Consider the following 70,422-nt stretch of genomic DNA (forward strand, 5'->3'; position numbering starts at 1 on the left):
CATTTGCAAGCTCCCAGAAAACAAGTTCCTGATCCCCACCCCCACCCCAGGCAGTAAGGGCCACCCTACCACTATGCAGAAGTGAACAGACACAAGCTTCTACTTCCCTGCCCCTACTCTTTCTCTGGTTTTTAAATTTTTCTTATTAATTTATGTGTATGGGTGGGTGTTTGCCTGCATGTATTGATATACCACATACCAAATGTATGGCTCCCAAGGAGCCCAGAAGATGGTGTCAGACCCCCTGGAATTGAAGTTACAGAAGGTTGTGAGACACCATATGTACTGGGAACCAAACCCAGTGGTCCCCTGGAAGAGCAGCTAATGTTCTGAACCACTGAGCCATCTTTCCAGCCCCCTTCCATCTCTAAATCATGTCAGTCTGCTGGAAAGCAGACCTGGGGTCACTGGACCCCTTTATCTGTATTTCCCATGTGCCTACACCATCAAATCTTTCTCTTTTCTTCATGGCTGCTTTCTTCATCTGGCTGGTTGGGTGGCTCAGCTTGGTGCCTTTGGATTCTTGGACCCAGGGTTTTTGCCCTAAGACCTCCAGTAACAACCCCACTGTATAGGTTGCTTTTGTGTGTCAACTTGACACAAGTTAGAGTCAGTAGAGAGGAAGGGGCCTCAGCTGAGGAAATGAGACCCAGCTGTAAGGCATTTTCTCAATTAGTAATCAATGGGGGAGGGCCCAGCCTATGGTGGGTGGGGCCATCCCTGGGCAGGAGGTCCTAGATTCTCTAAGAAAGCAGGTTGAGCAAGCCATGGGGAACAATCCAGTAAGCATGACTTTCCATGGCCTCTCTTCAGCTCCTGTCTCCACATCCCTGCCCCGACTTCCTTCAATGATGAACAGCAACTTGGAAGTGTAAGACAAACACTTTCCTCCCCAGCTTGCTTCTTGGCCATGAACTTTTGGTTGCAGAAATAGAAACCCTAAGACATCTTCTAACATAGCATGATGAAAGTCCAGCCAACAGACACCCCGTGGGGGGCAGGTAGGGTCGCCAGCACTCCCGGGGGACTGTGCAGTGAGCTGTGCACTCATGCACATAGGCAAGTGCAGGGCTCCAGCAACACCTGGAGCAGGACAAGAGATGGATCAGCAAACTGGTCCTGGTACAGCAACCTACTTTTATTATTAGCTACAGGAAATAAGAAGCAGCCAGGAGCCCCCAAACTGTCATGTGAAATATAACATGGTACCATTTGCGTTATGGCTGCAGAGAGAAAATGACAAGACAAAGGCAGCCAGATGACCTTGAACGTCTGTGCATCTGCCCCCGGGGTGTGCGATTCATTCACTAGGAGCCTGGGAGGGAAAGCAAAGGGCAGTGGCTCAGTGGCTCAGCATGCCCACTTCACATTGTAGAGAGCAGCAGACCAGGGCTCTGCAGGGAGCCCTTGTGGGGTTCAGGGACAGCCGGGCTGCTGGGCTGGCCTCTTCTAAAATGGGTTTGTGAAAGGAAGAGAGGAAAACAAAACTATCGGATGACACCAGACACCAGGTTGGAGAAGCTGAGTGATTATGTAAAGCTTTCCTTGGGGATTTAAAGAAAGATGACTCCATTTTAACAACTGCTATTCAGCAGTTGGGCAGGCTCTGGGGGCAGCAGACATTCAGTTTTTATAAAGACCCCAAATCTGTGGCAGGCCAGGAAGAAGCAACTCATCAACAAAGCCTTGGGATACAAACAAGTGCCATCACAGACACCAGTCTCTGATCCAAGCCAGTCTCATGCTCTGCCAGCTCTCTCGGTGACAGGCTCGCTGTGGAGGACCTCCCATGCTCGTGTGCTCCTACACATCAGTTCCGGGACCAGTTTCATTTATTTATCATTTCTTAAGACAGGCCCTGACAGGCCTGGTTTTATTTGATTGTGCACGTGCAGGCCCACACGTGTTAGGGGGCATGTGGAGGTCAGAGGGCAGCTCTCCAGAACTGGTTCTATCCTGCCACCTTGTGGGGCCTGGGAATGGAACTCAGAGCATCCGATTTGGAACAAGCACCATCACCAAGACTTACATAACAGCTTCACTTGGCCAGGCCTACACTCAAATTTTCAAGATACCTACTCATTCGTCATCAAATTGAATTTAAGCCACTTATCTTGGCACATAGGGCCATTTGCCAACAGATTCTTCAACACTTTTTCAAGCTTTGTGGGTGCAGGGGTTGGGAGGACCAATACCCGAACCCAAATCCAATTGCTATCTTTTACTGGCATTTTATTTATTTTCAAGATAGGGTTTCTCTGTGTAGTGCTGGCTGTCCTGGAACTTGCTCTGTAGACCAGACTGGCCTCGAACTCACAGAGATCCTTCTGCCTCTGCCTCCCAAGTGCTGGGATTAAAGTGATGCACCACCAATGCCCTGCCATTTTTTTCTTCTTAAATATGCTTTTTTCATTAAAATATAGCAATTGTGAATATATGTATACATATATATGTATATATATATATATATATATATATATATAATGACATTCAACACATGGGTATAATGTTATTTAAAAATATTCTATGTACATCAGTGTTTTATCTGTATCATGCACCATGTGTTCCTGGTCCCTATGGAGGTCAGAAGAAGGCACTGGATTCCCTGAACAGACGGTTGTGAGCCTCCACATGGGTACTGGGAAACAAACCCAGGTCCTCTGCAAGAACGACAAATGCTCTTAACCACTGAGCCATCTCTCCAGTCCCAGTGACAGACTCTCCAAAACAGTTTTCGTGCTGTAGCCCATCAGCCTGTGTGGTTTAAGTGGAAATGTCAGATAAAGCAAATTACTAACAAACTGGGAGATGCCAGGCTTTGGGAATTAATCCACATGTGGGAGGCAGAGGCAAGAGGCTCTCTGTGAATTGGAGGCTAGCCTGGTCTGCAGAGTGAGTTTCAAGACAGCCAGGGCTATCTAGGAAGGCCCCCGTATCAAATAAATAAATAAATAAATTGGTAAACTGTCAGTCCACATTTTTTTCTGTGCTGCCTTTATCTTCTTTTCATACTCTGGGAAAAATTAAAATATTCTAGACTCCTGGGAAAAAAATCTAAAAAGAAACTTTTGACGAATGTTCAAACACAGATGACAAGTGTTCGGGAAAAGATAAAAGTTCGTTTTTTATTTTTACTGTTCCTTTAACAGTAAAAACTGGGCCCAATCCTTAACCTTGTGGAGGAGAATGCAGACAACCTTGAAAATGTGAGGAAAAAAAATGCAGATCTTCCCTTTAAATAGCAACAACCAAGGTTGGAGAGATGGCTCGGTAAGAGCACTGTTTTTCCGGGGGACCCAGGCTTAGTTCCCAGCTCCCGTATGGCAGTTCACATCCACTTGTAACTCCAGTCCCAGGGGCTCCGTTGGCCTCTATGGAGCTGTGTGCACATGCACACCAAATACATGCATGCAAAATATCCACACACAAAAATTATTAAAAAAATATTCCTGCAGGGCAGAGATACTGCTTCATGGCACCGTGCTTGTCTGGTGTGTGAGAAACCTGAATTTGATACTCGGTGCCTCAAGGAAAAAAAAAAATGTTTCTACAATAAACACACTATTTCAGGAGGAAAACACAGCCAAGCATTTGTGTAAGCATGGTGTCATCATCTACCAATGCCACATGCAAAACATTAAACTCAGAAGTTCCCTTTCCTAAGGCTTCTTTGTCTTTTGTCTTTCCCACTGAGCCTGTTCTCAACTTAGAAATGTGTCTCCACCACCCACCAGAGTGTCTCAGGAAAGAACCTACACTAGCTCCTCTCTCCCCAGGGGCAGCAGCCTATGAGCCCACTCACTGTACCTCTCATTGCCCTGCCTTCCTGGCCTGTTATCTTCACATCTGCCGATTCCAACCAGACCTTTCTGTACCCCACCCAGTCTGCTCCTCTCGAGGATTTTATCTGGTTGGCTTTTGTCATTGCCACTGGAGCTGAAAACGGTAATTTCATTTTAGAACTCCCCTCATCGCTTTCCTTCCTTCAGGGTCCCTCCTTGCTTTATCTGTACAGCTTGACCCTTCCCACCGAGCCTCCACTACACCGTCTGAAATCTCTCTGTGGAGATTCATGGCTTTCAGATTAGAGCTCAAAATCCTTTATTTGAAATGCAAAGCTTTTCTGAATGGTGGTGGTGCGCAACTTTAATTCCAGCACTTGGGAGGCAGAGGCGATGGTGGATCTCCAAGTTCAAGGATACCCTGAGGTCCAGGATAGCCAGGGCTACACAGAAAAACCCTGTCTTGAAAGTCAGGCAGTGGTGTTGCACACCTTTGATCACCACACTAGGGAGCAGAGGCAGGAAGATCTGTGAGTTCAAGGCCAGCCTGGTCTACAGAGTGAGTGCCAGGACAGCCAGGGCTACACAGGGAAACCCTGTCTTGAAAAACCGAATAAATAAAAACAAAGCTTGGGCCCATGAGAGGGCTTGCTGCCAAGCCTGATAACCTCTTTAACCTCTGGAACCCATACAGTAGGACAAAACCTGTTCCCACAAGTTTGCCTCTGACCTACACACGTGTGTGTAATGGACCAGAGAGATGGCTGGTTGTTTAGAGCTCTTGTTGCTCTTGCAGAGGACCAATGGTTCAATTCTAGCACCCACATAGAAGTTCCCAACCATCAGTAACTCCAGTTCCAGGAGATCCGAGGTCCTCTTTTGACCTCAACTGCTGCACAGGCATATGTATATGTAAAACTCTCCCTCTCCCTCTCACACACACACAAATACACACACACAATAAGGCAACTAATTAAAAACTAAATGAAATACAAAGCTAGGGATGGAGCTCAGCGGTAGAACACTTGTCTAGAATGCTCAAGGCCGTGAGGTGGGTTGACGGTTTCACACATGGGCAGGTAAAGGGACACGTCTCAATGGTAGGACACACACTTAGTGGGGACAAGGCCCTGGATTCTATGCTCAGCCCCAAATGAAAACATTTGATAATAAAATGCTAGGCTCTTACAATGTGGCCCTGTTGGGGCACAGCTCTGTCCTCTACCGCCCTTTCCATGCCTTCTGCTCTCCTCCTGGTCCCACATGTGTGTCTTCTGTGCTGTTTGCCCTGTGCCTTCCTACAGGATCTATGTCCGTCCGTCCCCCGTCCCCCCGTCCCCCCCCCCTCCGGGGGTGCCACGCCCTCTCCTCATCCACTACACTAACACAAGACACATCCCCTCTTGTGGCCTAAGGATAAGGTTGTTTCTTATCTGGTCTGCAAGCTAGTCCAGAGCCTGGCTCCTTTAATAGGCTTGTCTCCCTCTCTCCAGGGATCCCTTCTGTCCTGACACCTCCACCCACCCCTTCCTTCCCATAAAAGCAAAGGAACCTGCCCAACCTTCACTTTTACTTCTCCCTCCAAACCCTTTCCTCTGCTTACTACCACATCTGGGCTGCTACTGGTTTTTGCTTTGTTGTGTGTGTGAGTGTGAGGGGTTTTGTGTAGAAGAGAATGTGGGTGTGTGACAGTGTCAGAGTGTGTGTGTGTGTGTGTGTGTGTGTGTGTGTGTGTGTGTGTGTGAGACAGTGAGTGTCAGAGTGTGTGTGAGTGTGTGTTATTAGGGACTAAATTGAGCATTGTCAGCTCTGAAGTGTGAGGTCTCAGCCTAATGAGAAAACAACAGGGAAACTTTGCTCAAATCCTACAAAATAAGTAGGCTGGGGACGATTTGGAGGAACAGTGTTTGCCTTGCATGCCCTAGGCCGTGGGTTTAATTCCTAGTACCTTAAAGGGAAAAGCCTACATTGGTAACATCAGGGTCATGAAAGTCAGAATCAATTAAAGCAGTCTTTCAGATCAAGAGGACTGAAACCACGAGACAATCAATATGGAATCCTGATTGGATCCTAGATAAAACAAAACCCCACACATATTTGAAAAGTAATTTTTGGAGGGCTGGCACAGCCAGTAAAGGGCTTGCTGCGAAGCTTAGTGGTCTGAGTTCGATTTCTGGTTTCCACCTGTAAACGTGTCCACCTGTAAATGTGGACCACATGTAAACGGGTCCACCTGTAAACGTGGACCTGATTCCCACAGGTTGTCTTTAGACCTCTATAGATGTGCTCCTTGCCCCCTGAAGTATAAATAAATGCAATAAAAAAGTGTAAACTTTTATTTTGTTTTGTTAGACACAGGACAGATGACACTTGAATTTCTTCTATTGCATTAACAGTTATGCAAGAGAATGCCCCAAATGCACCCGAAAAACATAGCGAGGACAATCAGTCTGCAACTTACCAGAGGGGAGAAAGAGAAAGCAAGGGGATGCATCCCAGGGTTCTAGCCAAAAGGTGTAAGGAAAAAAACCAAAAATCATGAACTCTACCTGGTCGAAGCCTTCATGCTGAGATGGGTGGAGCTGGAGCTGGAGGGGGGTGCCATCAAGATGGGGAGATTTCTGAAGACTCAAGAGTGTCACACACACAACAGAAGCCAGCACAGGCTTCTCATGACCTAGGGTGCAAGTCACCCTCTGACCAGCTCTCAGTGCCTTCTCCACTGCTGACTTGCCTTTGATTGATCAGAAGGCAGGGATGCGTGGTCCTTTTTAAGGGATGTCCCTGGACTTGAGTATCTGTATAGGCTGCAGGTGTGAAGTCTCCCACAGGTGCCTCTGAAACAAAGGGGCTCCTGGAACCCTTAGAAGTCAGGATAATTGGCCTTCGTCCTCATCTGCTGTCTATTGGTTATTGGAAGACATTTTTTGCTGTGTGTCATTCATGTTTCTGGTAGCTGCTTTTTGATTTTGTACTTTGCATTGAGCCTCATGTATGTGAGGTAAGCACTCCAATACTGAGCTACAAGCCCCAGCTGTCCCGTGTTATTTCTTATTATTTCTTCTTATTTACTTGTATCCTTCCATGCAGCCCAGAGTCAGGATTGTGCCGGATTCCTAAAATGAGTTGGATCTTGGCCTTGAATGGCATTTCCCGAATAGCACCCCTGGACGTTCCCTCTCTTCGGTCCTGGGCAGGGTATCTAAGAGTCACAGAGGACTCAGGAGACCCCTGAAGAGTAAGAGTTTCTTCTAGCCAGGTGTGGTGGTGCATAACTTTAATCCTAATACTCGGGAGGCAGAGGCAGGCAAATCTCGGAGTACGTGGCCAGCCTGATCTATATTGTGAGCTCCAGGAAAGCCATGGCTATAGCTTGAGACCCTGTCTCGAAAAAGCAAATGAGACATAGAATCTTCCAAAGCCTGACGTTCCTGGCATGGTGCTACTGCTGCTGCTGCCGGGTCTTCAGCAGGCGGCTGGGAGACCTCAGCCAATGCCAGTTGGCCACTCCCCCAGGGTTGTCTCTCAGCTTTCATATGATCACCAATTAGCTGGAAATCACAGGGGTCTGTGGCAGCCTTGTACCTGTGCTGCTCAAGCCCAGCAGGAGACAGTCAGCAAGTGGTGGGATTGTGTTCCAGCACGTGCAAGGTATGGTGCCTCTTACTGGGTTTGATTTTCTGTTGAAATCTCATCCATAAAATGGAGTTCCTGTGTTTGAGTACCGTACACTATATATGGTTTCACATGGACAGGTGGGCTGCACAGACACCAGACTGGAACACCATGCACTGAGTGTGTTTTCGCATACAGACCAGGCATGCCCAGTACATATCTGAACAATTGTGGGAGGCTCTGCACATCCTGTAGAGTGGTAGATCCCGTCACCTCGACACCAGACTATTTCTGTTATGTTGGTGCCCTAAGAGAAAGCCTGTGGTCTTGTCTGGGGAGAAGTCCTGAGCTTCCAGGTGACTTCAAATGTCATACTGGGAAAGGGGACTGGATGGGGATTGAGGTGTTGTACTCACAGCTTCTAACTGCCCGTTTCTCTCTCCACAAATATTTTACACCCCCCCCCACCCCCGCCGATTGGGATTCTGCAGTGAGAAGTGTGATGGAGGGAAGAACAGCTGCCTGTTTCAGTTGAGCAGACAGGCCCCTAGCAGTGTAGCAAGGGGGAAACAGGTTCTTGGGATGATGGCAGCAACCACACAGAGCCCATTGTCCCTAGAGAGAAGCATGTCTTCAGATGAGTGGTCAGCAGCTGAGGATGAAGGCCAGTTGTCCCGTCTCCGCAGGAAATCCAGAGACTCCCCCTTCGTCCCTGTGGGTAAGTGCGCACCTTGACAGTTGCAGGAAAAACCATGATGAAAAAGAACTCAGCATCTCCAAGAGTGACACTCCCCATATGTCTGTGCAAGCTCTGATTTTCCAAGACTTGCCCCTCGGAGCAACAGGGGTTGAGCTTGGAGCTACTTTCTAGCTCAGACGCCAGTGAATTTCAGCTATCTTTTTTATTCCGTTTTACATAGTTCATCAAAGGCCTAACTAATGTTTTTACATATACTTATATATTTTGGTGTGTTTGTGTGTGTGGGGGGGTGTTGCACATATGCAACATCATGCTTGTAGAGGTCAGAGGACAACTTTTGGGAATGGGTTCTCTTCTTCCATTATGTGGATTCCAGGGATCAAACCCAGGTCATCAGGCTTGGCAGCAAGCACCTGTGCGTGCTGAGCCATCTCGCCAGCCCCTAGAGGTCTGTCTAAAAGTATTAGTTCATACTGACTCAAATAGAATTCACTGAATAGACTCACACGTTTCTGACAGAGGACCGGAGCAGCAGTTTAGCATCCTAAGGGTTGACTCAAACTATCTGTCTCTTTGCTCTATGCATCACTTCTAAGTCTTGGTGTCTGCTGTTAGATTTTCCTCTCATTACTGTCAGGTGTGATGGAAAACTTGACTTCTTGAGGGCTGGGATGTTGCTCAGTTGGCCTAGCTTGTGCAGAGTGCTAGGTTCAAGTCTCCTTATGGCAGAGAGCAGGGGTGGCAGATGACATCTGTAATTCCAGCTCTCAGGAAGATCTGAAGTCCAAGGTCATCATCACCACAGAGTAAGCTCAGGCCAGTGTGAGCTACCTAAGAGCCTGCCTCAAAAGAGGGAACAACAGAAGACACGAACAAGTCCCTGGATGCTATTTGAACAGATCCTGGTAATGAACAGATTAAGCACGGGGTCTGTTATACAATAAATTAGTGTTCTGGAGAACAGTGTGACTAATGCAGAAAGATGAAAGTGTCCCTAGCTAAACTTAATTACCTGCAGACCAGAGACACTGAAACAGGGAAGGTGCTGGTTCTCATCTCCCAAAGGCACAAACCCTTTCAGTGAGCACAGATCCTGACCTGATCAAGGGAAGACTCAGGGTTTTGCTAGAAAACAAATTAGGATAAAATTTGTTATGTATCATTGAAGTTCCATTTAGCTTTTGTAATTTTAACAATACTTACAGGTAGTTTGCCATGGGATGGACTGTGTCACACAGATAATTGACAAAGTATTTCCATTGATTGCCTGAAATCATTTCCATCATTACAAATATGATTTATTGGGATGGGACCTAGAACTAGAGTGCTTGCCCGGCACACCTAGGCCCTGGGGTAAGATAAATAAAAATAAATCTGATTATTCTTGTTTGTTGTTTTTGAGATGTGGTTTCCTGATGTAGCCGTGGCTGACCTGAAACTGCCTATGTAGACCAGGCTGCACTCAAACTCACAGAGATCTCTTCTTACAACAGTTTGCAAATATACAGTTTTTCCTTCTGTTCAGGCCACTTAGAATTTTTTGTTTTTCCTCAGACATGGTACAATCATGAATAATTTTGTGTAATATTCTGTACTTTTCTTTATTTTCTTGGACTATATTCTAAAAGCAAAATTTCTAGATTAGGAAACATGAGCAGTTTAATTTTTTTGTTTTTTTGTTTTGTTTTTTTCAAGACAGGGTTTCGCTGTGGCTTTGGAGGCTGTCCTGGAACTAGCTCTTGTAGGCCAGGCTGGTCTCAAACTCACAGAGATCCACCTGCCTCTGCCTCCCAGGTGCTGGGATTAAAGGTGTGTGCCACCACCGACCAGTGAAAATAAATACTTAGGTATAAACTTAACACATGTATGTTGACAACTGCAAAATTCTAATGAAATAAATCACAAATGACCTGAATAAATAGACTATTTACTATGTTCATGAATTAGTAATTAATATATATATATATATATATAATAAATGTATAGCTTAATATAGTAAGAATAGTATCTTAATATAGTACTATGTTCATGAATTGGTAATATATATTGTAATATAGTAAAGAGGTCAGGTCTCCCCAAACAGATCTATAGGATTAATATAATTCTCATTACAATCCCAACAAGGTTTTTGTGGCTACAAAGTTTGCAAGGCAAGTATGTGAACCTGAATTTGAAATCTAGAACCCATATAAAAGGCCAGAGGTGTGGAGGTACTCACTTGTAAACCCAGCATTGGGGAGGTGCAGCCAGCAGATCTGTAGGACTCCCTGGGCAGCCAGGGCCTACTTGGTGATTTCCAGGCACATGAGAAAAGACACCCTTAGGGTGTCCTCTGGTCACTATATGTTGTGTATACAGGTGCAAGCATGCCTATACACACACACATAGACACATTTAGCATCTGGAAATCATGATTTCTCCAACAGCTAAAACAGTGTTTCTTTTCCAGAGCTTGAGGCCAGTCTAGAGGTTTTGATCATGATGGGTAAGTGCACCAAGACTCTGGGCTTTTGTTTTCTGTTTTTTGAGGTAGTGTCCCTGTCTTGCTCTGGCTGGCCTCTAACTCCTTGATCCCCTGCTTCAACCTCCCAAGTGCTGGGACAACAAGTACGTGCCCATGTTCTCTTCTGGGTTGTTTGTTTGCTTAAGATAAAGTAGAAGGAGGCATTTTGCCTCCTAGCTCGGGCAACCCAGACACTGTGGCTGCTGATGGAGAGATACATAAATCAGAAGGGTGACCAGAGAACCCCAAGTAGAACAGCACTATGTTTTTAAGAAGAGTTTTACTTAAACATTTTCTGATTTATTTGTTAATTGTTTATATATATGGGTGTTTTCATAGCTTTGTATAGTTCTATACCATGTGCATGCCTGGTGCCCCTGGAGGCCAGAAGAGATTTACGGCATTAGATTACTTTTAAACTCTAATGAAATTGCTCTTGAGTTTAAAATAAAATAAAGTGAAGAAAGGAGAAAGAAAGAGCCTATTGTGAAATGGGAGGTAGAAAACGGGCAAGCTAGCCTGCGATTTGCACTGAGTTAGCAAGGGGAAATATGAAACCGGTTCCTAAATACTCTCAAATTCTCTCTCTCTCTCTCTCTCAAATTCTCTCTCTCTCTCTCTCTCTCTCTCTCTCTCTCTCTCTCTCTCTCACGCACACACACACACACACACACACACACACACACACACAGACAGACACACACTCTAAATAAATATTTAAAAAACTATATTTTCAAGTATGCTTATTGTTCAGTGAAGTTTCCATTGCTGTGATAAAACACCATGTCTAGAAGCTGGAGAGATGGCTCAGTAGTTAAGAGCACTGACTGTTCTTCCAGGTTCAATTCCCAACATTTACATGGCAACTCACAACCATCTGTAACTGCAGGCCTAGGGTATCCAATGCCATTTCTGGCTTCTGTGGGCACTGAACACATGGGGTGCATAAACGTATACACATAAACTTTACCACCAAAAGCAACACAGGGAGGCAAGGGTTTATTTAGTTTATTTCATCTTACAGTCTGTAGGGACTGGGGGGGGGGGCTGGAGGCGGGGAATGGAGGCAGGGATTGGAGTGCACGATGGAGCAATGTGGCATACTGGCTCGATCTGCGTTGCTTTCTCAACCTGTTTTCTTAGACCTACAGGCAATCTGATGGAGGCACTTTCTCAATAGTGGTTCCTCTTCCCATATGACTTTATTCTGCATCAAGGTGACAAAAACCTAGCCAGAACATAGGTCTTATGTAGCCCAGGCTAGCCTTAGCTCCCTATGTAGCTACATCCAGGCTACAGATCTACACCATCTACCTGCTTTATGCAGTGCTTGGGACAGTCCTAGTGAGGGCTTCAAGGTGTGCTAGGCAAGCCCTCCACTATAGTTCTTCTTAATGTCCTCTCTGGTATGGGTTCAGCATCTGAAATCCAAAAATTCCATATATTCCAAAATCTGAGTCATCAGATGCCTTGAGTGGAGAGTTCCACACCTGTTCTCACGTGATAAGCCACAGTCAGAACATAGGTACTCTAAACACATACAAGACTCCTACAGTCCAGCTGAGTAGGGTGTGTGGGACACACACAGGTTTGCAGACCTAGCTCTCAATCACAAGGTATCCTATAATGCAGATATTCCAAAATCCTTCAACACCTGCAACCCTCGCTTCTGATCCTGGGTGTGACTGTCGTTTGAAGGGTAGTTGTCCTTTACACGGGCTTCATTTGGCTAAGGGGAATTCCTGCCTCCTGTTGATCCAACTCATGTTTAAAATCCACAGGGGTGGTGGGCTTTGTGGCTGTGCTGTCCTATGGCCTTTACAAGTTAAAGTCCAGAAGAGAGGAGAAGGTGTCCCTTCGTCTCATCCATGTGCGGGTTGCTGCCCAAGCATGTGCCGTGGGAGCTGTGACCCTAGGTAAGTTTTCTTAGGGATGGCTGTCCTCTACAGGCGCGCGTGTGCTTATTCTGTTCATTCTTGGTAGAGGACAAATATTGGATTGAGACAATGTGAGGACAGAGATAAAAAGATACATCTGGGATTGGAGAGATGGCCATTGGTGAAGAGCACTGGCTGCTCATGCAGAGGACTCAGGTTCAGCTCACAGAACTCACATGGGTGCTTACGACCATTTCTAACTCTAATTCTGAGAGTTCTGTAACCCTCTTCTAGCTTCTTCAAGCATCAGACACACACAGTGTGCACTTCCATACATTCAGGTGCTCATAAAATAAAATAAATCTTTAAGAAAGCAAGCTAGCAGGAGTGAGGTTTGTTAATTTCTTCTGATTTTCACCCGATAAAACCCAATGAAACTGCCAGACCTTAAGGAGAGGGTGAGCATCTCTTCTTCTTCTTCTTCTTCTTCTTCTTCTTCTTCTTCTTCTTCTTCTTCTTCTTCTTCTTCTTCTTCTTCTCCTTCTCCTTCTCCTTCTCCTTCTCCTTCTCCTCCTCCTCCTCCTCCTCCTCCTTCTTCTCCTCCTTCTCCTCCTTCTCCTTCTCCTTCTTCTTTTTCAAGACAGGGTTTCTCTGTGTAACACCTATGGCAGTGGTTCTCAACCTTCCTGATGCCTCTAATATAGTTTCTCATGCTGTGGTAACCCCCAACCATAAAATTATTTTTTTGTCGAGACAGGGTTTCTCTGTGTAGCTTTGGAGCTTGTCCTAACCTGACACTCTCTCTGTAGACAGGCTGGCCTCAAACTTACAGAGATCCCCCTGCCTCTGGGATTAAAGGTGTGTACTTTCAAACATTAGCTAGAATACACAGGACACACTAGACCCCTACATGGTTCTGGTTGGCTGTTTTCCTACAGACCTTATATATCAGTCCTTTTTTATGTGGACATTATATATTTCCTATGGATCTCAGGAGCTTATATATTGCACAGGTGGTGCCAAAACCCTTTAAATACTTTGCTTTGGACAGGGTCCTACACTATTGCCCAGGCTAGAATTTAGGAAATAGCCCAGGCTGTCTGGAGCTTAAACTCTTCCTGCTTCAGGCCTCCTGGTACAGGGATTACATCTTTGCTCCATGCCTGGCTCAGTAGAATATGTTTAAGTGACCTGTTCAATGGGAACTTCATACTGCAACAATAGGAAGTGTCAGTTCAACTACACAAAGTTTCCAAGGAGGCAAGGCGTTTCACCCAAGCAACTGTAACTCAATTTCCAATGAAACCTGGCAGAACCCCAAGAGAACCCTACAATTCTCACCAGGGAGAAGTGTACCAAGATGGCTCAGAACACACTAACTTGATGTGGTACAGTCTAGAGAGGCACATTAAAAGACATCACTATCAGACTGCACTGGTCGCAGTCCAGACCTTGAAGATTTTGCCCAGGAGTAACTAATCTAAAACGTACCTTTGCAGCAACAAGGCCGGTACATGGAAACTGGGCTCCGTGCCACTTTCTGGCTCTCCTCTCCAGCTAGCTTTGTTTCCTGCAATAATGAGAACCTCCCACCACAGCTGAAGCTGCCTCTCCTGCTGAGAGAGGCACTGGTCACTGTGGCCTCCAGACCACAGTGCTCGGGTTTTCTGTCTTTGTGGCTCCCAAGCCTGAAGATTTGATTGTTGTCATTCCACAAGCTATTGTTGTACCCCACCCATGCCAAACCTGCCTCCATTGTTACCAGACCATCCACCAAAGCCACACTGGCAAAGCTGTCATTACCCACAAACTCCACTTCAATGGCAACAGCTTAGGTTTCCAGAGCTGCTTTGGCTAGTCACAGGTGTAGGCTTTGAATTTCACAAAAGCAAAGCCCCTCTTCTTGCCACCTCTGAGTCGGTTGCTCCCAACTTTTGAAAAATGATCTCTTGGGTGTCAGTCTTCATGTTTTTAGTGTCACCAACAAAGCTCTTTTTCACAGTTCAGTGGGTACTCGGTCTCTGAGAATCTTCTCTTGAGCAGACTCTGGCTCTACAACCCTTCTGGGCATCTTCCGTGTCCTTACGTTCATGGCTGCCTCCAGCCACTCCATGGTGGCATAAGTGACAAAGGCCTTGGTGTGCTCACTGTTTGGTCCTCTTATTACCAAATGTCACAGGTTAGATATGAAGAGTCTCCAAAAGCTCATGGCTTGGTTGGCCCCATGGGCCTTTGGGAAGTGATAGGCAGTTTGCTCCACTGGGAAACTCTAATCTGGTAATGTATGGGGGCATTTTTGTTTGCCCTGTTGGGAGTAGAAGGCAGGGGCAGAAGGAAATTCTACCAGCATTGTAGGGATGCTGGCAGCTAGCCTGCAGAGTACAAGGCAACCTGGAACAAATGCAATTTAGCCTCAGCTAAATGCAATTTAGATCTCAGCACTGAGGCTGAGAAACTGCCATCCAGACAGGCAGCCAGAGTACGAGGGAGCTAGACTGCCGGAGGGACTTACTGCCTCCCTGAGTCTATCCGCCCCCTCTGCCACGGGGAGGAAATGCCCATGTACAAGTAGCCCTGGCACCCTTCCCAAGTCCTGATAGCACTCTTTTATTTTGAGAATGCTGCAGTGAGTGGCTGGCCTTCCTGGATTCAAGAGGGGCAGAGAGATGCTAATCTTAAACTGGGTCTCTGGTAACATCTGATTGGCAAAGACAAGGGTGCTTGATTGTTGTGCTTGGCACAGTCCAAACACGGATGAGGCCTGTAAGCCACAGAGATCCCAGGCCCTGGGTATGGTGGCCCTAGAACTCAAAGTTGGGGCCCTGGTCACAGTGGGGGCACTGGTTATGGTGTGGACACTGGCTACAAGGCCCTAGAACTGAAAGTGGGGGCATTACAGAAGCAGAAAAGGCTAGGCTTGAACTTAAAGCTCAGAGCAGGGAGCTCTGGCCCCAAAGGGGATATATTGCACATATCCCAAAATACTTATGTTTTACACACACACACACACACACACACACACACACGCATATAAACATATAACATGTGTACGTATATACACATCTATGTATGAACAAATGTATTATAATCATCTCTCTAGCTTTCCCCAAAGAGACCTGTAGCCATTTGCCAGGAAGCCTGTGCACCAAGAGAAGATAACCACACTATTCTGGGTGGGAAGAATACTGGCTGTCAGCTGACAGACCCTGCTGTGGCAGAATCACAGTGAAGTGCCATTCAAAATAAGAGTTCATAGAGGTCGTGTGTTTTGCAGAGGGTCTGTTTCACGCACAGCCTGCTGTTTCCTGCCCCGACCATGTTATTCTCTAATTCTGGAATGTGTCATTGGAATAGATATATATGCTCAGAAACTTTCAGGATTCTTCCACAATCTAGCATTGTTGTGTGTGACGTGTGCATGGGAGTATGCATATATGGCATGTGTGACACATGGCACGCGTGTGGAGGACGACTCTGTAGAGTGGTTCTCTCTGTACACCTTTCATGGTTTCTGAGGTCACTGGGCTTGCGAGGCAGATGCCCTCACCTGCTGAGCTGTCTCCCCAGCACTTATCAGAGTTCCCACATTGGTCCCCTGGCCTGTGAAGCAAGAGCCTCTATGGTAGAGAACCAAGTGGATGCCTTCTAACTGCTTGCTTCTTCCAAAATGGTAAGCCAAGTGTCACCGCATTTCTAGAGGGACACTGGAGATTGAGTGCCTTCATCAAGGGCTTTAGGGACATCAGTGATGTTCCTAACACATCCCCATATAGTTTATTTGGTAGAAGACAGATCTTCTTGGAGCATGAAATGACTTCTGTAAAACTGAAACTATAATGTATCTACCTAGTGACTGGGGAAAGAAAAGAGAAATCAGCCATGATTCCCAAGCAGGCGACATGGCTCAGCGGGTAAAGACAACTGTTTGCCAGACCCACATGGTGGAAGGAGAGAATCCACACATGAACACACACGATAAACAAACAAACACATGATTCCCAAATACCTGGCTAGTACAAAGAAATGATCTGTCCTTCCCTCATCCAGAGAATGAAGAACAAAGGTCAAGGCTCAGGGACAGTAAGTTGAGCAGACAGAACAGTACAGTGAGCACTATGAATACCACCCTGCCCCACCCCTCCCCTGCCAACCACCCTAACTTATGCATCATTACCTTAGTGCATCTTCAGGGTTCCATACAAGTACACCCTTATAGAAGATAGGAAGCATGCTCTCCCCTGCCCTCCCAGGCCTCCCCCCTCTTTAGTCCCCTTTGTTCCCTGGTCAGACTTCCGTCTTCTTTCCTGCTGTGTGTGTGTGTGTGTGTGTGTGTGTGTGTGTGTGTGTGTGTGTGTGTGTGTGTGTGTAAACAGCTCCATAGTGTAAATACCCCACATTTTCCTGACCCACCCCTCTGCTGCCATTAATGCTTTACTCTTAACCACACCTCTTCAGAGTCCATCTGCTCTGCTGGGATTCAACTCAGTCCTGACCACAAGCCCTGGAGCTGAAGTGTCAGGTTCCCTGCTACCTCCAATGCCAGCTGTATTCTCATGGCATAAGCCTCTGGTATGACCCGAGAGGCTTAGCAATAACAGACACTGTTATTTTTCCAGCAGTTACAAGCTTTTTAGAAGCTAGTGCCATCTCTGAGACAAGGACAAGTCAGTCTTCATCATACGATGACCCATCAAATCTACTCTAAGATAGGCACCGTTATCTCATTGCACAGACTGGGAACCTGAGACTTAGAGAAGAAAAAAATGTTTTTTTTTGTCCATAGTCACAGGACAATCACTTTAGATTCAAACTTTTAGTCTCACAGTATACTGACTGAAATCCCTATTCAAAATGTCTCCACGGCTAGGGAGAGAGCCCTGCTAGTATGGCACTTGCAGAGAATATAAGAAGCCCTGGGCTTTAAACCTAACATGGCATAAAAACCATGCATAGTGGCTCATACCTATAATCCTAGCACTCAGTAGGTGGAGGCAGAATTATCAGATATTCAATGTCATCTCAAGCTACGTAGCAAGTTCAAGGTCGGTCTGGGCTGTGTGAGATCCCAACAAACCCTTAGAGCACAGGCACTCATACCCTTTGTATAAGGAGGCCCTTAGGGATGTGGGAAGAAAACCCCGTCTCTTGGAAATAAAACCTAGCCAGATGTGGAAGACCCTGCCTGTCCTCCCTCTTGAGTTTGGAGTTAGAGGCTATACCGGGCAAGACAACCAGGTCCTGTCTCAAGAGGAAACAGGTTAAAATAAATAATAATGTGGCCGGGCATTGGTGGTACATGCCTTTAATCCCAGTACTTGGGAGGCAGAGGGAGGCGGTTCTCTGTGAGTTCGAGGCCAGCCTGGTCTACAAAGCAAGTTCCAGGACAGCCAGGTCTATTACATAAAGAAACCCTGTCTTGAAAAACCATAATAATAATAATTTGCTAATATGTGGACTGCTTATATTAAATTTATAGTTAAAAATAAATCACAAGCTTATAATACCAGCACTTGAAACTCTAAGACAGGAGGCTACCAGTTTAAGGTCAGTCTGAATCTGGGTTCCACATCAAAACCTTGTCTCAAAACACACACATTTTCAGGGCATATTCAATGCATCTCTTTACACACAATTTAAAAGCTGGGAGAGGCAAGGAGATGGCTTAATAGTAAAGTGCGTGCTACACATTGAGAACTGAGTTCAGATTCCCAGAACTTGCATAAAGCTGGGTGCAATGAGCACATCTATAACCCCAGTGTGCCTGTGGTGAGATGGGAGCTGGAGAGAGAACCTCAGGAAACTGGTTGGCCAGCTAGCCTGGTGTACACAGGGTCTGACAACAGAGAGACCCTGTCTCAAAGTAGAAGTGGAGAAGCAACACCCGAGGCTCTTCTGACCTCCACACATGGGCTGTGGTGCAAGCATGCCTGCTCTCACACGCACAAACACACAAACAAAAATTAAATGTGATAAGAAGCTTGGGGGTTGCTGTTGTATATGGAGCTGTCATGTTGTACAGAAATAAGGACGCCACACTCTTAGATCTTGCTTAGAGAACTAACTAACTAGCTTACCAGTGAAGCAACAGGTCAGTGAGCTGTGATGACAGAGACTATAACTTCAGGGAGATAGTTGGTAAGGGAAGGATTCGTCTCTAACAAGACAAAAGAAATGAGTCCAGAACTTTCCATCAACCAGAGGTTTTATTTACTTATGTGTTGAGACAGTCTGACAATCCAATGCTGGCCTCAAATCCCGTGCAGCTAAGGATGACTGATCTCCACATTCCTGCCTCTGCCTTCCGAATACCGGGAAAACAAGCGTGTGCCACCATGCTTGGTGTGTGTGGTGTTGGGGACCAAATCCAGGGCTTTGTGCATGCTAGGCAAACATTCTTAGCCACTTCTACAGCTCTAAGAATGTTGTGTCAGTTACAGTGATTTCAGCTGAAAGGAAAATACTTTGGCTTGAATTCTATGCATCAATTCTGGTTTTTGCAGCTTTAGCCTCAGGTAACTATCATGTTAACTGAGCTACAAGAAGAATTCACAGAGCCTTTATCCTCTGAGCACCCTAGGAAGACAACAGTGGGGGAAGTGAACGATTTAGGTAACTAGGTACCCAATGCCTTGACAGGGAGATAGGATGGTGATGAGAATACTGCTCAGTCCTCTGCCTCCTCTTGCTTTTGGGCATGGATGCCAGGAGTTCACGAAGTACCCCCTCTCCCTCCCTCAACACAGCCCTAGGACCTTGTGGAAGCCACAATCAGCATCTACTCCTCACAGCTAATTCCCCCACTGGCTATGATCCCAGAGCAGGGTCCATCCAGTCACCTGTTCCTTGAGATGCTGAGCACAGGCAGATACTGAATATATGACTGCTTAATTAAGATGCCTGTATCTGATCAAACTTGCCTAGCATTTCCCAGGATTTGCTTTGTTCTTTTTTTTTTTTTTTTTTTTGAGACAGAATTTCATGGACCTTAAGCTGGCCTGCAACCACTGTGCGGCTAAAGACTACACTGAACAGATCCTCCTGCCTCTGTCTGCCAAGTGCTAAGACTGCTGGCATGTGTCACCATGTTAGCCACACCTTAAGTCCAGCACTTGGGAGGCAGAGGCAGGAGGATCTCTAGTTCAGAGTCAGCCTGGTCTATATAGTGAGTTCCAGGACAGCCAGAGGTACACAGAGAAACCCTGTCTCAAAATACAAACAAAATAAAAATATAAACTTGAGGATGGTGTTGTGACAGCCAAACTTCATAGTAATATTGACTTTTAAATTTAAAAAAATTACAGAATTTGCACTTTTATGAGTTTATTGTGTGTGTGCGCACCTGTGTCAACACTGACTTAAATGACTAAGTGTTGCTTGGTTTTGCAGCCTCTGCACGAACCAAAGCTTCCTGAGAGGTGTTTGTTTGCCCCTCTATTTTGCAATACTGTGCTAGTTTCAGCATGTGGGAAATGTCAGTGTTTGCTTCTCACGGACATGACTGATATGACATCTTTCTATCCCAGGGGTTCTCCACTCTATGTACAAGGATTACATCAGACCTCGGTTCTTCAGTGTACCCAGAAAATAAAGCAGGAGCTGGAAGCCAGAAGACAAGACCCTTTCCCTTTTTTCGAGTGCTGATCCTTAGTAAAGGGGCATCTTGTCGTGTTCCAAATCACCCTGCATTAGAGCCTTGCAGAATGCTTATAAAGTCCATACTGATGTCTCCGTGTTTTTAAGAAGTTCTTTCCAAATCCACAGGCAGTGAACTGAGAATTACCCTGCTGATGTCTTCTTCTCACTTAATCCCCCTTTGCAGTAATAACAGCTGGAGCCCAGGATCTTGCTTATGTAGGCAGCAGCTGTACCGGCATCAACCATACACTGACAGATTTCTAAGCAGGTTCTTAGCAAAAATGTAGCCATTATACACTCAGCAAGCAGTGCAAGTGTGTGCTTTTAGAAAACGGTTGTGGGGGAGGCAAGATGGCTCAGGGAGTGAAGGGGCTTGCTGCCAAGCCTGACAACCTTAGCTTGATCCCTGGAACCCAAATAGTGGAAGAAGAGAATAAACTCTGATCCCCACATTTGTATGCCCACAAACAAATAAGTAACTGAGCCAGATGTTGGTGGTGGCGCACACCTTTAATCCCAGCACCCAGGAGGCAGAGGCAGGAGAATCTCTGCGAGTTTGAGGCCAGCCTGATCCAGGACAGGCTCCAAAGCTACAGAGAAACCTTGTCTCAAAAAAACAAAAACAAAAAACCCAAAGGACAAACAAATGAATAACTGTAGAGATGGTGGGAGTGCTCCTGAGGGGACCAGGGCGGGAGTGCTCCTGAGGGGACCAGGGTGGGAGTGCTCCTGAGGGGACCAGGGTGGGAGTGCTCCTGAGGGGACCAGGGTTTGATTCTCAATTGCCACATGCAGCTCACAACCACCTGCACCAGGTTTGCATACAGGGCACACACATACATGCAGGAAAATACTCAGACACATAAAAATAAACAAATCTTTTGGGGGAGGGAATGGCTTTTTAAGAAATTGGGACAAGATGGTTATCTACAGCCTCAGGAGCCAGAGGCAGGAAATCACCAGTTCCAGACTAGTCTGGGGTTATCTATTGTGAAACCATTTCTCAAAAATAAACAAAAAACAACGTTGGGGGTGGGGCAGGATTTTACTATGCAGAAGTGTCTATCCACAAAACTACAATCCTTCTGTCTCAGCCCTCCTTACAAAGCTAATTTTTGGGGGGGCGGGGGGAGAGTTTTCTCTGGGTAGCCCTGGCTGTACTGGAACTTTCTCTGTAGACTAGGCTGGTCTCAAATTCATAGAGTTCTGCCTGCCTCTGCCTCCCAAATGCTGGGATTAAAGGCGTGTGCCACCACTGCCCTTCCAAAGCCTACTCTGTAACGTTACTGAGTGAATGAAAAGAATATTCTTATTGTTAAAAAAGCAATGCCAAGTTTTAATTTATTAATGGCAGCAATGCATACAGACTTACAAACTCAATTGCTGTTGAGTAGTAGAGTAATATTTAAGAAAGGGTGAGAAGAGCCTGGGCAAATTGGGAAACTCATTGTAGGAAGGCCCTATAAACAGGTACCACACACCTGAATTAGTGAAATACTCCCGTGATCTAATGCCGTAATGTCTGAAACAGGATATCCTCACTGGACACTAAAATCTTTGATGCCATTGCCGCTGCCAATTACTACATCACACACCTGCATGTTCTTCATTTGTCCTTCATAGCAAGGTGACACACAGCTGTGAAGGCGGAGGAGCTCAGCACTAATTATTTAACTGTATGGTTGCTGACACTCTAGGGTACACTGTCAGAGCATCCATTCACAATCACATTCCATAGTGTTCAATCCCAGGAACTCAGTGAACACATGCAGGCTCATCTACAGACTGACTATGCTAGGATTTGTAGGCTATAATTTGAATGTATCCCCCAAATATTTGTGTTTTTGAAGCTTGGTCCCAGTGTGTAAGGCTGAGATGGGAGAAGCCACGGGGGAGGGATTGGCTGTTCTCATGGAACTCCATTTTCTCGAGGGCAGGCTGTTTTAAGGGACAGTCCTTTAATTCCAGCACCCAAGAGGCAGAGGCAGTTGGATTTCTAAATTCAAGGCCAGCCTGGTCTATAGAGCAAGCTCCAGGAGAGTCAGAGCTACACTAAGAAACCCTGTCTTGGAACCACCACCCCCCCCCCAAAAAAAAATAAAATAAAAAGGGAACAGTCCTTCTAGGGAGCCAAGGTTGAATTTGAGGTCAGCTGGGAGGGAGAGGAAAGAGAATATGAATGAATGAATGAATGAATGAATGAATGGTGAAGGAACTCTTTCCTGTCTCTTCATCTCCCAGTGTTCTCTTCCTTTTGCTAGTGGGTCCCCTTGGCACCACCACCAGGTGACACAGACAACACACCTCATTTGAGAGAAGTGCTAACCCCATGTCCTTGAGCTAGACTGAGCTAAATAAATCTCTTTTCTGAGAAAGATGAATACTACTGCCTAATGCCACTACATAAATCCAGATTTGTCACCATGCAGTAGAAAGTGCAGACATGCTATGGCTCATTTGCTTTTAAATTTATTTTCTTATATTGTGTCTAGGTGTTTTGCCTACATATGTGTGTGTGCACATGTGTGCAGTGCCCTAGGAAGCTAGAAGAAGGAATTGGGTTCCCTGGGACTGGAGTGACAGCTGGCTGTGATCCGCCATGAGGGTGTTGGGAGCAGCCACTGAGTGATCTCTCTAGTCCCCTGTGCTTTGAGACAGGGTTTTGGTTTGTAATTTGAGATCCTCCTGGCTCAGCTTCCTGTGATCTGAGATTATAGGCATGGATCACCACACCTAGCTATATGTCTCATGTTGTTTTGCTATTTTTTAAGTCACACTTTTAATTTGTGTGTATGTGTGTGGTGGGTGTACAGGAGCCATGCCGTGAGTGTAGAGATCAGGGGACAACTAGTGAGAGTTGTTTTTTTCTTCTACCACATGGCCCCCCAGGATGGAACTTAGGTTGCCAGGAACAGTGGCATGTGTCTTTACCTACTGAGCTAGAACCATCATTTAACATTTTACACTTTTTATCTGTATGTTTTGCCTACATGGATGTCTGTGCACCACATGTGTGCCTGGTGCCTGAAGAGTTCAGAAAAGGGCACTGAAATCCCTGGAACTGGAGTTAGGGACGGTTTGAGCCACCATGTGGATGCTGGGAACCAAATCCAAGCTCTCTGCAAGAGCAATAAATACTCTTAACCACTAAGCTATTTCTCCAGCAACACCTCCCCATCTTCAAAAAAAAAAAAAAACAAAACAAAACAAAACAAACAAAGCCCAGCATACTGAACTTGATTCAAAGCCAAGAATGGGCCTGAACTTCTGATTCTCTTGCCTCTATCTCCAGGGTTCCAGGATTGCTGGTTTGTATCACCAGGCCTGGGTTCTTTTCGATTTTTACATATATATATGTAATCGAAAAATACATATATATATATGTATTTTTTTTTCCAGTGCTGGGCTGAATCCAGGACTTCATACACGCCAATCAGATATCGCTAGCTGCTACATGCTCTTAATGACAGACGCTTACCCAAGGCTCCCTCTCTAACATTAGTCTGCTAATGGGTTTAATGTGCATTATATTTTCTGCTGACAAGAGTAGTGTGGCCCCAGGGTGATACTTGTGAACTTGTGCCAACTCAACTCTGCCCCTACTAGCACACAAAGCACAGAAAAGAGCTACAGAGATCCTCAGAGTCTTGACCTCTGCTCAACTCCCTCACCTTCTTGTGAACTGCAAAACAGGACACGCCTATTTTTGACCTTTCTTCTCCAGCATTATCTCCCATGAAAGAAGTACTGAGAAAGAGAATTGGAGGGGAGGAGCCAGTAGACAAGAAATTGGTTCATCTAGGATTGCCATCTGTGTACACAAAACTGAAATACAGAAACTTTAATTACCAAAGTGAAAATACTGGTATTGATTTAGTCTCAATTTTAAGATCAGAAGAACTAGCTGGGTGTTGGCGCATGCCTTTAATCCTAGCTCTCAGGAGGCAGAGGCAGAGGCAGAGGCAGAGGCAAGCAGATCTCTGTGAGATTGAGGCCAGCCTGGTCTTCAAAGAGAGTTCCAGGACAGTTTTCAAACCTACAGAGAAACCCTGTCTCGAAAAAACAAAAACAAAAAAACCCAACAACAACAACAAAAAGAGCAGAACTGTGACTTCTGTTGTATGGTTGTTCTCTTAAATCTCAAGAGGCCTATGATCAGGCATAATGGCACACACCTTTAATCCCAGCACTAGGGAGGCAGAGGCAGGTGGATCAGGAGGATCTCTGAGTTTGAGGCCAGCCTGATCTACAGAGTGAGTTCCTAGACAGCCAGGGCTACACAAAGAAACCCTGTCTCAAAACACAGAATAAGAAAAAAAGGAAGGTGAAAAAAGAGAAAGAAAACTCCCTGGCACTTAGATGTTGAACAAGCCAGGCATGTCTGGAGATAGACACACAGACACACACAGACACACACAGACACACACAGACACACACACACACACACACACACACAGATACACACACACTTACTAAAAGGTACTGTTTTAAAACAAAGCAGGGTGATAAGACAATTACATTTAATGCTGAAAGATGAATTCGACATTTAAGGTCATCAGGGTTTGTAGACTCAGCACCTAGGGAGCCAAAAATGAAATGAGGATGTGATGGGCAGAGTGCCACTGTGGCTCATATGGCAATGATGATGGATAGGTGTTTTTCTGTTCCAGCCTACAGTACTGCTGTGTAAGAATGTAGGCCCAGTGCTGTAACTGATTCCTCAAGTAGACAGTTATGAGGGCTGGAGAAATGGCTCAGCAGTTAAGAGCACTGGCTACTTTCCCAGAGGGTCTGAGTTCAATTCCCAGGACCCACATGGCAGGTAATAACTGTAACTCCAGTTCCAGGGGACCCAGCCCCCTCACACAGACATGTAGGCAAAACACCAATGCACATGAAATAAAAATAAAAAATAATTTTTAGAAGACTTAGGATAAGTGTGTGTGTGTGTGTGTGTGTGTGTGTGTGTGTGTGTGTGTGTGTGTGTACTCAGAGCAAGCATGTGCATATGTGTGCACATATGTGTATGACCTGCTGGGGGTCATACCTCAGACCTTGCCTAAGGCAGGCAAGAGCTCTATAAGGGAGCAGTACCCCTAAATAAAAGTTTTGACTTATTCAATATAAACTTTATTACAAAAGTTGAAGGAGAAAAAAAAAAAAAGTTGAAGGAGAAGAATTTCTGGCTAGCAATTGAGATTAAAAAATGAAATCTAGCCAGGCATTGGTGGCGCATGCCTTTAATCACAGCACTTGGGAGGCAGAGGCAGGAGGATCTCTGTGAGTTCAAGGCCAGCTTGGTCTAAAGAACGAGTTCCAGGACAGGCTCCTAACCAAAACCACCCCCCCCCCCCCGAGCTAAAAACAAAAAATCTACCACCTGCACACAGGCAGGCAGCGGTGCTGTGTGGACTGACCGTCTGGGTTCCCATGGAGCACCAGTTTCATACCACTTGTTATACACACCTTAAAATGCTTAGAATTCCCCAGGACATTCAAAGGTATCAATAGGAGTGCCCTTAGGAGCAGAGTTAGGTTCTAGTTATGGTATGCGGAGTGTCAGAGCTTCAAGTGGAAAGTAGCCACCGTGAACTAACACAAACACTAGAAAAATGATGGCAACAAATATAATCCATATGAAAAGAAAGGGAAGAAAGGTTAAAGCTGACGTGCCAGGGACTCTGGTGAAGCACCCGCTGCCCAAAAAGATCTGAGTTTGGGTCCCTAGCACTGTGTAGAATCCAGTGTAGCAGCAAATCTGGGGCACGGGGGGGAGGGGGGGGGCAGACCCCAAACTCACTGGCCAGTCATCGCAGACAACTGGTGAGCTCCATGTTCAGGGAGAGACCCTGTCTCAAAAAGTAAGGTAGAGAGAGACTGAAGAAATACCTGATATCAACCTGTGGTCTGTACAAGCATGAACTTGTACAGACCACACACACACTGACACACATGACCACACACACACACACACACACACACACACACACACACACACACTTTAAGCGATGCTCAAGTACTAGTAGCTACCAAAGAGATACTCTGGTGGATTACAGGGAACTGAAACAACCAGTGTGGTGAACACAGCACTTTAAAAGGTAGTTAATTTAGAAGGTTCAATGTTAAAAAGACTCATTCCCTTTCTCACTTATGATCCAGATAAAAACAAATACCTAATTTACCTGAACAACATTTAAAAAAAAAATCTATCAGTTTTTATAATCTTAAAATCTTACCCAAACTGGCACGTTCGGGTTTACATAAATACATATTCATACATTTTTAAATCCCAGAAGTGCAGACACACCTGCGGGAATGCATGGCTGCCACAGGCCCATTGTCTGCTTCTCACTATGGTCTGGCTGTTGGAGGCAGGCGAGTGGGGCTGTTAGCCTTTACCCCTGGATCCCACCAGGAAATCTTTGCCTTTGTTCAAAACATTTGAACAAACTCACCTCTGAACTAACAGAGATTTGTTAACAGACACTTGGCACAAAAGGGCTTAGAGAAAATGTTCTTAAAGTCTCTCTGGCCGTTAGTCATCTAGACACAAATGGGTCAGCATCCACAGTGTTCAGAAGGTAGAGTTCTGGTTGAGCTGTCAATCCCAGGTGGTACTGAGGACAAAAACACAGGAGAGAGTTAGTGTAACTGTCGGGGAATTACATGGTAAACTCACATATTATTTTGATCCCTTTTCTCAGTACTTCTGTATTTTATTTCAGAACAGAAAATGGTAGGGCTAAATGGTGGTTAAAGGCACTGTCTGCTCTTCCAGAGGTCCCAAGTCCAATTCCCAGCACCCACATGGCAGCTCACTGTCTGTAAGTTCCAGGGGCTCCAACACCCTCACACAGAAATACATGCAGGTGAAACACCAATGCACATAAAATAAAATTTAAAAACAGAAAAGAAAATGCCTTATGTGGATACAAGGTTGTTATTTAAGTTCAAGGACAATTTTAATTTTAGATTTTTATTCTATGTGCATCAGTGTTTTGCCTTCATGTATGTAGTATGCATGTGTGTCTGGTGTCCACAGAGGTCAGAAGGCATTGGATCCCCTGGAACTGGATCTATAAGTGGCTATGAGCCACCACGTGGATGCTTGGAACTGAACCTGGGTACTTCGTGTGAGCACTGTTCTTCATCACTGAACCATGTCCCCAGGTCATCAAGAACACGTTTATTAAAGTTTAAAAGGAAAACTTTAAGGCAGCCAAGACACCTGGAGCAAGAGAAAGAAGGGGGATCAGAAGAGGAAAGCCAGTGAGGAGGTCATCCACACAGCAGAAAAGCAGCCAGGAGGCAGAGAGGCATTCTAGAGAAAGGGCTGAGCCTGGAGTGTCAGGGAAGGCATGCTCAAACCCATGAAAAGGGGGCAAGTTTCATGGGTGTGTGCTGTGTAACTGCCTGAGTAGTTTCTAACATGGAATAACAGAGCTGAAAGAGTTAAGGATAGAGACAGTACCAAATGTATCTGACTATCTCGTGACAACTAAGCTTTCTGATAATATGACCAAACAGAACGTTTTTGTGTTTTAGCATTGTGTATTGGAAATCGGATTTCAAACGACCTAAATTCTAAGGCCTGTAATTCTGGTCCTATCATCCTTTGACACTTGAGCAAAGCCTCCTATTAAAACAAAGTGTGCTGAGAAAGGGGTAACCCACGGGTCGAAAGTGCTTGCCAGACTGAATCTGGAATCTCAGCTGTCTTCATGTCACGTTCTTTTTGAGTTTTCAAAGCTTGATTCATGTGGTTCAGGCTGGCTTCAAAAATACTATGGAGCTAAGGATGATGCTGACTCGATGTCAGCCCCCACCTCCCAGGCCCTGGGATGCTTACAACCATACCCCACCCTCAGCCGTTTCAAAAAAGCATTTCCAGACCCCTTTCCTGTGAGCCAATGCAGATGGTTTGCTGGGATCTACATAAAGTAACCCTGGTTAGCCTGTAAGTTACTATATAAGCCTTGAGCTCAGAGATTTGTCTACCTTTGCTTCCTGAGTGTGGGGACTAAAGGTGTACTCTGCCATACCCGGCAATGAAATTGTACTTACCGGTTCAGTGACACACTTTGGGACAATGGCTGACTTACATATTAGTCTCTAGGACACCAGCAGCCTATGTGTGAATCTAGAATGAACTACACCCATGGAAAGTAGTAGAAAAGGCACTGGAGTGGTGGTAGTGGTGGTGGTGGTAGGGGATCAGGGCCTAGTTTTAGTCCTCCCAGTGTATATTTGGGGTTTTATTTTCAGAACTAAGGCAAGATCTATACCACTGAGGGAAATCCCAAACCCCCCTGTTTAGTTTTTGAGGCGGGGTCTCAATCTGCAGCTCTGGCTAGCCTGGAATTTGCAGTGATCTTCCTGCCTCGTGAGACTAGGATTACAGCCATGCCGCACCATATAAACTCTGTGTGTAGCTTCCAGACCTTATCTTCCATGTGTGTAAAAAGGAAACATGTTATCTGGAGAGGTCAAGCACACGGATAAGATACCTCATCAAGTCTTTAGGAAGTTTATTTTGAGCATATTACACTGTCCCACGTCACCTCAAAGGAATGTTGTGTGGCTGTATGAAGACAACATAGACGGAATGATTCCCTGGATCAAACACCCACAGCCAGTGTGCTAGGAAGACACTGACATTTCACTTGCAGGTCTGACATCCAGGTTTGAGAACTAATAACTATTGCCAGACTTATTGATAATTCACGGAAGCCTCTCCCTAGTGAACAAAGATGGTAGACTTCCTCACTCTGTGACAATAGAGTATTACCACTTAGAGAACATAATTAGAGAATTTGGTTGTCTAGTTGTGAGACATTGAGAAATTCAGCTAAGTATCACAATATGTTAAAATACTCTGGGGTGCAAACAGGTGCTACGTGAGTGTATCTAATTATTGGTTCTCAGCTCTGTCACACAGGACCCTTTCTGTTCTCTAAGCCTGACTCAAACATCCAAAGCCACTGATGAGTGCTGACACGGGTTTCTCTGTGTAAGACATTCTGACCTTGTGTGTGAAATGGCTGGCCTTCAGTCTGCCAACCTGTGGCATGCCTCTCAAGTGTTATTATTACAATTGTGTGTCACGACACCTGATTGAAATGTTTGCCTGTCTTGGTGTTCCTAATGACACTGGAGAAATGTTGGGGAGTCTTATTACAGCCTGAAGCATGTGCTGTGTGTTACACAATGTGGGTTTGTGAATGAACAACAGTCCTCTGGCTTTTAGGTTGTTCAGCTGTCTCTCAGTATAGAGGGTGAGTATCTTGTTAGAAGAAGAGAGGGAGGGAGGGAAGAAGGAAAGGAGAGAGAGAGAGAGAGAGAGAGAGAGAGAGAGAGAGAGAGAGAGCACAAGCGAGCATGCAGGTACCTACAAAGGCCAGAAAGAAGAGCATTGGATCTCCTGGAGCTGGAGTTACAGATGGTTGTGAGCCACCTGACATGGGTGCTGGGAACCAAACCTGGGACCTCCAGAAGAGCAGTGCCTGCTCTTAATCACTGAGCCACCTCTGCAACCCACTGTTGCAAGGTCTTTCAGGAGTCAATTTCAATGAATCTGCCACTTGTAAACACATGTGAGGTAATAGGGGAGACTAACAAAATGTTCTGGAAATTGCTTTGCATTCTAGATTAGTTCTGAAATTAAACCCAAATTAAGGGAAGTTTGGAGAATATAGTCAGCACAGATAACCTCTTGGGGACATCTTTCACATGCAGCTCGTGAGGCAGGGCTGAGAAGCCACCACAAGAAGGGAACATGAAATCTGCCTGCCTGTCTTGGGACAGACAAATAAGGACATGTTCCTCACCATGTGCCTGGTAACTCAGCTCATCATACCTGAGTTTCACCGCCATTTCTAAATGGCCAGGATCTGCCAAAATCCTGGTTTTAAGCTAAGTGACTCTGCTTTTTCACGTTAAATTTTCACTATTTTTTGGCAGCAAATACATATTTTAAAACCCTTCCTGGATGGTGAAGCAAGAATACAGATAGGGTAGAGGAAAGTAGAAAAAAATTTCATCTTGCAAAGGGTTAAGTTATGGTCTTAACCACAAACAAAAGTATTGTGATAAACTAAAATTAATTTTCATTTAAACTAAAAACAAATTTTAATCTGTTACTTATTTGTTGTGTACCTATGTGGAGAGAACTATGCAAGCGCCACAGAACACACGTGGGGGTCAGGGACATCATTCAGGAATGACATTCTCTCCATGTGGGTCCCAGACATCTAATTCCAGCTGTGAAGCCTGGTGGCATCTATACCTCTGAAACCATGTTTCCACTCAGCCCCTAAAATGAAATTAAAATCTTGGTGTCTAGGACTAACTAGCCTTCTGGACACTGACTGGGCCCTTAGAGTGTCACTCCTGCTGGTAATGGCATATCTGTATTTCTGTATCAAAGCTGTTGAAACCCTATTAATAAAATGCTCTCAAGGTTTAAAAAAAAGTAGCCAGAAAAGCAAACAGGAAAAAGGAAAGTTTTTCTTTTTCTTTTTTTCTTTTCTTTTTCTTTTTTTAATTACAAATCAAGTTTACAAGCTGTTAAAGGTTCACTAAAAATCTCGTTGTATCGACTTCCTACAGCCCTGGCAAGATCTCACAAGCCAAGCTGTAGCCTGTCAACTTGCAGTGCATTGAAGCAGTACAATTATTTCATGTCACATGAGAACAATTACCAGTTTAGAGAAAATGCAAAGATGGCTCACAAATACACAGCCAGAAACACACTGGTATGGAGGACTAGAAATTTTTACACATTGTTTACTGTATAGGGTACTGTTGGAAGTACACCTTCTCAGTGACAATCAAATGACACTGTAAAATATTATAGTCATAGAATCAGAAAAGAACATCTAACTATGGTGAACCCTTCTATCATTGTAAACAAACATAACATAGAAGAATTGTAGGGCAGGGAAGTAAGATCCACAGCAGAGAGAGGCCTTGCCTAGCACACACAAGGCCCCTAGGTCCATCCCTAGCAGTTCTGGACTTGACTATCAATGTTTGTGAATCTGGATACACCTTGCCCCGAGAGACAAATGTAACTGTTACTACAGCATCTTTGTAAGAATTCTGTTGCCATCAATATGACCTTCACATTCTATAGCAAGACAAGGTTTCAAAGGTCAGCCTCCAGCATCTTTAGGAACCATTCAGATAGTTTCAGGAACAATGGTGGTAGAAGTAGCAGGTATGAGAAGGACCCTGTAGGGCAGTGGTTCTCAACCTTCCTGATGCTGCAACCCTTTAGTTCAGTTCCTCATGTTGTGGAGACCCCCCCACCATAAAATTATTTCATTGCTACTTCAGAACTGTAATTTTACTATTGTTATGATCATAATGCAAATCTTTTTTGGAGATAGAGGCTTGCCAAAGAGGTCTCGACCCCCAGGTTGAGGACCACTGCTGTAGGGACCTGTCACCTGTAATTTTGTGTTATAATAGCTGAAGGGCTAAGGCTGATATAGGGTGAGCACAACAGCAATTTACCAAATTTTTTATGCCTCATAAAGAATCTATCCAAGCTGAGCTTCTGACTGTGTGTAAAATGTACAGACGAGCCAAGATCACATTAGCCAGCTTGCTTCGAAGAGGAGGACGTCCTTCAAGGCCACTTTCATTCCCGCTGACACCAAGACAGAATCATGTCTGAGGCTTCTGTGTAAAAATGTCAGACGTGGCTGAAGTGACAGCAGTAGTCCCTTGCTGAAGACTCCAGAGCTTCGCCATCTGGTCTCAACAGGTGCTCTCTCTGAGGGAACTAGTCCCATCTTGCAGGGAGGGAACTTCACAACCACAGTGACACCTACTGACTTTGCAAAGGTTAGGCCCAGAGCTCCTAATGCCTGTGAGTCATCTTGGACATGAAGCAGTGGTGTGTCAGAAACGTGGTGTGGTGAAGGGTGTCTTTCAGGAACAATGCAGTTAGCTCTCTGACACACGCTGAGTCCAGAGTCTCATGAGTATCAGTTCATGAATGCTATGCTCTTCTACTATTACCACTCTCTCAGAAGAGGAAGGGAAAGGTTTTGCGACTGTGTGTACTCAAGATTAAACACTGTCAGGAATCCTTGGTAGTAACATGAAAGCTACTAACCTCGCGACTAAAGAGGAAGCTCTGCTAAGCTCGAGTCGTAAGGAGACCTGTAGGTAGACCATATGTCCACGTCCACCTTTTATGCTTCGTACCCTTCTTAGTTTCCATTGAGAAATTAAAAGTAGAAATAAAAAATCATGAACTTATAGGGGTAGTGGTGGCACACACCTTTAGTCCCAGTACTAAGGAGGCAGAGGCAGGTGATCTCTGAGTTCCAGGCCAGCCTGGTCTACAGAGGGAGTTACAGGACAGCAAGGGCTACATAGAGAAACCCTGTCTTCGAAAGCAAACAAACAAACAAATCCTGAACTCAAAGAAGACAGCTGTCTCTAATTTGTAATTAAAATGGATGGCATCACTCTAGTTGCAGTTTTTATAACTAAAATAATTTTCAAGGGAGCATAAAAGCATTTTCAGCTTTCAACATCCATTATCTTGTGATAAAATTTGCATGCCCAGAGCTGCTATAATCTTAATTCACCTAATGAAAAACATAATTGCAGTTTAGTATATCCCTAATTCATATAGTTTTAAGAACACAGAGTCTGATTAATATTCATGTAGAGAAGTTGCTCTCAAAATGACAAGCTATTTGCCCTTGGACAGCTACTTAGGGACTTAGTGTTTAAAACAGCTCAAATGTAACTTTTCCCAGGGGCTGCCTAATGCTATAGGGTGAGACCCACCCCCTGCCAAAATTAATCATCTTGTAAGCACTCATGGGAAAAGCAAGGCATAGTTGTGCATGATATAATCCCAGCACAGGGGAGGTTGAGACAAGATTGCCATAAGTTTGACGGCAGTCTGTGCTACATGGTGAGTTTGAGACTACCTAGTGTTTCATAGCAAGATCCTATTTCACAAAAACAAAACAAAGACTTCAAAACACACACAAAACAAAGTGTTTCCCAACTAACAGTTGAGTCCTAAATGCAGTCTGTGCAACAGCACATACTTGTGGCTATGTTCACACAGTAAACCATAGAAACACACTGGCTCTGATGGCTCCCTGTAAAGACAGACAGACTGACCCAGTGTTTACTTAGTATTGCCACCGTTGGTGTCTTCGCTCAGCAGGACCTTAGAGATGCTTACCCTGTGCCCACAGTCCATGAAAGACAGGCCCAATGCAATCAAACATTGCCAACCCTGGAAGAGAAAATACGATTGTCACTCACCCACCAAGATGGCACACCCTTGCTATGCAGGGACACACCTGTTTCCTGCCCCAAACACTGAGCTCTGACCATTTCTTTCCACCAAGGGCTGCCCAAGTAGGGCTCTCAGCTCCTCTTCTGTTTCAAAACATGCCAGAGTTTCTCTCCAAGGTTTTTCAAAACTGGGTTCCCTTTGCGCTTTGTGTTAATGACTTGCTTCACTCAGTGGGAATGCTCCGGCGGCCATTTCTCACTAGTTAGTTTCCCAAGGATATGGAGAACGGCTCTAGACTAGTAGTAAGACAAGCTACTCTGTGAAGCTCCTGGTTTAGAACTAAGCAGAAGTAACCAAGATATAGAATTTTCCCTACCTCCACATTTGGGGCTTGGACAATCTCACTAGTCTGAGGGTTTTGATTCAACTCATGTCCAATTTGCATGAAGGAACAGCTGGCTGAACTTCTGAGAATTTTAAAACAATTCCTGCCAAGAACACATAGTTACCTGGTTTCCAAACTCCTATGGTGAGTATAATCTTGTATGCCCAAGGTTTATTGGAAAGGGCACATATTAAAATATGCATGGATGTTTTTCTCAAAACAGATTCTAATCTGTGGTAGACATGGCATGCATGGAGTGAAATGCTCTAGAGAAAACAGCGGGGCTTCAGCATTCTCCATAGCAGACACAGCCTAAGTTTTGCTGTTTCTTAACCCCAACCTTAGTATAAACTCTATATTAAACAGATAACTGAATCTGTTCTTATTGCTATATATTTTTCACTAGTAAAAGTAGTGAGAAAGATGGGAAATAGAGAATACATCTCTATCTGCCCTCTGTGTGTGTGTGTGGCTAATGTCCTTGCAGAGGTCATCAGAGATCACCATGTTTCCTGTCCTGACACTGTTTCCTGTGAGACAGGGTCTTCTGCTGAATCTGTAGCTAGGCAGGCAGGTCTCAGCAATTTTATTGCTGCCTCTCTTCCTCCAGTGCTGGGGTTACAGACACACACAACCACGCCCATCTTTTAGAATGGGTCCTGGGGATTTGAACTCAGGTTCTTATGATTGCTGTGCAACCACTGAGCCATCTTGTTTCTCAAACTTATCATAACATTCTCTTTAGGAATTAAATATTGGATCCTTATGAAATCAGCAGAAATAGAAAAATACTAGGTATTAAAAAAAAAAAAGACAGGCGTGGTGGCCCACACCTTTAATCCCAGCACTTGGGAGGCAGAGGCAGGTAGATCTCTGTGAGTTTGAGGCCAGCCTGGTCTACAAAGTGAGGTCGAGGACAGCCGGGACTGTTATACTGAGAAACCCTGTCTATAGAAACAACCCCCCCTCAAAAAAAAAATAAATTTGATGATTCAAAATACAAACATCTGAGCCCAGCGGTGGTGGCCCATGCCTTTGATCTCTCAATATGCAAACATCTGGCTGAGAATAGAGTGCAACATTAGAATGCATGCTTGGCATTACATATGTCTGTGTTTAATCTCCAATACTAAAAAAATAGAATTTCAGAAAGGGCTGATTTGACAATTCCATATGAACTGCCTCAGTAAACTGCTTTGGGGACCATTCATTTCCAAAGGACAGTTAGCCCCACCTATACCATCCCAGAATCCCCTTGCCCCTGCTCCCTTCATGCTGGACTCACCAAGTAAAACACAAAGCCCAGATAGGCCACGCTAACCACTGCAGCCACCACATATAGAGCCACGTGCCCTAGTTCCTGGACGTATACCACTACAAAGTACATGTTGATGGAACAGACGATGAGGACCAAGATCCCACCAGCGATCCTCCAGCCTCTGAAAAGGAAGGAGTGTGTAAGTGTGCAACAGCTCAACCTGGCCACAGACAGGAACCAAAACCGTGTCTCGTATGGTAAGTGGGACATGGGTTGAGGGAAGTATAAAAAAAGGGTCAAAGTTAGTGATAAAGCAGAAGGGGAAGGGGTTAGAGGAAACAGAGCCTCGTATTTATCTATCATTAATGTGTGCATGTGACATGTGCATGTGTGGGCACACATGCTACAGCATGCATGTGAAGGTCAGAAGGCCACTTCTGTGGCGTTATCCTTCTCCTTCATCCTTTATATGACTTCCAGGGATGGAACTCAGGTTGTCAGGCTTGTGTGGCAAGCATATTTATCCCGACCCTAGAAATCAGCAGGTCCTAGAAATGAGGCCATTTCATTAGACACCGGAACACGGCCCAGGAATGGAGTCATGTGAGGACAACTCTGAGTGCTGAGAGAAAACTTCAAGCAAACAAGACAAGAGTCTTGTGACCTCAGTTTCTCCAAAATATGGAACTGTTCTTGAGATGTGTTTTGTGTCCCTCCCAGGTGCAGTGGGTAGGAATGAGTCTACTTCAGATCACTCATTACTGCTTGCTGTTGTTACTCAATTAAATTTTAAACTATCCTTTGTGTGCCTCAATGACAAACATGTTTTTGCCACATGCTGCTAGTCCTCATGTATACATCTTGAACTCACGAGATTTTACTTGTGTGACTATCTTAACCCTCAGAGTATAAATTGTCTGAGGCTTGGAATAAAGGTGGCTATTGCATGAGACTTCTTTAGTCCACCCATTTATCAGTTCCCCTCTCCCAGGTCCCAATGCCTCTACAGTGGTGACAATCAGAGGGCTTGGAAACCTAACAGGTCACATGAACACCTGGACTGATTACTTTTCAGTGCCAACTTGACACAGCCAAGAAGCACTTGGGGAGGGCGTCTTAATGGGAAATTATCACATCGGGCTGGCTTGTGGGCACATCTGTAGGGCAGGATTTGGGAACAGCCAGCCCGCTCAGGGCAGCCCCATTACCCAGCCAGCATGTCCTGAACAGTGCAAGAAAGAATCAAGCTAGCTTAGGGCAAACATGCACGCAAGGATGTGTTCATTCTCTTCGTTCTTGAGAGTGGATATGACATGACTAGCTGCTAGAGTTCTGCCTTGACTTCTCCCAGAATGATGGGTAGTAATTTGGAATTTTAAGACTTTAAATAAACCTTTCCACCCCATGCTGCTTGTTGGCACAGTACCTGACATAGCAGCAGAAATGTCACAAGAACACATATCCCTTCAAGGTGTGCACAGAAGGTATTATTAGTGTGTGCCTCTCTTGTAATATAACAGTATTCAAACCTCAGTGGCTGAGGCGGAGAGCTAGAGCTTGAAGGTTGGAAGTGCTCCTCCTCCTTTCCTATAACTTATGCTCACCAGTTTCTTTCTAAGCCAAAGAGGAAGCAACTAGAAGCTGCTCTGGAAACACATAGCTCTCTCTCCTGGAGAAGGCATTTCTGGCTGGCCTGCTGGGTAAATCCCCCTCCCATGTCCTTCTGGAGAATGATGACAAGTGTACTCACATTCCATTGGAAAACTCACTCATTACTGGCCGCAAGCTTGTGAACGTGAGGATGGGTATGAGAGCAAAGGGAAGCTGGAAAAAAGAAGATGGAATTATGTGAGTGTTAGTTTCATCTCTGAAGTGTGATTAAAACACTATGAGGAAAAGCAACTTGGCGAGGGTGCTGGGGGGATCATCTGGATTATACTTCCAGGTCACAGTCTTTCACAAAGAGAAGTCAGGGCAGGACCTGAATGGACACTTTGGAGGAATGCTGCTTATTGGCACTGGCCTGGCTCTGGCACCCCTTCCTTCCACATCTACTGTGGAAGCTATTCTCCAGTTGAGGTTCCTGATTCCCAGGATACATGAGGTCACTGTATCACCACAGACACCAGTACAGTTCACAAGAAGGCATCATAAATCCTATCTCACCTATGCCATGGGTAATAGTCGCTCCTATCACCTTGCCTTTGCCAAACGTTATTTTTAATTCAGCACTAATCACGACCCTGAGGGCCTTAGTTTAAACACAAAAAGACAACATATTGGGGGCTGGAGATGGCTCAGAGGTTAAGAGCACTGACTGCTCTTCCAGAGGACCCAGGTTCAATTCCCAGCACCCACACAGCAGCTCACAGCTACCTGTAACTCCAGTAACGGGAATCTGATGCTCTCTTCTGAACTCTTCAGTTTCCAGGCACACACACATAGTGCTCATACATACACAAAGGTAAAACACTGACACACATAAATAAAAATAATCTTAAATATAGAAACATATTGGATATGATTTGTCTTGTAACCTCCATAGGAGTTAGCGATGTTCTCAGAATTCATTTAATGATTTACCCTTGCTGCATTAATGAGGTATAATGTTGTAGGGTTTTATGTATCACTAAGTTACTTATTTATCTGTGTGTGAGAAGGAGAGACAGACAGATGCGCCCATGCTATAGCTGAATATGGAGATCAGAGAACAACTTCTGCAGACAGTTCTTTCCTTTTACCATGTCTTCAGGAGATCAAATTTAGGTCTTCACACTTGTACAACTGCACTGCCAGAACTTCAGCCACTGAGTCATCTTGCTGGCCTTAAATTTGTGTTTTCTATGTTAAGCAAAGCTTATAATCTCCTTTCAGGAACTTCCATGCCTTTTCCTTCCCCTCACTCACTCCTAGTACCCAGCCTCCAGCATGAGGCTTGGTGCCCAAGGCAAGACTTACTGCTAAGTGCAGCGTGAGCTTCCCCAGGTCCCTGCTCACCTGTAAGCTCTGCAGAACATTCAGGAAGTCATTCATCCCTGTTAGATGCTCTACATCTTGGAAGACAGCAACAAGCAGAGTGGGGATGATGGCAATGGAGCGTGTCAGGATCACTCGGGCAAAACGTGACCATTTTAGGTTCAGGAATCCCTGAAAGAAAGCACGGGGGCTGGTGACCGCATGTAACAGGAGAAAGAGAAATGGTTGGAGAAAAGTCAGGAAAGCACATAGAAGCATGGAATCAGACACTCAAGAGCTGTACCATCCCCCTGTAGTCAACCCCAGCACACACCTCCATGACAAACTGGCCAGAATAGGTTCCTGTCATGGTGGAGCTCTGTCCTGCAGCCAGGATCCCCACTGCCCAGATGTAGAGCGTTGCTGGCCCGAAGTAACATCCAAGCACGACACCCTGGGGGGGGGGTACAGACAGGTTGTCAATGTTTAGATAACACCCAAGAACAGCAGCCCTCTGCAGCACCCCCCTCTCCTTGTGAAACACCAACACACCAAGTACCGTGCTGAGCACTGCACAGGAGTGAGACTCAGTGCTGGGTCTGACTTAAGAGGCTTCCAGTCTCGCTCTGCTGGGTGTCCCTCCATCCCTCCTCTCCGCTCCTTCATCTCTAACCTCCATCTCAAACACTAAAGAGGCAGAACCCATACTTCCCAAAGCGTGCTCCTTAATACACGGTTCTGAAAAATGGAGGGAGGAGTGCAGACAGTAAACCCATGTGGGGAATGAAGTGTAGACATATTCTATTCTTGGGGGTCACAAGGGAAGCAGCATGAAGGACCCAAGAGGGCCTAGGAAAGAAGCCCTCACTAATTCCCCTGTTACTGCAGTCAATGCCTGCAGAGTGTCCTCCCGAGTTTAGGAGTTGCCACTGTGCAACTTATCAGCCCATCTTCTACCCCACCCCCACAGAACCCCAAATGTGTAGCTGGCATAAGGGCCTCAGAAATAAAACACTCAGAGGAGCTATGCTCAGATTTGAAATGAACCCATGAAAAGGCCAGAGGATATGCAAACACTTACCCAAGAGCAGACAGACTGCAAACCAGTGTGCTTACTTACCCCTTTGTAGATGTCCACAGCCAGAGTTGAGTTGTCATTAGGAAAGAGGTCAGTATGCGGGCTGCTGCTATTTCTACAGACATTAACCTAAAGCCCAAAGCAGTTTAAAAACAATTTTTGTTTTAGAAATAAGAAGCATTTTCTAATGAAAAACCCTGTATTTGTCTCACTGAATTCTTCTGCGTGAGATAAGCAGAGGAAACACTCCAGGGCTGCAATGTGGGTAGCAGCTGGTGCACCTCCGACTGCAACCCTCCCCAGACCTTTTATCCTCTCCAGCATGAAGATGTTTACTGAGACAGAGTTTGCAAGACAATATGCAAATGCTGGAGCATTATAAATTCAAATAAGGAGAGAAACTCTAAGAGGCCTTGAGCTAGAAAAATCCCCAACTCGAGGCCAGACTGGGCTGCACAGGTAGAATCTATCAAGAAAAAAATTGCCAGGTATGCTGATGCATATATTTAATCCCAGTAGTTGGGAGGCAGAAGCAGGTGGATTTCTGTGAGTTCCAGACCAGCCTGATCTACATAGTAAGTTTCCAGCCTCCAGCCAGGACTACACAATGAGACCGTTTTTTTCAAAAACTAAAATCTAAAAACAAAACAAAAGAGGGAAAACAAAACAGAAGGCTTCAAATGTAGGAGGACATCAGCAATCAGAAGACCTCAGTCAAAACAGAACCAGGGGTCAAGAGGTCCTGTAGACATAAATGATGGCCAAAACTAGATAGGAATGTCCGTGAGCAGCTCTGTAGTGGAACACAAGGTCCCGAGTTCAATCCTGGCATCTTCAAACACTCCACAATAAACTAAAAACCTCAACAAAAAAACAACCAAACAAAATGGGAGAGAATTCAAAATGAGCCAAATCTCGCCCTGTCAGAGCAAGCTTCCTTTTCGATGACTCCGCCTCCTAACCTGTCCTTGGCATAACCATCAAGACTAGCAGACATGCAGACAGAAGCTAATAAAAAGGAAACAGAAATATGATAACCAAACAGCCAAGATGCTACCTCTATGACAGCATAAGGCAACTATGAGTCCAAGGCCAGCTCTTTGCAGCTCACCCCTGGAACGGGTGGAACAGGCTTCCTCAGCCCACACCACAGACTAGCTGGTGTGTTGAGACTGGAGGGGTAGGGGACACCTAGGCCTCAGATGTATTTCCTTGGGTTCCAAGTCATTGCTCTTTTCTGTCAGTTCATTCTGGCATTCACCACCCATGACCCTGGCTTACTCACCACCTGCTCGTTGGTTTTCCCAAAAAATGCTTCAGCAAAGACGGAGACAACGAAGACATTGATGATGAAGGAAACAAAGAGTGCGATGCAGGACTCAATGAAAAAGTACTTGTTGGCTTCTCGAACTTCCTGCTTATTGGCCCGGTTTACCTGCCTAGACTAGAGAGACAACAGCGGCAGTCATCTTTCCACCAGTCGCAGAAAGTTCCTTTGTAACAACTCAGAACTGTGGAGTCAGCTGAAAGATTAAGAGGGCAAACAACTGACTAGAAGAAATAGGAGATCTTTGCTCACTAAGCTACAAAGAACTCCACAACCTTTGACATCACACAACCCTCAAATGGGAGAGCCAGCAACCAGGTGACTGCTGAGTTCCCAGAGACTAATCTCAGTCCTGAGGCTACTGGACTAATTGTCAAGCCTCTCCACTATCTCAGCAAGGGAAGGTTGGACTTACTGGGAAAACCCTCCCTCCCCACAGATCTCAAGACTTCCAGATCTTTCATGAAGAACACTAGCCTGGAATTTTGAGGGTCACTTTTCCTGATCCATTTGGTGCTAAACACAGACCTGCCAGCCTAGAAATACCATGCTCCAGCAATCATAAACTAAGTTTGCATCCCTTGTACTTAAAGGAAAATCTCCCACAAACGATACAGAAGGGCACTGCTCACCTTGACTAAAGCAGAATGCAGGTACATGTTGTGTGGCATGATGACAGCTCCCACGATGCCCACAGCCTGCTCAACCTGTGGAGTGCTACAGCCTGAACAGGATGGCACGAACATGCCCCTGAGCACTTGGCTCTGGCTGGGCTTCACTGTAACATACTACACAGCAACAAAACACCTATTAGGCTTTACTGCAACATGGAACGGGGAGCACAGCACTAGGCACTGGCATCCTTCACTCCTTTCCCCTCTGTAACAACTACCTGGACTAGGAATATGGACTCATCAACAAGTACTTGCCTAGTGTGCACAAGGCCCTGAGTTTAACTGCAGCATCATCAACAGATGGGAACAAAGGGCCGCTGTGCTCTGAATGTAAACTGTCTGCTACAGGCTCATGACTAGACTCAAGACCCATTACTCTTTGGAGATGTGGTAGAAACTTTGGTGGGTGGCGCCTCCCTGGAAGAAGTAGATCAATGGGGGGGGGGCATCTTCCTGGCCCTAGCCATGTCCTGCATCATCTCAGTGCTTTTGTCTCCTAAACTATATCTCCTGCCACCAGGGGATTCTGCCCAAGGAACTGTAGGCCAGAACAAGCCCTCTGAAGCCCTAGCTACATATGCCCTTCACCCTCCTGTTACTTTCCTAATACCGGGGTTTGTTTCCTGGGGTCAGAGGATTCAGGACTATATATTCTGAATATCTTACATGACACTTAAAATGTACAATGCAGATATACAGAGAACACAGTGTTCTGAGGAAACAAACTGGCTAAAGGTCTTGTTATTTGCGTCACTGTAACTGCTGATACAGATCCAAGAATAGTCCAGTTCTTGAACCCACACCCTCACGCTGCTGTTCACCCTTGTCATCTAGGGACCACCTTTGCTTGCCACTGTGTGTAGACAGCCGGCTATTCCTTAGCACCACTCATCCAAACTTGCTCCTGGCTCAGGATTTCTTTTGTAAGCCTTGGTACAACCTGAAAAATCTACTCATAAACTAGATATCTTTTTAATGTTTAGGCAGGCCTATAAGTAGAAACCAGTTTACAACAACTGGACATAGAAAGGTGATATAGGCAAGGTGCAAGCCAGGAAAATAATCAATCACCTATTACTCATCAACAGTTTTTTTTGTCTCACTCTATAGCCCTGGCCTGGAACTCTCTAGGTAGATCAAGCAGACTTGAAATTCACAGAGACCAGCCTGCCTCTGTTTAGTAGCTAGTATTGCAGGCATGAACCACCATGCATATTTAAAACCACCATCAGCTGGTTTAATATAGGAAATAGTCAAGCTGTAATGAATTAATTTCAGCCATGATGAGCATAAAGAGAACTGCTTTGAGTTAGCAGTCAACAGTAACCTTCTGTCTATCCCACTCCAAAGCTGGTCTGCTGTCTGGGTAGCTAGCTGATTTGGGACTGAAAATGCTGGTCCTGCACATGATACTTGCCATAGACTACATCCTTCAAAAGCAGCCCAGAAGAATACTGGCTTTTTGTTAATTTAATAAGATTAAACTATTCTGGCCTTATTATTGCTTTTTATAATAAAAGATTACAAACATAACAAAATGAAACTTTGTTTTAAATGATTAACCAACGGCCTGGAACACTTGCCTCATATCCAAACGTGAGGGCCATAATAGTGATGAGAAAGCCAAAAAACGCTTCCAGCTTCCGCAAGCCTAAAGGGGAAATGCCACAGTGAGCACACAAGACAGACTTCCCCACAGCCACATGCCCGAAGCCAGTGGCTCTGATTCACCCACCAGTTCCAGTGTCCTTACCATATTTGTCCAAAAAGAGAAATACAAAAGTATCCGCTATGGTGATGAGAACTCCACCCCACAGGGGAACCCTAGGTTAGAGATAAAGAGAGATTAAAGGCCTACTGAAGATACTTTCTTCACATCTAGTACAACACAGAAAGAACACCAGGGTCCCCAGCTAGCGCCTGGGGAGCAACAGAGACAGGAAGCCATGCCTGGTTGAGAAGCAGCATCCACTAAAGGCCATCCACTGACACTCCGCCTGAGAGCTCACTGTGTCTGATGTGTAGGACACACAGCTGAAAAGCATGGCTCAGACACAGAAGGACCTCACTATGCACTTACAAATGAGTAACTGTACATTTAAATAGAAGTGTGCACATCATGGGAGTGAGAGCTGCAGAGCCTATGTCTGCTGGGGAAGATGAAAGTGGCTCTGGACAGGATGAATACTGAATTTTGAAAACGAGCTGGCAGGGCTGGAGAGATGGCTCAGAGGTTTAAGAGCACTGACTGTTCTTCCAGAGGTCCTGAGTTCAATTCCCAGCAACCACATGGTGGCTCGCAAACATCTATACTGAGATCTGGTGCCCTCTTCTATCATGTAGGCATACATGCAGGCAGAACACTGTATGCATAATAAATAAACCTTTAAAAAAAAGAAAAAAGAAAACAAGCTGGCTTTCCATTTTCACCCCGTCTTTGGAACCCAGCTCAATCCTGACAGTATTTAGGAGGGAAGCCCCCACCTTCCTGCAGACAGGAGATTGATGGCGATGGCTGAGCCAATGACTTCCTGCATATCAGAACCAATGATTGCCAGCTCCACCATCAGCCACAAGATGATCCGTGGGACCTACAAAGCAAAAAATGATCTGATCATTTTTTTCCAAGAACTTCCTCCTGCATCTGGAATCCAGAATTTGGCACAGGCAGCCTTTCATAAGCCCCCAAACTGGAAATACCAGGACTCAGCTCCACAGAGTAAGAAGGTATGCTTCCTGTGGGAGACTGTGGACCAAGGGAAGGGTGGCAACCCAGCTTTTTGCTCTCCTTAATCCTTCTCAGGAGAAGGTGGAATTTCTATTTACTTCTACTTTCTCTCTTGCCTAAAAATAATCTCAAAAGTTTCAGGGGGAAATATATATACACAAATGTGGTCAAGATGGAAGTCAAGAGAAAACAAGAAATGAGAAATTAAGAAAACCTCTACTGGGGCTGGAGAGATGGCTCAGAGGTTAAGAGCACTGGCTGCTCTTCCAGAGGTCCTGAGTTCAATTCCCAGCAACCACATGGTGGTTCACAACCATCCGTTATGAGATCTGGTGCCCTCCTCTGGTGTTCAGATATACATGGAAGCAGAATGTTGTATACACAATAAATAAAATCTAAAAACAACAACAACAACAAAAAACAACAACAACAACAACAACAAAAAAGAAAACCTCGGGAGGCAGAGGCAGGTGGATCTCTGTGAGTTTGAGACCAGCCTGGTCTACAAGAGCTGGTTCCAAGATAGCCTCCAAAGCCACAGAGAAACCCTGTGCCGGGAAAAAAGAAAAAAAAAGAAAAGAAAAAAGAAAACCTGGTACTTCTAGTTTCAGGGTCACTGACCAGCTCTTCCATAGGCCCAATCTGGCCTGGGGTCAGCACATACACACTGCAGCAAGGTAGCAGACAAGCAGGACAGCACACCACTCACCTTGGGATACTGACGGTGACACACTTCAGCGAGATGCAAGCCGGTCACCACTCCAAGTCTAGCTGCAAGGCGCTGGAGCAGCAGCCCCACGATGGTAGCCAACAGAAGCACCCAGAGCAACTAAAGAGAACAATACCCCAACATTCATTAGGTGACTTAAAGGGCTTTTTGCCTGGTTGCTTGGGAATGTTAACGGGAAACAGTTAACTCAGGGTAGAGCCAGGTCAGAGATTTACTTCCAAGCCCTGTATCAGCTTCTTTCTACACATGACCCACTAGGCAACTGGCATCTTTCTGATCATCAGTTTCCCATCTGTTGTTTCCCTAAGGAAATTATGTGGATAAAACAGACCATGCCAGGTAGTGGTGGCGCACGCCTTTAATCCCAGCACTTGGGAGGCAGAGGCAGGCCGATCTCTGTGAGTTTGGGACTAGCCTGGTCTCCAGAGCAAGTTCCAGTGCAGCCAGGGTTACACAGAGAAACCCTGCCTTGAAAAACCAAAACCAAACAAAACCCGAGAGACCACATAGCAAGGACTTTTCATGCAAGTGTCCTGCTAGTGAAGATGTGTGCATGCTGGAACAATGAGGGAGTGGGGTGGTTTGAATGAGGATGGCCATGGGCTCACAAGTCTGAATACAGTTGGTAGAAGTGTTTGGGGAGGGTTAGAAAGTGTGGTCTTGTTGGAGGTGTGTCACAGGGGCCGGTTTTGAGGCTTCAAACGTCTCCTGCTATTCCCAGTGTCCTCTCTGCTTCCTGTGTGGGGATCAAGATGTGCTCTCAGCTGTTCCCACTACCCACACCTTTGCTCTTCCATCATGGACTCTAACCCTCTGAAACTATAAGACCAATTGAAAGTTGTTTTGTTTTGTAAGTTATCTTGACCTAGTGTTTTCTCACAGCATTAGAAAAGTAACTAAGACAGGAGGTTAGAGGCACCAAGCCCCAGACTCCTCTGCCATGCAATCAAAAGTATAACATTTGTATAACATTTCATCCCCTAAACTTCACTAACAGCCTGTTTATCAGAAGCTATACCAATAATGTAGTCAAAGGCCAAGAAGCAGTTGGCATGAATAACACAAGCGGTGAAAACTACATGACAACCCAAGAAACACTTTTTACTGAAGTGCATCTCTTACTGAGAGAAAAACTGCTCACAGAGAAGTGACCAGCCCCACAGCACCATAAGCAATCACAACATGAACTCACAAGAGCACCGGGTGCTAACCCAGAACCATGCACACATGACAGCTAACTGCCTATGATTAGGACTTAGCAACACATCTTACATTTGCTTTTATTTCTTTCAACTGAGAACAGCTCCACCGTGAACTAGGTGCGTGCAGAGGATGGGGTACATTTTAACCTTTATGCAGTAGATCTTCATATATCCTGGGATAGTAAATCATAAAACAGATTATTACTGAGCTGGGCATGGTGGTACACACCTTCAATTCTAGCACTTGGAAGACAGAGGCCAGCCTGGTCTACATAGTGAGTTCCAGGACAGCTATGTAAATAAGTAAAATAGATTATTATCTGTATATATTTTATTCATCTGTAACATACTTAACTTTTAAACTTTCAGTATTTCTAAACCATATACTTCATCTGTGGTTTTCACAAATTGCTGCTAATCTAGAAACACCCTAGACATGCACAGTTGAAACCTATGCTGTTCAAGGGTCAACTCTACCTGAAGGTAGAGCCTAAGTCTACTCAACAAAGCAGAAGAAAGGCTGTAAAGTGTAATGAGTGCTCAAAAGGACGGGGATAGCATGGCAAGGCCCAGAGTCCATCCTCAGCAATGCAAAAATGACACTAGTAACAACAGGTAGGATAAAACTGGATGCTCACCTTAAATCCAGCCACTGCTCCAGATTGCAAATCAGATTCAATGTTTCCTGGATCCAGGTAGGCAATGCTCATAAGAAAGCCAGGTCCCGTGAACGCCCAGAGTTTACGAAAGCTAAAACAAGAGTACTGTAAAAGAGAAAGGAAAAGCAGCCTGAGTGTCACCTGTTCTAATGTCTCCACTATTTTGTCACATGTCAAGGAGCATCACCAACTGCGTGGGATCAGGATGGGCAGCACATGCGCACATGTTTCACAGCCAGCTAATCGACTTTTTACCAACAAGATGGCTGCTTCTCTCAGTGACAGCCCCTCCTTTACCTGCTCTCCATCAGCAGTCACTCGTTCTAAACTAAAGTGACACAGCACCTTATGCTCACCTGCTCCCACACAGGAGCAGAGCCACATCTGAAAAAGGAAAACACAGCCGGGCGGTGGTGGTGCACACCTTTAATCCCAGCAATTGGGAGGTAGAGGCGGGTGGATCTCTGTGAGTCTGAGACCAGTCTGATCTACAAGAGCTAGTTCCAGGACAGCCTCCAAAGCTACACAGGGAAACCCTGTGTCGAGGAAAAAGTAAAAGGAAAACACAAAACCCACACTTGCATACATTACAAAAATGCTCACTAATACCACTTAGCATCTTTCCCAGAGGTTTATTTATCAGATGTCAGAGACCAGCTGCCAAAATGAGACCTGAGCTACAGGTGACTGGCAGACCTTCCCCTTGAAGGCTTTCCCCAGGACACAGGGTACCCTGCAAGGAACCATCACTTACCTCCTCTTCAGGAATGGGGATCTTCTCGTCAAAGTAGGTGGTGAAGGGCTCCTCTGAGTCCCCCGTGGACTGCGGGAGGGAGGAGATACTATAGGCAGGGTTGATAGTGCTAAGACTGGCAGAGTCTCCATGGTCTCCAGAAGCGCCATCTGTGTTAATATAACAAAGTCCACTGATGGGCATTCTCAGTCATGCTGCAATCAAAGCTCTTGTCCTGATGGAGAACTAACCCTAGTCTGGGACATGCTCGACCATCACTGAGCAACAGCTTTAGACCCAAAATCTTACTGCTGCATGCACAAGAGACTAGCCTGCATTTATCCTAAATGGTTTATTTAATCTACATTTTAAAATAAATGTGCATATTTATTTATTTAGAGACAGGGTCTAATGTAGCCCAGGCTGGTTTGTGCCAAGTTGACTCTGTTTGTGCCAAGTTCAAGATGACTCTGAACTGGGTCCTCTTGCATCCACCTCCCAAGTGCTGGGATCACAGCCACATGTCACCATAACTGGTTTTATGTAGTGCTGACGACTGAACCCAGGGCTTCATGCATGCTAGGCAAGCACTCTATAACTGAGTTACGCCCCCAGCCCAATAAACTCAATGTTTTTACAGGGTAATATGTGCACAAGCTGGCTGTGGTACAAGTCTGCAACCCTAACTCCTGGAAGCTAAGAGAAGACTGAGACTTCAAGGTCAGCCTGGGATACACAGCCAGACCCTATCTCAAAGGATAGAAAAAGGAGTTCAAAGGCCTCCAATAACTCTCTCAGTCTTTGATCAGTTTATCATATATTTTATTACTCCTTTGAGAATTTCATAAAATGTATTTTGATCATATTCATCCCTTACCCCTACTTATACCCTTAACTCCTCTCAGATCCAAGCCCTACCTCCCCCAATTTTGTGTTCTCCCTGGATCAACTTTAACACTAAACACCATACTTTTCTTATTCTACACCTCTATACCTACTTGATAATTTTTAGAATCACTTCACTTTTCTCTATGAACACTGGCATGCCTCAAAGACTAAATCAAAAGGATCACAAGTTTGAGGTCGGCCTGGACTACAATTTAACAAGACTTTGCCTTAAAACAAACAAACGACTCATACCTATGACTCAACATTGACAAACCAGCCTCCACTAACAACTCAGAATCCTAATTTTTATTATATGTATACATGTTTGGTTTTTCAAGACAGGGTTTCCCTGTAGCTTTGGAGCCTGTCCTGGAACTCACTCTAGACCGGGCTGGCCTTGAACTCACAGAGATCTGCCTGCGTCTGCCTCCCAAGTGCTGGAATTAAAAGCCTGCATTACCATTGCCCAGCTCAGAATTCTCATTTTTAGAAGAAAGTAAGATAGTCAACTAGGACATCCTCTCATCCCATCATCCCTCAAGACTTACTCTAGGAATCACTCTTGGGTACCATAGCTCATGTAACAGAAGAGAGAACTGGAAAACCCTGCCAGAGTTCAGACTACATCTGACACTAAAGGAAACGTCTAAGCAGGAAGCCTGGGAGTCCTGACTAAGGCCTAGGCATAGGACTTAAGGGCTGGTGGTGATGGGTGCTAGCTCCTTGTGACAGCAGGATTCATAGAAGCCCAAGAATTTGCATTTTACAGTTAAACTTAAATGCAAGGGGGGGAAGGCCTAGCAGAAAAGGGCTACTCCACAGAAGTATACAAAGTCCACAGAACTGCAGGCATCACACAGCTTTCTTCTCTTTCCCATAAATCCCTACAACCAACTAAAAAAATCAGAGCTCTGATTTTTTTCTTGGTCCCCACAATTTTCACTAAGCAGAAAGCAGTGGCGAATCTAGAGAAGCTCAGATTCAGACAGATCCCTGTGTGTCCCTGCTCTGTACACATCTGAAATACTGGCAGATTCAGTGAGCACACTGGAGATCACTGCCAAGTCTGGGAATGATACTGTCCTTGCAAGCATTACTGTTCTAGAAACCAAACTAGCTAGTCATGACTCAGCTGGAAATTAGAAATAAGATATGAGGCAGAATTCTATAACCATTAATTCATTTCATTCATATCCCTCAGCAGATGAGACTGCTGATTGGATTTCTTAGGACAGACAACAAGGACAGGGACAGCCTGTCACTGACTAAGCCCAATCCCATGTAGATAATGACATGAAGCTGTAAATTACCATCTGGCATTTTTTCTTCAGGATCCAACACCATGGTAGATACCTGAGTGTCTGTGTTCTTAGAATAGGATTCTACAAGAGAACAGAAAGGTGAAGGATTAGCAAGAACAGAACTAACATGTTGTCCCTGTATGGCTGAACCCTTGTATGAAAGGAATAATCCCTCTACTCAATTAGCTAACCCTGAAAATAATCACAGCTTTCAGAACAGTATTAAGAGACATTAACAAAAACAATAAAAGGTAAGACCAGGAGGATGGCAAGACTGGGCCCTAGCAAGCCCCAAGGAACCTGTGTGTGTGTCGCCTCGGTGCTGGGGGTCCAGACAGCACCAGAACCACACTTGGTTCTCATGGGTTTTAAACTCACATGGGTACTTGTGTATGCACATCAGAAGAACCAGTCAACAAATCTGTTTGTTTTCTGTTGTTTTGGTTTTTTGAGACAGGGTTTCTCTGTATAACAGCCCTGGCTGTCCTGGACCTCATTTTGTAAACCAGGGTAGCTTCAAACTCAGAGATCCACCTGCCTCTGCTGGGATTAAAGGCGTGTGCCACCACAGCTAGCTTCCACCAAATCTGTTTTAATATGCACTAACAGGCTGCCAATCAGCAAGTCTTTGCCTCAATATTAACCTATTATTAGCCCAAATGAACCCAAAATAGCCTCAACATTAACCCAAATATCTAACACCAAAATAATCTTCAAAATCCACAACTTTTAAAGAACAGAAGGCAACCAGTTATGTAATAACAAAATTTAGAAGATGGATGCAGAATGGGGAAATCAAGATCATCACCAGCTATATAATCACGAAAATGAATAAAAAATAAAGGACACAAACCTAGACCTCTCTGGCCCATCTGACAATTTAAACTCATGATTCAATTTTCTGGAAGGGCTTGGAAAGTGCCTTTCAAATGGAGGGCCACTATTCCTAAGAGGGAAACCTAAAGAAAGTTCAGTTTTGCTCTGAAAATTGGGAGACGCTAGTCACCTGCAGCAGGCTAGCCTGCCCTGGGGACTGCAAGAATGCTGAGGCACCAGCAGACTGGGAAGCAGTGCTTCTCTGGGCACCAATGGCATATCAAGATACAGTTGGGGACTGGGAGCACTGACATGCTAACACAGAGGTCTTTCCACAGCTGGGTAAGCACTGTCACACTGAAACCGGCACTTTGGCCTCATCTCAAAGGCTAAACTTCTTTTAAACATTTTTTTTCAGGGAGGGGGGGATGGGTGCCACATAACTCACAGGAGTTGGCTCTCTTCTTCCATTATGTGGGTCCCTGGATGGAACTTAGGTCTTTAGGCTTGGCAACAGGTGGTGCCTTTACTTTCTGGGAGCCACCTCTCAGCCCTAAAGGCTAAACTTTTCAATTCTGGACCTACTTACTATGTAACTGTTCTCATTGATTCCAAATATACTTCGAGAAAGTTACCACTGGTAACCCCTCCCCATTAACCCCCAAAGTGCTTACTAGCTGAAAAACAGAGAGAGCCTCCTACCATGCTGAAGCAATTTTTCTCCTCTTATCCAGTAGACCACTCCTATCTCAATAGCCCTCCACTTTATTTTCTGGATATTCTTTATGAACCAACATATTCTACCTTATTAGATTCTATCATCTAGACCCAAAAAGGGTCTCTGGGTTTTACCTGTCTTCTGGGTATAAAACACACCATCACTGGTTAACTTAAGAAATACCATCTTTCCCTCAATAGTCACCAGGGTCAAGCATTTTCCTGCAACAGATGGGGCTACCATCTCTCTGCTCAGCCCACAGACCCCATTAGCATTCATCAATCCAGTCTCTTCCACCCACTGAAGGTGGCCTCATCTGAGGGCAGTCACACATCTGACCACTCCCCTGGGCTCCAATCACAGCCAGGGCTTGGTGTCCTTTTAACTCTGTCTTTCTATGTGAATAAGGCAAGACACCCAGTTATCCTACCCACAAGAAATGAGAAACTACACATCAGATCAGGTACTGAGCTCTCACAAAAAAAGAAACTTGGGCCACGAGGTACCAGCAAACTTCAAGCTGTACCTTAGTGAGCACATGATATAAGGAGTCCTTCCGTATTCTCTGTTCAGTTCTGAGAATTGTCACCCAGACTGACTAAATCAGAGCTTCCATACTGAGGGCTGATATCCTGTTTAAAAATACTCAGTGTAGGTCATACACTTGAAAGAGATTTCTTAAAATCCAAAACAGGTTTTAAAAAGGAAAGTGGGCCATCAAGATGGCTCATTGGGTAAAGGTGCCTGCTGCCAAGGCTGATTATCCCCCAGAACCCACATGGGGAAAGATCAACTCCCCACTCCTACAAGTTGTCCTCTGGCCTCCCCACACACAATGTGCCAGACACACACACACACACACACACACACACACACACACACACACACACACACACAACTTAAAAAATAAAATAAAAATTAAACAATTGATATAATTGTGTATTTTTATCTAATACAAGTAGGCAAGCAATTAAATTGTAAACATTTTAGAATGCATTTTGTTTTATGACCTGGAACTTGAGGCAATGATCACACCTCAGACTGCCAAACCAGTGGGGTTAACGTTTTGAAGTTACTAGCAGCATTCTAAGATATTCCTATACTAATACAAAGAAATCCAACAAAACACAAAGCATCTGGTCATTTCTGGAGTCTCAAGAATGTACCACTCAAAAGAGAACAGCTTCTACAATACAATTTACTCATGACAGCTTTTAGTAACCAAGCCACAAGTCCCACTGTTTACACTGCCCACAGGATCCACGAGGGCAGAGGACAGAAAGGGAAGGGACACACATGGTCCTGCAGGGGATTGAAGCCCTATGAGGATTAACCATCTTGTTTCAGTCATCTCACTGCATCAAGGAACACAGGCAGGGGCTGCAGAGATGGCTCAGTGGTTAAGAGTGCCAGCTGCTCTTCCAGAGGAGTTGAGTTCAATTCCCAGCAGTAACTCACAGTTCCCTTAACTCCAGTTCCAGGGATCCAACAACTTCATACATACAGACAAAATACCAATGTACATAAAAAATTAATAAAATAAAATTCATTAGCTGGGCAGTGGTGGTTGTGAGTCTTTAATCCCAGCACTTGGGGTGGGGGGTGCAGAGGCAGGCAGGTCTCTTGAGTTTGAGGCCAGCCTGGTCTACAGAGGAAGTTCTAAGACAGCCAAGGCTACACAAAGAAACCCAGTGTGTGTGGGGGTGGTTGGGGGGGTGCCTGCTTGAGGGCCAGTGAGGCGGCCAGCTGACAAAGGTACTTGCCACCAAGGCTACCTGAATTCCATCCTCATTACCCACATGGTGGACAGTGGGAAAATAAAACAGAATTGATTCCTGCAAATTTCCACGTTTTCATTCTGTCTGTCTGTCTCCCTCTCTGTCTCTGTCTCTCTCTCACATACACAAATAAATAAATAAATAAATAGATAGATAAATAAATAAATAAATAAATAAAAAGGAAGTTGGGAGCCAAGTTTGGCGGTTCACACCTATAATTCTAGTACTTGGAAAGTGGAGGCAGGAAGATTATGAGTTCAAAACCAGCCTCAGATACACAGCAAATTCCAGGCCAGAAAGGGAAGAAGGGAGGGAGAGAGAGAGACAGTAGGAAAGCAAAAAACAGGTCAAATGGAAGTAAGTACTGAGCTCATTTACATCTTTTTTTGGCAATAAAAATGCTTCACCAGGCACTTGTAGTATTGTTATATGTAGTAATGAGGCTCAAACCCTGGTGCTCCAGTGACATTCAATGCCAAGCCCTACTTTATTTTCTCAATATGTAAAGCTTCTACAGACTGTCAGAGCCTTTCAGACAGCTGCTCACTGGGGACATTCTGCCAAACTATCTGATAGAAGTCAAAAGTGGATAGTCAGCTCTACACTGTCTAGCTGGCAGGCACTGACAGCCTAAAGCTTAACTTACTCCTCCCTCTGTCTTAGTGTCCACATAGTGGTTCAAATTGTGAAATGATTTTCCTCTCAAATATGAAAAATAGAAGTCCCCTTTCCAGAGAGTCACTTCTGACTCTAACTTTGGGGTATGCCATCCACTAAGTACCTCTTAGCATCCACTGCCTAGAACTAGCTTGTCTTCTGAGGTGGTAAGAACATCTACTCCCTAGTATTCTCCTTGCAATTCTTCTGCTGCTTTAATAAGAAAATTTGATTACCTTAAAAATCACACATGGCCAGGTGTGGTGGCGCATGCCTTTAATCCCAGCACTCGGGAGGCAGAGGCAGGTGGATATCTGTGAGTTCAAGGCCAGCCTGGTCTACAGAGTGAGTTCCAGGACAACCTCCAAAGCAATATTGACAAACCCTGTCTCGAAAAACCAAAGTGGGAGAAACAAAATAACAGGGCTGGAGAGGTAGCTCAGCAATGGCTGCTCTTTCAAAGGACACAAGTTCAATTCCAGCATCCACATAGCAGCTCACAACTGTCTGCAACTCCAGTTCCAGGGATCTGACACCCTCACACAGACATACATGCAGGAAAAAAAAAATGACAATTCACTTAAAATAAAAATAAATCATTAAAAAATGAAACAAAATAAAGTATGAAATGCTAAATGCATGTATAACTCTAACAAAATATTTTTTCTTATATTGAAAAAAGGCTTGAGCTTAAAACAATGGTTTCTTATATTTGTCTTTAGTAGGAGGTAAAGGCATTCATGGCCATTTCATTAATTTTAAGGTATAGCGAAGAAAGTTTTATCACCCACCTCCCCCCCACACAAACACTAGGGAGAGAAGGGGGAATTGTCTGTATACAGTCTAAATCTCCCCATCTCCCAGGCCTCTTTTCCCCTTCCTGCCTTCCATTTCAATAAAATCTAAGACCAGAAACTAGAATGTACATACAAGCAACCAAAAACAATGTTTAAAGGAAGTAACAGATTCTGTAAATCACAACAGGGATGCTTTGGATAAATGTCAATGCCACCTCCTCTGGATTCTTTCCTCAGACACCGGTGGTCACTGAATGTAAAATACAAAGTAATAATAATCCAGAAATGGCTACACATAAGTGTTTAAAACCTTCTTGTTCATTTATACGTGTGTGTGTGTGTGTGTGTGTGTGTGTGTGTGTGTGTGGTGGTGGTAGTATGCACGTGGGCACTTGTGGAGGTCAGAGGACAACTTCAGAGTCAGTTCTATCCTTCTACCTCGAGGGCTTTGGATATCAGCCTGGCAACAACATCTCTCTGGCTTTCATGTACTCAGAAAAAAATAAGGGCCTGTAACCACAGCATTTGAAGGCTGAGGCCCGTTAAGTCACAAGTTCAAGGTCAGCTTGAAGCTGCTTAGTAAGATTCTATATCAGAAAGGTGAGTGGGACCAACAGAGGAAAGCATAAAGATTCCAAGTTGGCTGGGTGGGTGGTAGGGGGGCACACCTTTAGTCTCAGCACTTGGGTCTCTGAGTTCAAGGCCAGTCTGGTCTACAGAGAAAGTTCCAGACAGCCAGGGCTACACAAAGAAACCCTGTCTCAAAAAAACAAAAATAAATAAGCAAAAAAATGACCTTACAACTATAATTCACCCTACCCACCTAGGTTCTACTATAATGGCTTTAATCCCACACAACACACCCAGATCATAAAGTACAAACAGTGCTCCTATTACACAAACTACTATACCTGAATCAGGGCTGGCTCTCTCTGACACAATGGTCATTGAGACACTACCTGAGACAGTCATTTTGCTACTTCAAATGCCGTAGTTATCATCTCTCCTCCTACTTGTCTTATCCAAGAACTACAATTTCAACTCAACACCCAGCATGCTGCCTCTCACCTCAGTTTGGCTTTTCAGTTCTCTTTGAGATTGACAGAAAAACCTACCTGGATATGGGGTGGGGTGGGGAAGGGGCAGCCTCACACAGGCTTTAATTCCAGCACTCAGCACTCACATGAGGGAGGCAGAGGCAGGCTCTGTGAGTTCCAGGCCAATATGGCCTACATGGGAGTTTCCAAGATAGGAAAAGGAAAACCTAGCATGGTGACTGATTCATATTTGTAACCCCGGCTTTCGGAATGCTAAAGTGGGAGGCTACATTCCAGGCCAGTCTGGGAGAAGTTTCAAGACAGACTAAGCTAGACCACCAGATCCTGTCTGAACACACACAAGTGTGCCCACACTGTCAGAGAAGGGAGGGAAGAAGAGGAGGGAGGAGATGGGAGGAGAGACAGATCTGGGGAGAGGAACACAGTTGATAATGAAGCTGCCTGCTTTGGTGTCAAAGAAGATAAGAACACAGAAAAAATGTGGCCCAGCTGTCAAGTACTGATCTGTTAGACAAAAGTATTTATCAACCATGACTTAAGAAATACGGCCTGAGGCTGGAGAGATAGATGGCTTGGGGGTTAAGAGCACTCGTTGCTATTCCCGAAGATCTGAGTTCAATTCTAGAACCTACGTCAATTGGCTTACAAAACTACAGCTCCTGGAGATCTGACACCTCTAACCTCAGTGGGCAGCTGCACTCACGTGCACATGGGGAGGACAGGCCAGGTATACACTCACACTCATGACAACTACTCCTTTTCTCTGCTTGAGGGTTCACCATCCTGACTGCTTACTGGACCACACACAGTTTACTTTGCCCTCCTCTACCCTGGCCTTTCTTTGTTCCTCCACCTCTGACAGAGTAAGCTTCCTGCAAACTTCCTTCTAACCACAGCTATACAGCAGTGTTTCCCATGGGGTGGAGGGTGGGGGAGTCTGGTCACCTGGCCTGACACCTCCATCCCATGAACAAGTTCAAAGGCCCTCTCCTAGAAAAGAAAAAAGAAAAGAAGAACCCTATCAAAAGCATACCATCTACCTCTCTTCACCCAAAATCACATCCCAAGTCTTTTTTGACACTTGCTTATATAGTTTTTCTCCAGAAAATCTGGAGTGTTTTTCGTTACATCACATCCAACCCATTTACCCTAATAGGTATTACCTTCAATATGTACCTTCTTTTCTTAGAAGAAAAATTATGTGTCAACTCAGACAAACAGATAGTAAAAGATTCTTCAGCCTTACATGCTTCCTTCTGCTCTTTGGAACCTGATAAAATTTTAATAATTAACTTGTGGCCTTCTTCTTACATATAAATTTGAACACATTTCAATCTAAAGAAGTATTCAACTGTTTCGATACAGATGAACAAGTGAACTTAGGCCACCGACACTGCCACAAATGGAGCGAGCTTTGTAAGCTGTGCTTTTCCATAAACAGTTTCTCAATTAGTTATTGGCTCCTAACAGTGTTGCTAAGTGAGTACAGAACAGCAGCTTCTGCTGAATTCCTGGGGTCTCCAGCCACACCAAGAGGAGTTAAGAGGGATTTTAAGGCTCATACAAACAAGTATTTGCATATCAGAAAATGAAGGCACCTGACAAAACAGCACCTAGCCAGGCTCTTGGCTACAAAGTCAAACAGAAAAAAGATCCTACTTTGTGGATACAATTCTCACTGAACCAAAACTGCTCACCCAGCTCTTCTGAGTAACCCAAGGAACCACTGCTTTCCTCAGAGTAGAATCTGGCATTCACAGCCAGCTTCCCTATTCCTCAACAAGAGGTGCTGACAGGATGCTCAGGAATTCCCCTTCTGAGTCCCATAGGCTTTCCGGAAACATGAGAAACCATGTGTGCTGCAGTCACCACCTTTTAGATATGTGTCCAAAATAAACTCTTAACCCAAGCAAGATTGAGAATGAAGTATCTAATAAAAAACAAAAACAACACAAAGAGACCAGTGCAATCTCAAGGCTACATTTACCAACACAGCTACTACAGAAAATATCGTAGAATGTTACTTTCCAATCTCATTTGATACACACTAAGCAGAAGCCGAGACTGAGCTGTAAAAGCTCTGCACAGAGGCAGAAGGATCTCTGCAAGCTGGAGGCTGCCTTTGTCTACATTTCAGACCAAGTTAGAGATATATAGCAAGATCTAATCTCAGAAAGAAAAGACAAGCGCCTGTCTTCACCAGTAATTAACTGCACTTTCAGACTAATAATATGGCTGCAAAGCACTGGCCTGTGCAATCTCTGGCAACAGCCCAAGGGATTCCGAGCAAAGACTCCTGAGAAGGTCAAAGCCTTAGGAAACAGCAGGCACGAGCAGGCAATAATAAAAACACTTGGTGGCATGGGGCTGGCCTAAGCACTTTGCTTTCCTAGTATTAACTAATTTAACACCAACAATCTGTAAGATCCCGCCATCAACCCCACTTCAAGTGTGTGGAACAGAATAAAGCCTAAGCAACCTGAGCAAAACATCAACACAGACAAGTATTGATGGAGACGCCACGGTGGACAAGGTGGACAGCTTCCCGCGGTTTCCCACGGGTCACATAGAAAGAAGCTCCTAGAAGCCCATCGGCCCAGGCCAGCTCTCCCTCCATATGTTTGCTTTTGATACCTTGAATGACATCGTTGAAACGAAAAGGACAACGGAGTATCTCCGTATTACACAGAGGAAACTCAGCTTTTGTCCTGAAGATGCCCTTCCGAACAGTCTGAAGTATCAATGAAGTCCTGGACCAGAGAACCGACAAGGACAATGACTGCAAAGGAGTAATGGCAAACACGCGAGCTTTGAAAGTACCGGGCCTAGGAAGCCTCGGAGAAGGGGCGCATCCATCGCGTGCAAGGTGTCCCTGACTGAGGTCTGGAAGGCGCAGGACCCCAGCTGCACTCAATCCTGAGGCTTGAGGCCTTCGGGCGGCAGAGCTGCCAGGGTGCTGCGTTGCAGGAGGCCGGATCCGGTGCTCCAGGAGGAGACTGCGTCACGGACCTCCCGCTCCACGTCGCGCCCGCTGTGCGCACCCCTAACCCGGGGACACCTCCTGTCGGGCCGACCCGGGGAGGAGCGGTGGGCTGCCATCCCAGATCGCGGGGACCCGCCGAGGCCCGTGACCACCGGCGCCTGGGCAGACCCCGGAGCCCTCCGCGTCTCCTCGGCATACGGCCTCTCCGCCGGCCTCGCCGACGCCCCGTTCCCGCAGGCCTCCCGCCGTGCCCTCTCGCTCGCCCTCCGGCTCGCACAAAGAGGAACGCCGTAACCCCTGACCCCACCAGCACCTCGGCTTACCGGCTCAGCCACCACCTGACACGCCGCGCCGGCGCCTCCATATCCCAGAAACCAGCGCCCAGCAGGTCGACCTCCTGCCCTCCCGTGATTGGCCGGCAGGACGGGAGCCCCGCTTCCTGATTGGCTGGACTCCTGCAGCTGAGGGACTGCGTGGCGGGGCGGAGAGCAGCGAAGACTCCGCCCACCCATGCTGGCCTCGGGGCGGGGTCTAGTTGGGGCGTGTACCAGCAGGAGGCGTGGCCCAGCCCCAGTCAGCCACTCAAACCTACCGCGTTCCTCACTGTGGCAACTCCCAGCCCGGGAATGCTAGGGACATAAACATTTTGACATAGTTCCCGCCGTCTCTTTTTAGGCAACCACAAGCCTGTTTCCTCCTAAGAGATGACGACTACGAGATAGAGCTACAACCGATAATAAGGCACCATGGCAGTCCCTTTCCTTCTGGCTTCTTGGGCCACAGCTCGGTGTCCACCGATGCGCCAAGAACACCCCACGTCTGGGAGGAACCGCGAAACTGGACCAGCGGAGCCAGTTGGGCCGCATCGGTTGTCCTCCTCCCAAGCCTCTCAGTGAGTTGTTCCCCATCCCACACAGCTGTGTCTTCTCCGCACATTCTATCCTGCCTACCCCAAAGCCGTCCTGCTCCATCCCCAGCCTCACACCTCAGTCCTCTGTAGACGACGAAATAGGGGAGAGAATAAATGGCCTGACAGGTCCCCCAACTTGCCACCAAGTTCTAAAGAGCCACCAAAACCTTTTTTTTTTTTTTTTCTCCCGTTTTCCCCTACTGGCTACAACAGTAGAGATGACAGCGCTGTTTTCCTCATGTAGAAACTGCCCGGAGAAATATTCATTATTTGGTAAGAATGGAGATAGGAAGAAAGCGTAAACCCACCAAAACCGGAAATTAAAAAATAGGATAACAGCAAAAAGCAAACTGGGAACAAAAAGAAAAAGCCAAACAAACTTCCCACAGCCTGGCAAGGGCTGCTGCTTCCCATACAGAATGGTCTCCTGAAAGAGAAAACGCATGAGTTAGTTCTAGAGTGCCCTCTAGCCCAGAACCTATCCTCTGGGACCCTCCCGTTGCATCTAGAAAAGAAAAAAGCCGGGGCTGTTTGTGTCAGCTTCCAAGTGTGCTCGGCTGGCCAGCGTCCCTGCCACTAGCTGCCCACTTACTTAGCTCACAGTTGGGAGCAGCTGCTGCTGCCCTCGGCTGCCTCTTCCCCATGGTGCAGAACGGGTTTGACTTTTCCAGGAGCAGCTCAGCCTCTATATATGCGGACTAGTGCGCCTCCCTTGGTTAGGAACAAAACTTGAGGTAGGTCAAGACTGAGGAAAAACTTCAAACCGCACCCTCTAAAGCGTAATCAATTCATCTTTGACCGGCCATGAAAAGGGAGCATTGTATTTCTGCCACTCCTAGTTATTAATAAAAATTAATTGAGTTAAAGTTTTCTTCTGAGATTTCATTTCTGTGCCATTCCGCACGGCAGGACCTGGAAGCAATGGGTGCTGGTGGCTGAAATGGGTGGAGGGAACTGCTTTCCTCTGGCTGCCACTCCCCTGAGAGTCAATCTGGTTCGGGGACTGCTTGCACACTAGGACTCTGACCCTCTGAGACAGGAGGTAAAACCAATTAACTCAAAGCCTGGCAGTCCACATGTATTTTCCACATAGTACGTGCGATACTGATGTAATTATGAGGCGTCTCAAAGTATAGGTGAAAATACCGCCTGGTCTTTTCCTCTGGATCTGAAGGAGCCGAGGGCATTAGCTGGTCAATCAGTGATCTGCAGGCAGACAACAGAGTGAGGCAGATCAGAACTTAGTGCATGATGGAAAAGAAAAAGTCCTGAGGCAGCAAAACAGAAATCTAGGGCAAGAATTTCTCAGTGTGGGAGGAGGGGATGCTTGAAGAATGGGGGAAATTTGCCCCCTGGAAACAACAGTGAATACCTAAGAATAAATGGAAAGAAAAAGCAGTTGACTCAAATTACCAAGGTAGGCGACACATTTAATGCACGTTTAAGCATGGCAATGCTAGGAACCATGGATTTTTCTGAGCAGCATCCCAGGTGAAAGTCGGGGGGGGGGGAGTGGGGGTTGGGCTCACTCAACCAAGGAAAGTCCTACCTTAAGATGTGATCTGCTTCCAATCCACGTAGCTATCAGACCATTTGTTCCCCAAGGCAAGGTGGCCTCTGCAGATTAAGTCGGGGACAACTTGTCCTCCTCAGAAAATAGAAGTACCCATAAAACCATCCATGAAATAAAATCTTCAGAGAAAAGATTCAAATTTATGATTTCTAAAAGGAGAACTGGGGCTGAGGATGTAGCTGAATGGTAGAGAGCTCCCCACCATGTGTTGGGTCCCACCAGTATACACACACACACACACACACACACACACACACACACACACACACACTAAAATAAAAATCATGCAGTCATCATGGTGGTGAACATCTTTAATTCCAGCAGAGGCAAAGGCAGGTGGATCTCAGTATTGGAAGCCAGCCTGGTCTACAGACTGAATTCCAAGACAGCCAAGGCTACACAGAGAAACCCTGTCTTGAAAAAGAAAAATGAGAAAAAAAAACTAAAAAAAAAAAATCATGAAAGTAGTAATGAGCTTTATACAACAATCTTCAGGTTTGTCTTCCAACATACTAACTGAATTTTTCTTTTTTGGGTGTTTTTTTTTTTTGGCGGGGCAGGGGTGGGGGGTGTTTGAGACAGGGTTTCTCTGTGTAACAGTCCTGGCTGTCCTGGAACTCACTTTGTAGACTAGGCTGGCCTCAAACTTGCTGAGGTGCACCGGCCTCTGCCTCCTGAGTGCTGGGATTAAAGGTGTGCGCCACCACCACAACTGCCACCACCAACCCCTGCCATGCCCAGCTCTTAATATGGATTTTCAAAAAAGGTTTTATTTTTAACCATGTGTATAATGTGTAAAAATCCTTACAGATTTTTATTTATTATGTGTATACACGTGTGTCTGTGTGTTTGTGAGTACTGAGTACAGTACCTGCAGAGGGCTCCTGACCCCCTGGAACTGGAGTATGGACAAGTTGTGAGCTGCTGCTCATTGTGGGAACTGGAAACTGAGCCTGGGTGCTCTGGAAGAGCAGTGTGTGTTCTTCACCGCTGAGCCATCTCTCCAGCCCAGTGTGGATCTTATTACATGAACCTTTTATTTAAGGGGTCCATCCTAAGCTTTCCATCCACAAACTCCAAGTATTTCTTCATGCTTTTATTTTCTCTGCACCTTCCTAAAATTAGCTACTACTGCTATTGACCATCTTTACCTGGAAAATTATTCTTCGGGGTTCCTCAAAATTCTCATGGGGCCAAAAAGATAATAGCTCAGCAGGAAAAAAAAATGCTTGCAGTTGAAGCCTTGTGACCCAAGTTTGAGTCTAGAAGCCCATATAAAGGTGTTCTGATCTGCACATATACACACCATTCACTTTCCCTAATATGTACATTAGAAAGCAACTCTAAGCTGGGCCGTGGTGGTGCACACCTCACAGTACTCAGGAGGCAGAGGCAGGTGGATCTCTGTGAGTTCAAGACTAACCTGGTCTACAGAGCTAGCTCCAGGACAGCCAGGGCTACACAGAGAAACCCCAGTCTCAAAAACAAAACAAAAGTGACTCTTGTGATTGTCCTCTGACTCTTCTAGACAACATTAATTACTCTTAAATGCCATTTACTGCCCAAGTATGGGGAGCAGAGGAGCCCTGGGTGAATGTACAGGGAGAGTGAATATCTACTATTGACAAGGACCCCAATTGGTCAAACCCATGGGAACAGGCAGAGCTCCCTTGGGTCTCTGTGGGAACGTAGACTGGAGGTACAGAGAGCATGGACTAAGCTCCCTCCTGGAAGCTTACAGCTGTAGACTCTTCCCCTGAAGAGACCTCCCACCTAGCGAGCTAACCTAGCTTTCTTCCTCCACTTAGTAAGCACCAAGCTGAGGGAGGCTCTGGGCTGCTGCCCAGCTTGTGGTCTCCATCAGAGCTTCCAAGGCCCACTCAACCCAGTTCTGTCTGTGTGTCTGTCCTTCATTCCCTTGTGGCCCCTGTCAGGTTTCCAGGACCAAGCCTTGCAGGACTTCCAAGCACTTCTCACTGTTTAACAATTAATTCATTTTATATACATTTACTGAGAACCTACTAAGCTCCCAGCACAGACTGGACGCTACACATACAATCAGTGATAACAGAAGCACAGGCCATCACTGATTATTGTTTTTGTGTTTTTCTCCCAATAGAGAAGTCTGAGCTACGTGGGGTGGCACACACCTTTGATCTCAGCCCTTGGGAGGCAGAGGCAGGCAGATGTCTGGGAGTTCCTGGCTAGCCAGGGCTACATAGTGAGACCCTGGGGATGTGTGTGTTATCTTTGTATAGTTGGAGCTAGCAAAGAGCAGGTATACAGGAGGTGCCCTATGAATCTATTATAGATAGATAGATTGATAGATATTTTAGAAGATGTAAAATGTTATAACTGTTAGGCAAGAAGGAATGATAGTATATTCCTATTTATGTACTTGTTTCTAAAGTTAGGTTTTATCCATGCCAAAATATCCTTCCCTAGGCTTAGAATCTATTTCTAGGAAAAATGCCAACATATAGAGCTCAGACCCCTTTTGAGAAAGAAGAGCTTTTTAGGGAAGAGTTGAAACAAGTTCTCCTGTAGTCCAGACTGGCCCTGAACTGGTCATGTGGTCCAAATTAGTCTTGTGATCCTTCTACCCCAGCCTACAGTGTACGGGATTACAGGCATAAACCACAATCCCTGCTATAAGAATTCTTTTTTCAGACAGAGTTTTTGTAGAAACTTACTTTATGGATCAGTCTGGCTTCCAACTCACATAGATCCACCCACGGACCTCTGCCTTCTGAATACTAGGATTAAGTTGTGTGCCACTACACACAGCTATGAAAGAGTTATTATTCCAGCTGTTGGTAGCTGAAGTGCTGCTGGCAGATGGCCTTTGGGTGTCTGGTCCCACCCCATTCCTTGCAGCCTACATCCAGTGGGAATGGTCCTACACAGTCCAGCTGCGCCTGCCCAGTCTTGCTTCCTTCCATTCCCTCGTTATCAATCCCAGGTTTTCTTCCTAATAAACTTCCTGTGGGTACAGCCTTGAGGTTGGCTTCCTTGTTACTTATTCCAATAACTCAAAGTCAAAGTTAGCTGGAAATGTGACCTGTACTCACTCTATACCCTCACTCTTCATCTGTTTCTCCACCCTTTGTGACACTCTGGAAGTCACTTTCTAAATTGAGATCATTGAGACCATCTACAGCAGAATCCTGACTTTTGCCATGTAGACATCCAAGATGGCACACTGCTCCTCTCCTGGCTGTGCCTCTGGCTGTCCCCTCTCCCCAGCTGCCACTATCCTGTGCTCTCCGGCTGTCCCCCTACTTTCCATACTTCTTTGCTATATCTCTTCTGCTCCTCACATGGGCATTCCTTAGGCTTGACCCATAGTCCTCTTTAAATATCTGCGCTTTCTACACCAGCACTAGAGACATTCCAGGCAAAGGATTAGCTGTAGAAAGAATAACATCTTAAGATAAGACTGAGCTGAATTTCAACTCCAACTGAGAAAAAAAAAAAAAACTGGGCAAGTCAATCTGTTTTTTATGTGTGTGTCTTTGCTTTCTTTGAGACAGGTTCTCATGTAGCCAAGGCTAGTCTCAAACTCTTGACATAGCTGAGGCTGGCCTTGAACCCCTGATCCTCCAGCCTTCACCTCCCAAGTGCTAGGGTGGCCTGCTTAAGCCACGATGGCTAGTTTGTTTCCTTTCTCCATTTGTAATGAGTGGATACCTCATGGAGATGTTTTTAGTTTTCCTGATACTCCAGTGTAGTTTCTACACTGGAACATTCTTGCTTGGGTCATATCCACTGGGCTAACTCCTTACTCGCTCAACCCTCCTACTGCAAAGCCTCACATGATCCCAGCACCTGCAGAAAGCTGTCTTCTTCATAGTCCTAGAACTCGGTACTATGTCCTGCCTGCCCCACAGCACTGGTTGTGGATCAATTCTGCAAATACCAGTGCCCCCTCTCCACACCAGGCCTTTGTTCTGCATCCTGCTGCATCCCTGGGAAAGATGCTAAGGCTCCCTCCTAACCACAGTTCTCCTTCTTGTCAGTGGGGATAACTCCAGAACGCATGCTGCAGCCTTTTTCTTGGAGATGCAATCATTTTCTTCCCAGACCTCCAGCAGTAGTCAATACTGACAAAGTCCCAGATGATCCTCTGCACACAAACCAGCCAGTTCTTGGCATTTCCCTAAGTCTCCTGTCTCTAGGTGTAAGTTCTCACAGGCATCTCATCCTCTTTCATACCGAATAATGCCAACCACGGGTATCTGTCCTCAGAAACCAGTTTTCGCTTCCATCTCCACTGCTTCCTTCTTCCTAAGCCTTAGAGCTTCTGTTGCTGTGATAAACACCACGACCAAAACTAACTTGGGGGAGGAAAGGGTTTATTTCAGCTTATAACTCTCATCACTGAGGGAAGTCAGAGCAGGAACTTGAGGCAGGAGCTGATGCAGAGGCCATGGAGAAGTGCTATTTATTGACTGCTCCTCGTGGCTTGTTTTGTGTCCCTTCCCCATCAATCATTAATCAAGAAACCGCCTTACAGACTTGCCTACAGGCAATCTGATGGAGGCATTTAGTCAATTGAGATTTCTCTTCCCAGATAACTCTAACTTGTGTCAAGCTGACAAAAACTAACCCAGACACTGCTCTTAATGACTGCAATGTCTCTTTGATCAACATATCTCCCTTACCCATTTAGAAAGGTTTAGTGGCTCCCAAATAGTTTACAGACTAAGTGAATGAGGTGACTGAGCTCACGGTGAAGGCCTATTTCCTGAAAACGTGTGTGTAGCAGCGGTATTTTACATTATTTTTTGGACAGGGTCTCACTATTTAGCTTAGGCTGTCTTCAAATTTGCAATCCTCCTGCCTCAGGCTCCTAGGTGCTGGAATTACAGGCTTGCACCACCACACCATCTCCAGATTCCCCTGGACACAGCAGCAGCAGCCCTCTCCACATGCCCATCATGCAACTCTTCATTCAAGTTGAGTTCTGTACTTCCTGTTTTCTAAAAACATCTGGCTATCCCCAGGCTGTGCCCCTGATGCTGTCTCCAGTTTTTTTCTACTATATTGTGAGTATCATGAAGATTATTATTGTACAGAACTTGGGAGGCAAAAGCAGGTGGATCTCTGTGAGTTTGAAGCCAGCCTAGCCTAGATAGTGAGTTCCAGGACAACCAGGGCCACACAGAGAAACCCTGTCTCAAACAACTAAACCAAACAAGCAACAAAAAAGATTGCTGTTGTACCTCACAATACGCTTAGCATATCAGTTGTACTCAATAGTTACGACATCAAATTTTAACTTGGATTTGACATTGCATATAAGTGAACTGTAACAGCTATCTTCATAGTACACAATGCATTGTTTTATTTTATTAATCATTTCACACTTTAAACATATGTATTTATTATATATGTGTGAATGCAGGTATATTGCCACAGCACATGTGTGTAGGTCACAGGAGAACTCCTGGGAGTCCCTTCTCTCCTTCCACCATAGGATCCAGGGATCAAACTCAGGTCATCGTGTTTTGATTTGTTTCATACCCTTTTTACTCTTTTGGGTGCCTGCCACCCAGCCTTAGCTTGGCTCGTTTCTTGCCAGCTTTTCTTAACTTAAATTATCCCTGACTACCTTTTGCCTCTGGGATTTTTTCTTTTCTTACTTCTGTATATCTTACTTTTACTCTTAGCTCTGGGGCTGGCTGGTTGGCTGGCCCCTGATGTCCTCCTTTCCTTGTTCTGTCTTGCTCCTTCTTCTCCTTTCTTCCAGATTTCTCCTTCAATTTATTCATTCTGCCTGCCAGACCTATCCTTTATCCTGCCTTACTATTGGCTGTTCAGCTTTTTATTAGACCATCAGGTGTTTTAGACAGGCAAAGAATCAGAGCTTCACAGAGTTAAACAAATATATCATAAAAGAATGCAACATATCTTTGCATCATTAAAACAAATGTTCCACAGCATAAATAAATGTAACATGCCTTAAAATAATATTTCACAACCTCATCGTGCTTGTGTAGCAGGCACCTTTACCTGATGAGTTATCTCAGAGGCCTAGGAATGCACTGATGTGTTATTTTATTGTGATATCGATTGTATGGGTAATATGGGTATAGCTCATGGACAGACAGACAGCTTGCATAGTATTCAACAAGCTCTGGGCAGGGTTTCCACAACTGCTAAAAAATATATATATATATAAAATACAGAGTAAAACAGAAAACACCATGTAAGCACGATACTTTGTAAAGTAAGGCAGGAGAATGACAACTTTGAGAACAGCCTGAGCTATATAACAAGACCCTGTAACTAACTAGCTAGCTAGATAACTAACTTACTATACACATAGATAAAACATCAAAAATTGCCTCAAGTACTAAGGAAGGTTTTGTTCATTATAAATGTATATAAACTGATCTGATTAAAAATATCCTTCTTACTGTGAGAATTCATCAAACAGGTGGGAAACAACGCTGTAATACATATGTAGTATGTAATGCATTATTCTGACCAGCAAATTACACATTCTTTGCTGAGGGAAAGGGGATCTGAAACAGTCTGATGGTACCACCTGTTTTCTGTCCACCTTTGAGAAACTGCCCTAAGCACAGCACAAACAAGATCCTGCCTGACATGATTCATTCTTCTACTAAGAGGGAAAATAAACATATAACAAACCTAGACAATTAAGAAAACATAGGCTGTGCAGTGCTGTGTGGTACTGTGCAGTGCAGTGTGGTGCTGTGCAGTGCTGTGTAATGCTGTGCAGTGAAGTGTGATGCTGTGCAGTGCAGTGTGGTACTGTGCAATGCTGTGTGGTGCTGTGTGAAGTATGGTACTGTGCAGTGCAGTGTGGTGTTATGCAGTGCAGTGTGGTGTTGTGCAGTGCTGTGTGGTGCTGTGTAGTGAAGTGTGGTGCTGTGCAGTGTAGTGTGGTGCTGTGCAGTGAATTGTGGTGTTATGCAGTGTGGTGCTATGCAGTGTTGTACTGTGCAGTGCAGTGTGGTGCTGTACAGTGCAGTGTGGTGCTGTGCAGTGCTGTGTGGTGCTGTGCAGTGAATTGTGGTGTTATGCAGTGTGGTGCTATGCAGTGTTGTACTGTGCAGTGCAGTGTGGTGCTGTACAGTGCAGTGTGGTGCTGTGCAGTGCTGTGTGGTGCTGTGCAGTGAAGTGTGGTGCTGTGCAGTGCTGTGTGGTGCTGTTCAGTGAAGTGTGGTGCTATGCAGTGTGGTGCTATGCAGTGTGGTGCTGTACAGTGCAGTGTGGTGCTGTGCAGTGCTGTGTGGTACTGTGCAGTGCACTGTGGTACTGTGCAGTGCTGTGTGGTGCTGTACAGTGCTGTGGGGTACTGTGAAGTGCAGTGTGTTGCTGTGTGGTGCTGTGCAGTACACTGTGGTGCTGTGCAGTGTGGTGCTGTGCAGTGCACTGTGGTGCTGTGCAGTGTAGTGTGGTGCTGTGCAGTGCTGTGTGGTGCTGTCCTGTGCTTAGTGAGCAATGTTGTGTGGTGCAGTACAGTACTGTGTGGTACAGTACTGTGCAGTACAGTGCAGTATTGTGCTGTACTGATTTTTGAGGCATAGTCTCACTGTTCAGGACAGGTTGGCCTTGAATGCTAGATCTTCCTGCCTCAGCCTCTGGACCATGGGCATATGTACTCACACTTGGCCTCAGGCCTCAGAATCAAGAGAAGCATATTAGAGTTCTTTGTAATTTATTAGCTGTATGATATTAAATAAAGTGCTTGATTTCTTTTGTTGTTGTTTTTGCTTGTTTGTTTGTTTTCTTTGGAGACAGGGTTTCTCTGCAACAGCCCTGGCTGTCCTGGAACTCACTCTGTAGACCAGGCTGACATTGAATTCACAGAGATCCACCTACCTCTGCCTCCCAAGTTCTGGGATTAAAGGTGTGCGCCACCATTGCCCATCTTAAAGCGCTTGACTTCTATAAACTTCAGTTTAATGATTAAAAAATATATATGCTAGGTGTGATTCTTTACACTTTAATCCCAAGATTTAGGAGGCTGTGGCAGAAGGATCTTAAGGTCAGGGTTAACCTGAGTACATAATGAATTCCAGGCTATCTCCTCTCTCTCTCTCTCTCTCTCTCTCTCTCTCTCTCTCTCTCTCTCTGTCTCTCAAAAAAAATCAAAATAAAAAATAAAAGCTGGGAGGTAGAAGCAGGAATATTGGGAGTTCAAGGTCATCCTCAGCTACAGAGTGAGTTTGAGCCATGGGCTATAGGAGAACCTGCCTGGAAACAAATAAGCAGAAACCCCAGAACACATGCCCTGCCGTTCATAACCTTGTTAAAGTTAAGTTCTGTGTAGATAAGTTTGTGAAACACTGTAGATATCAAGTAAACAAGTAAAGACCAATGTCTGTAAATAGCACAATAGAATATGCAAGGCCTGCATATTAAAGTCTGCATTTTAAAGGCAAGCTGTGTTGTGGAGTAGAATATTTGTTTAACTATGTAAAGATGTGTTGCTGTTTCACCTTGCCTGCCTAAGGCACCTGATTGGTCTAGTAAAGAGCTGACAGAGGAGGGATAGGCAGAGCTGGTGGGCAGAGAGAAAAGGGGAGACAGACAGACAGACATGGAGGAAGCAGGAAAGCAGGATGGATAGCATGTAGATATGTAGATGAAGTAAATGAGCCTCGGGCAGTACATAGATAATAGAAACGGGTTAATCTAAGTTAAAAAGGGTAGCTAGAAATGAGCCCAAGCTAAGGCCCAGCATTCATAATTAATCATAAGGCTCCATGTCATGATTTGGGGGCTGGTGGTCCAAGAAAGCCTGCTACAAAGTTCTCCTATGGAGCCCAGCTGGCTTCTACCTCAATCTCCTTCCTGCTTATTTCTGATTTGATGGTCCACAGTGGAAACCAGTTTGTACCGGCTGTGCTGAAGAGAAACTGAGTCATAGGATTGGGAAACAGGAAGGCAAACGTTCAGGGCAGGGCTTGTCCAGGGACCCAGACAGGTCCCTAAGCCAGTCTCCACCCCTCTGACCAGCAGCCTTCATCTCTGCTTCAGAACCAGCATGGTTTCATTCTTAGGCAGGCTTCCATAAGCGGAGGAAGCAAAGGCCACCTGCTATAGGCTGGCTCTTTCTTTCAGAATAGAGGGCAAAGGGTGTCTCACTTCCTACAGCTCCAGCCCAGATCCTGAGAGGACTATATCTGCCACCTCCTTGGGTCATGAGTCAAATCCCAAACCAAAACCAGTTGCTAGGGGTCCCTGGGACACAAGCTGACCCCTGGAGGCAGAGAAGGAGTCACCCAGACTGAAACGGAGACCTTCAGAGTCTTCTCAAGGAGGGTGGGTAGAGATTTGGGATGAGGAGGCACTTAATACTGAAAAGGGTTATTTTAGAAAGACGTCATAGCCTTTAACCCTAGCCCACAGGAGACTGAGGCAGGCGGAACTCTGTGAGTTTGAGACCAAACTGGTCTACTTGGGAAGTTCCAGCCCAGGCAGGCTGCATATTGGAACCTCTATCTCAAAAACAAACAAACAAAGCAACAAACCAACAAAGCAGCTGGTTACATGGTTAATCAGGTAAAGGTTCTCCACAAATCTGATTACCTGAGTTAGACAACTAGAACCCATGTGCTAGAAGGAGAGAATTGACGCTCACAAATTGTCCTCTAACCTACACACACACACACACACACACACACACACACACACACACACACACACACTACATAAATGTACAATAATTTTAAAGGGGGGTCATTAGTCAGGGTTCTCTGGAATAACAGAATTTACTCGCTGGGCGTTGGTGGTGCACGCCTTTAATCCCAGCACTCAGGAGGCAGAGGCAGGTGGATCTCTGTGA

At 45.3% G+C, this 70,422-nt stretch overlaps 2 protein-coding genes across 3 annotated transcripts; one reads left to right on the forward strand and one right to left on the reverse strand.

Moving 5' to 3' along the window:
- The first annotated feature begins 8,024 nt into the window (after positions 1-8,024).
- Higd1c (HIG1 hypoxia inducible domain family member 1C) lies at positions 8,025-20,065 on the forward strand. The gene is made up of 3 exons (XM_035440873.1): positions 8,025-8,115; positions 12,382-12,516; positions 20,001-20,065. Exons 1-3 carry the CDS (start codon positions 8,025-8,027, stop codon positions 20,063-20,065), a joined length of 291 nt encoding a protein of 96 aa, XP_035296764.1.
- A 6,074-nt stretch (positions 20,066-26,139) lies between these two features.
- Positions 26,140-58,572, reverse strand: Slc11a2 (solute carrier family 11 member 2). Of its 2 annotated transcripts, none has more exons than XM_027396578.2 (17): positions 58,437-58,572; positions 49,316-49,387; positions 47,139-47,287; positions 46,364-46,489; positions 44,503-44,622; positions 43,550-43,656; positions 42,819-42,889; positions 42,649-42,716; positions 41,024-41,179; positions 40,350-40,508; positions 39,107-39,193; positions 38,321-38,440; positions 38,029-38,178; positions 36,782-36,855; positions 35,059-35,212; positions 33,332-33,385; positions 26,140-26,729 (listed from the first exon to the last, which is right to left on the reverse strand). In XM_027396578.2, exons 2-17 carry the CDS (start codon positions 49,347-49,349, stop codon positions 26,652-26,654), a joined length of 1,707 nt encoding a protein of 568 aa, XP_027252379.1. In that variant the 5' UTR covers positions 49,350-49,387; positions 58,437-58,572; the 3' UTR covers positions 26,140-26,651. The 2 variants fall into 2 exon arrangements, with proteins under 2 accessions (XP_027252379.1, XP_027252380.1); XM_027396579.2 differs by lacking the exon at positions 58,437-58,572 and adding an exon at positions 57,765-57,785.
- Between the last annotated feature and the right edge of the window lie 11,850 nt (positions 58,573-70,422).

The sequence above is a fragment of the Cricetulus griseus genome, chromosome 2 (genome assembly GCF_003668045.3).
Source record: "Cricetulus griseus strain 17A/GY chromosome 2, alternate assembly CriGri-PICRH-1.0, whole genome shotgun sequence".
Classification (NCBI taxonomy): domain Eukaryota; kingdom Metazoa; phylum Chordata; class Mammalia; order Rodentia; family Cricetidae; genus Cricetulus; species Cricetulus griseus.

Bases quoted from the DNA above. Each gene is read 5' to 3' on its own strand.
- Slc11a2 (XM_027396578.2), bottom strand. From the start codon at position 49,349: ATGGTGTTGGATCCTGAAGAAAAAATGCCAGATG. The intron at 41,180-42,648 runs GCAAGTGTTCCA...GTTGCTGTGTAG, and splicing joins CCCTCACGTTTGGATATGAG to TATGTTACAGTGAAGCCCAG. The intron at 33,386-35,058 runs GTGAGTCCAGCA...TTTCTCTTCCAG, and splicing joins TGGGCTTTGTGTTTTACTTG to GGTTGGCAATGTTTGATTGC.
- Higd1c (XM_035440873.1), top strand. From the start codon at position 8,025: ATGTCTTCAGATGAGTGGTCAGCAGCTGAGGATGAAGGCCAGTTGTCC. The intron at 8,116-12,381 runs GTAAGTGCGCAC...TAAAATCCACAG, and splicing joins CTCCCCCTTCGTCCCTGTGG to GGGTGGTGGGCTTTGTGGCT. The intron at 12,517-20,000 runs GTAAGTTTTCTT...TTTCTATCCCAG, and splicing joins CGTGGGAGCTGTGACCCTAG to GGGTTCTCCACTCTATGTAC.